This window comes from Acinonyx jubatus, chromosome D1, assembly GCF_027475565.1.
Source record: "Acinonyx jubatus isolate Ajub_Pintada_27869175 chromosome D1, VMU_Ajub_asm_v1.0, whole genome shotgun sequence".
Classification (NCBI taxonomy): Eukaryota; Metazoa; Chordata; class Mammalia; order Carnivora; family Felidae; genus Acinonyx; species Acinonyx jubatus.
Window position 1 is genome coordinate 14,182,770 of NC_069390.1, and position 72,089 is coordinate 14,254,858.

The following is a 72,089-nucleotide window of genomic DNA, read 5'->3' on the forward strand; positions in this document are numbered from 1 at the left end:
AAAGTTGGTCTCTTGTAAACAGCACAGAGATGGATCCTGTTTTCTTATCTATTCTGATATCCTATGTATTTTGGTTTGAGCATTTAGTCCATTGATGTTTAGAGTGAGTACTGAAAGATATTAATTTATTGCCATTATGTTGTTTGTAGAGCTAGAGTTTCTGGTGGTGTTCTCTGGTCCTTTCTAGTCTTTGTTGCTTTTGGTATTCACTTATTTTTTTTTTCATCTTTTCTTCCCTCAGAGAGTCCCCCTTAAAATTTCTTGCAGATCTGGTTTACTGGTCATGAACTCCTTTAATTTTTGTTTGTGTGGGAAACTTTTAATCTCTCCTTCTATTTTGAATGACAGCACTGCTAGATAAAGAATTCTTGGCTGCGTGTTTTTCTGATTCAGCACATTGAATATACCCTTCCAATCCTTTCTGGCTTGACAAGTTTCTGTGGATAGGTCTGCTGCAAACCTAATCTGTCTCCCCTTGTTGGGTAAGGACTTTTTTTCCCTTGCTGCTTTCATGATTCTTTCCTTGCCTGAGTATTTTGTGAATTTGACTATGATATGCCTTGTTGAAGGTCAGTTTTTGTTGAATCTTATGGGAGTCCTCTGTGCTTCTTGGATTTTGATGTCTGTCTCTTTCCCCAGGTTTGGAAAGTTTTCTGCTATGATTTGCTCCCATAACTCTTCTCCACCTTTTTCTTTCTCTTCATCTTCTGGGACCCCTATGATTCTGATGTTGTTCCTTTTTATTGAGTCACTGATTTCTCTAATTCTTAAATCATGCTCTTTTGCCTTAGTCTCTTTTTTTTTCTGCTTCATTATTCTCCATAAGTACGTCCTCTATATCACTGATTCTCTGCTCTGCCTCATCCATCCTTGCCGCCGTGGCCTCCATTTGAGATTGCAGCTCAGTTATAGCATTTTAAAAAGTTAAAAGTAACAGCCAATATCATATTTGCTCTATATCAGCTGATCTGATGTGAAAAAGTTAAATTTCAACTGCAATCATTTGCTTAAGTGTTTTCCTAGAGCACTTGAATGATGAGTACAATTAGCTTATCTTTATTAGAAAGACTCCCCTCATCCCATCTTGCCTTCTATCTCTCCTGAATACGATGGCAAGGACATTTAGAATCATAATAAAGAATGGTGCAAAATCCCAGGAATTATGGAGAGATTCCAAATGTTTGCTACAGAAGCAGTGCTACTGCTACATGTTATAACAATCTTAAAGGCTTGGACCTCTGCCTATAGGTTCAAATAGATCACTCAATTGGTGTTAGGTTATCACTCTTGGAAATGTAGGAATAGGGAAAGATAATGGGTATTTTTAGCTTTTAAGGGATGAAAGTCTAAATAATTGCAGTTTAAAAATGTAAATCTGTATATTTAAAAATGTAAATTTGTATATAAAGCATATATGGGAAATTGGTTTTAATAAAATAATTTATTAAAATTTTATTTTTTTTAATTCATGTTTTTTAACTCACATTAGTTAACCACAGCGTAGTATGGATTTCAGGAGTAGAACCCAGTGGTTCATCACTTATATAGAACATCTAGTGCTCATCCGAGCAAGTGCTCTCCTTAATGTCCAGCATCAATTTAACTCATTCCCCGCCCCCATCCAACACCCCTCCAGCAACCCTCAGCTTGTTCTCTGTATTTAAGAGTGTCTTATGGCTTGCCTCCTTCTCTCTTTTTATCTTATCTTATTTTTCCTTCCCTTCCCATATGTTTATCTGTTGATGAGTGAAATCATATATTTGTCTTTCTCTGCATGACTTGTTTCCTTTAACGTGATACACACTAGCACCAACCGCATTGTTGCAAATGGCAAGATTTTCACTCTTTTTGGATGTCAAGTAGTATTCCATTGAATGTGTGTGTGTGTGTGTGTGTGTACCATATCTTGTTTATCCATTCATCTGTTGATGGACATTTGGGCTCTTTCCATAATTTGGTTATTATTGATAGCCAAATATTGCATTGTTATAAACATTGCAGTGCATGTGCCCCTTTGAATCAGCATTTTTGTATCCTTTGGATAAATACCTAATAGTGCAATTGCTGGGTTGTAGGGTAGTTCTATTTCCAGATGGTTAACAGATACATGAAAAGATGCTCAGCATCACTCATCCTCAGAGAAATACAAATCAGAACCACAATGAGATACGACCTCACACCTGTCAGAATGGCTAACATTAACAACTCAGGCAACAACAGCTATTGGTGATGATGTGGAGAAAGGGACCATTTTGTACTGTTGGTGGGAATGCAAACTGGTGCAGCTACTCTGGAAAACAGTATGAAGATTCCTCAAAAATTTTATTACAATTTTAAAAACATTTCTCAATGTTTTTCATTACCATCATTATTATCACAGTAATTTTTTTTTCAATTTTTAATTTTTTTACAGTATATTTTTACATTTTTAAATTCTCAGTATGAGCATATTATGCTAAAATGACTTCCATTTTTGCTTAAATTGTTATTCCACAGTCCATCACACCTGCCACTAAACTGTCCCCAATCACAAAATAATTTCAGCATGGTTTACATATAGATAGGAGGATCACACTGCAAACAAAGAGGAAAAATAAATTCAGATCTGAGTTCACTATAATGGAGAAATTTTTAACTGTTAGAAGATCCACAGTGAATTGAAAATGTGAAACTCTGGCCCTTATAAACAATTAAACTGAAGTTGTGTGACCATTTTTCAGTCTTGAATAAGACGTAGATCTTGGCATTGGATACAAGTTTTAACAAGATTCCCTTAAAGATTCTGCAAATGTAGGAGTCATTTATAAACCCATTTTATACTGTGAAAAAAAAATGTAGTTTATAATATAATTAGTGTAGCTCCACTAACTACGACTAGCCTTTAAATATCATTGTTTTAGTAAAACTGTCAGATACTCTGTATGTAAGACTAATTAGCTGATGAAAGCTTGCACTTCCTAACTGGAATGGTTCTGTCATTTTTGATGCTTTCAGCACAAGATACTCATCTAGGAGTCCTTCCATCTACCAAGATGTACAGAAACCTCTACTGTGCTCAGCTTTTGATGACAAGAGAAAGATAATTATCAGTTTTCAGCACTGATAATAATAAGCAACAATGTTTGAGCTTCCATGGGGTTTTTGAAAAAAAAATTAAATGGTTATAGTTAACATTCACAAATATTTGAATTATATCCAAAGAACCTCCACAATAGAGGATGCTTTGGGATTCCAAGTGTCAGTACAAACAACCCCAATATAACTGAGAGTAAAAACCGCCTATTCAAATTAACATTACCAGAATATCTGTTATAACTACCCATGGGTTTTTAGAAACATGACTCGCAATGGCAATGACTTGTTAATTATTCTCTAGGTGCCCCTTGGAAATGAGCACATTTGGAATCCTTCATTTATGAGGTCCCCAATGACATGAGAATGCATGTAAAAGTCATTGGTGCTTCTGGAAAAATTATCGATGCAGGTTATTGGAAAACAGTTCCTTCCTTGGTAAGTGGTTTCTGTGCTTTAATAGAGAAAAGACAGGCTTTTGAGTCTCTGAGAGCAAGAACCACAGAATTGCGTCTAAATGGTTCAGAGACCACATTCATCCATTAGTGTTAGACCCACAAGGTAATCTATTACGTAATGTATCTTGGGTCCTTATTGCTTATATAGCTTCTCCAGGCATCTAAAACACTTTTTGGTTTAAATAAGCTTTTTTGTTACCGATAAGAGAACAGAAGCTTGGCTGCTACCTGATAGATTGAATTAATTTCTTTTCTTTTTTTTTTAATGTTTATTCCTTTGGAGAGAGAGAGAGCAAGTGGGGGAGGGGCAGAAAGAGAAGGAGAGAGAGACAATCCCAATAGGCCCTGTACTGTCAGCACCAAGCTTGATCACATGAACTGTGAGATAATGACCTAAGCCTAAATCAAAAGTTGATTTAGCTCACTTAACTGACTGAGCTACCCAGGAGCCCCTGAATAAATTTATTTTCTATACCAAGATAGTTTTGTTATAGATTTGGGAATAATTTAGTGAATCACAGTATTTTGATTCAATCTTTGTGCTCGTTACCTTTTGAAGCAAGAATCTAACTTTCACTATCTTTTCCTACCTTTACCCTCATTCATGCTGTTCTCTTTTTTTTTTTTAATGGAAAGGATGACCAATTAGAAGCTCTCAAAACATATGCCCTGCTTTTTCTGTAAACATGTGAGAATTTATTCCCCTTTTCAGCTACTCTCGGCACCTCAGCCTGTCTTACAGTGGCCACCCCCCTTAATATTCCAACCACCTTCATGGTGGCTGCCATGAGCTTTGGCTTGGGACACACCCAGACTTGAGCTACGCCTATAAATGAGTAGCTGAATAACATGGTGTATTACTCTAAACCTCAGTGTTCTTATCCAAAATATGGAATTAATAAGAATGCAGCTTTGTAGAGGGGCGCCTGGGTGTCTGAGTTGGTTAAGGGTTCGACTTTGGCTCAGGTCTTGATTCCACAATTCGTCAGTTTGATCCCCCTGTCGGGATCTGTGCTGACAGCTCAGAGCCTGGAGCCGGCTTCTGATTCTGTGTCTCCTGCTCTCACTCAAGCCTTCTCTCTCTCTCTCTCTCAAAAATAAATAAACATCACAAAAAATGATTTTAAAACAAAGTATGCAGCTCTGTAGAGAGCCAAGGCTTGGGAGTCAGAAGCTTGGGATCCAATCTTGTTTCCATCACATCTTACCTGTCAAGGCCTGATCACATGTGCCTTAGCTTCCTCACCTGCAAAAGAAAGACCGCAGTGAGGGTAACTGCATTGTGATTTTGTTAGTAAATGGTTTGTGTGACCAATTATATATAAAGTGTTTAGACTATTGCATTGCATGTAGTAACCATTATATAAATGATAGTCGTTATTAGTAAGACCTTGCCACCTGGCACTGCTCATAAGCCAAGGATGGAAGAGAACAATAGAGAAATTAACACTAATCTCTGCTCTTTATATACCATGTGTCAGTCTCTCTAAACTGTGACTACATAGAAAGGTAAATAAGCAGATAAATGATAGACAGATAGATAGATAGATGATGATGATGATAGATTCAGAGACGGACAAATTTTTCTAATACATGCAACAACCTTGTGATATACTTGTCATCTTTACAGTATAGATGATATAGATATAGATAGATATAGATATAGATATAGATATAGATATAGATATAGATATAGATAATTGCACTAGGTCACAGCCCACATGGGGCCAATATGAGATTCTAATCAAATTCTTTCCAACCCTGAAATAAAATCTTACCCTTTCCATATAGCTTGATGAATTTGAAAACAGAAAAAAGAATACATTAATCATTATCCCATTATAGTCCTTCATCTCATTCACACTCTGAGGTAATAACATGACAGTATATTAACCCTTCAGTCTCTCTCAGGCTTCTCCGTGCCTGTGTCTTAGGGTGTTTGAATGATTTGATGACCTAAACAAATGAAGCTCACACCATTGTCACTGATAGAATATGTTTTACATAAGTGAGAAAACAATACAAAACAATTTTGTTCCCTTTTTGGTAACACTACCATAGTTCACCAAAAACTGCTTGCTTGTTTTATATGTTTTCAAATACACACTCTAAGATTAAGATAAAACTTTTTGTACTTCAAGTTCGGGTTTATTTTTTTCTACTTCTGGAAAAATTCAGAGACCCCAGAAGCAAGTATTGACATAATTTTTAGACGCAGCACCCTGAATTAGGCTAGCATAAAAATAAAAGGGAGGTGACTGTTTTTGCTTGCACGGAACATATAATGCGTGAGAAGGCCATATAGTATAATATTATTTAATTAGAAATCAACCTACAACTAAATTCTTTCCCCACTTTATCCAGTTAGTCAGCTAATATTCATCAGGCCTTTTCTAGAAGCCAAGTATTCTAATAAATGCCAAAGCTTAAGAAATGATTTGTTTAATCATTTTGGTTTAGTATCTTGATGGGATTTGCGGAATTACCCTAAACTCTTTCCTGTCAAAAATATACTCAGAAGTGATGTTTATTGGCATTTTCCCCCATTTCATTATTATCATTTTGACTTTACATTAGAAAAATTAACCAGCATATGTTTCATAACACCACTGTATCTGCTCTCTCAACAGTATAGCATGCCCCTGTCTATTAAATCCTGGACAGAAAAGGCAAATTGGTCTACAGTTATCATTATAAGGCAGACTCTAAAGTCAAATTGATGTTTAAGAATATGGATATTTTTCTTTTTTTTTTTTTTAATTTTTTTTAACCTTTATTTATTTTTGAGACAGAGAGAGACAGAGCACGAATGGGGGAGGGTCAGAGAGAGGGAGACACAGAATCCGAAACAGGCTCCAGGCTCTGAGCTGTCAGCACAGAGCCCGACGCGGGGCTCAAACTTACAGACCGCGAGATCATGACCTGAGCCGAAGTCAGCTGCTTAACTGACTGAGCCACCCAGGCGCCCCTGGATATTTTTCTCCTCTTCATATCATCATTAGTCCATTAATCCATTACTTCTTTAACCCTCTACACCAGCTATTGTGCTATCCTTGAGTACAAAAAAAGTAAGCAAAACCAGATCCTTGCATGCAGAAGCCAACTATCCAATGGAAGAACTCGTCAATAATCAAGCAAATAAGATAAAACTAGCAACCATGGAATCTGACAGCTACTAAATCCTGAAATCTATTTCTCAGAGTTTATTTTTGAAAGGGAGTTTGGGTTTGGTTCTTTATTTGCTTGTTTGTTTCTTTGTTCACGGAAACAATAAAATAACCTTGTAATTTCATCTGTTTTTCTCTTTCCACCGATATACCATTTTAGGACGTTAGAATTCCTGTAGAAAGAAAACAACACAGAATATGGAATTGATAGATGGAAACTACACTTTGGTGACTGAGTTTATTCTTTTAGGGTTTCCGACCCGCCCTGAACTGCAGATTGTCCTATTCCTCATGTTTCTGACACTGTATGGTATGATTTTAACAGGGAACATTGGACTGATGATATTAATCAGGACTGATTCTCACCTTCAAACCCCCATGTATTTTTTCCTTAGCAACTTATCCTTTGCAGACCTCTGTTACTCCTCAGTCATTGTTCCCAAAATGCTCATCAATTTCCTCTCAGAGAACAAATCTATCTCTTATTATGGCTGTGCCCTCCAGTTTTATTTTTTCTGTGCTTTTGCCGATACGGAATCCTTTATCTTGGCTGCCATGGCATACGATCGCTACGTCGCCATCTGTAACCCTTTACTGTATATGGTTGTGATGTCTCGGGACATCTGTATATGGTTGATTGTCTTGTCCTACATTGGAGGCAACCTGAGTTCCCTGGTTCATACGTCCTTTGCATTTATTCTGAAATACTGTGATAAAAATGTCATTAATCATTTTTTCTGTGACCTCCCCCCACTGCTTAAGTTATCCTGCACAGACACATCAGTTAATGAGTGGCTTCTCTCTACATATGGCAGCTCAGTGGAAATTATCTGTTTCATCGTCATCATCATCTCCTACTTTTTCATCCTTTGCTCGGTCTTAAAGATCCGTTCTTCCAGTGGGAGGAAGAAAACCTTTTCCACATGTGCCTCTCACCTGACTTCAGTGGCCATCTATCAGGGGACTCTCCTCTTCATTTACTCACGGCCCAGCTATCTATATTCTCCTAATACTGATAAAATTATCTCCGTGTTCTACACCATCATCATCCCAGTGCTGAATCCATTGATTTATAGTTTGAGAAATAAAGATGTCAAAGATGCCGCTAAGAGAGCTGTACGATTAAAGGTAGATGCCTCGTGAGCTATAAAGTTCGGAGATTCACCTAAATCCCCAGTTACAAACTCTAACTGGGAAACTGCAACACATGTATCAGCAGATACACAAGGGATTTTTATCAAACATTTGTTTTTCATTCAGCCAAATTCAAGTCATAACCCACGATGTAAGAAAACATTTAGAAGTTTCAAAATTGCCGCTAAAGAATAGACTACTGTTCAATGATCGCTAGCTTGGAGTTAATACTAAAATGTGTTTTATCAGGCTGTCTTAAGGGATATAGTAAATACCTAAGAAAAGTGAGTGTGCGCGCATGTGTGTCTGTAATATATCTCATTTATATGATAGATTACTGGATGAAGAAGGAGGCCAGATTCTATTGGTTCGTATGGAAGCTCTGTACTTGGCTAGTGAGAGGCATTTTGAACAAGTTACTTCATTTTCTTTTTTTTTAAGTTTATTTATTTATTTTGAGAGAGACGGAGAAAGTCTGAGTAGGGAAAGGGCAGAGAGAGAGAGGGAGAGAGAGAGAGACACCAAGAAGGCTTGTGCTGCCAGTGTAAAGCCTGATGTGGGGCTCAAACTCACCAACCATGAGATCATGACCTCAGCCGAAGTCAAGAGCAGGGGGCCTAACCAACTGAGCCACCCAGGTGCCCCAAGTTCATTCATTTTCTATGCCTGTTAACTTATCTGAAAAATGGGGAGAATAAAGTATGCATGTCAGTGATTGTTGGATGAATAACTGAGCAAATGCTGTGAATAACACCTGTAATTTTTCAGTACTTGACAGGTGTTAATTATAAATATTTGTATTATAGCTAACATTAATTCAAATGTACACTGTATGATGAGATGGTGAGAGGCAGGGATGTCATAGAAGCATTAATACAAAATCAAGTACACTTTCTTAAGTTCAGTTCAATAATACGCTGCTAATCTACCCCCATTCTACTCCAAAGCAATTTGAAAATTTTTTCTAAGTAGCACTTTGAAGAATACAGGTTAACTGCAAGGCAAACTTTTTGTCTTCCTATATTTTTCTTTTTTATACACCAAAGTATTACTAGAGGTATGGAAGGAACATCTTTCTCTGTCTTCTCAAAAACAGAATTGGCTCTCCAATATATATCACCTGTATCCTCTTGGGAGATCAACCCATATGCCCTGGTGGGATGTTTGAAGGCTGAAATTGGAGGCATGTATCATGCAAAATGTATTTCAGTAGCTGATGTGTTTTTTTTTTCTGTTTGTTATTTTTATTATTTTTTCTCTACATAATAAATATTTATAAGCTTTGACTCAGAAGTATTAAAGTTTATAAGTACATTTAAACCCATGTACTCTTTGTTGTGAAAGTCCACAAGATCCAGCCCAAATCATTCTCAGTTTTAAATTCCTCTAAGAATCGTTTCTTTAGATTTCTGACCAACAATGCTTCTCTTGAGCATGTCTGTTGTTTTATTTGCTAAAAAGAGAGCACAGTCACTCACAGCTACATGCCCACCACCATACTCTAATATTAAGTTTATATTTCCTTAGCCAAGGATTACTTGGCCAAAGCTATAGAGAATCACAAAAAGCAGTATTAGATAAGTATATCTCAACGGCTTTTCATGTTCACTAAACACTTAACATATGCAAATATCTGGGGCACCTGGGTGACTCAGTCAGTTAAGTGTCTGACTCTTGATCATAGCTCAGGTCTTGATCTCAGGGTCATGAGGATCTCGGGTCCCACGTTGGGTTCCATGATGGACATAGAGCTTACTTAAAACAAACATATGCAAGTATCTATTAGTGATATGTCTACAGCGCAATATTACATATCCAGATGCCTGTGAAAATCTTATTTTTCCTACATCACTATGTTTTGGTGCTCAACAGTTATATCACCAAACATTATGCCACTTATGAGAAAATTTAACAGTTTCCAAGTAAAGGAATAACTAAAAATACAGGGTATCAGTATGTTTTCAAGGTCCCCAGAGCTGCTGTTAATTGCTGAGATTTCTAGATCGCCTACACTGCTTTTCCCACTGGTAACATACAGTATTTCATTACCCATAGGCCACCTGCTAAATCCCCAAGACTGTATGATAGTCAGCAAGGCCTGAATTTATATTTCAGGCCCGGAATGGTCAAACTTTCCATGGCAACCCATTTAGCTAAGCCTTCCTCTGTGGTTTTTGCTGAAGTCTATGTGGTCCTTGTGCTATTACTGAAGCTGCTTGACCCACTGTAAACATTATGGAAACAGGAGATTTATGCCCAACCCTCATGTAAATTCCTATTTTGTACCAATTCCAACCTGAAACAGCATTGAAACAATTTAGAAAATGCATCTATAGACACACTGACGGCAAGATCCCAAATAATCCACTCCTTTTCAGCATGCCATTCAGGGACTTTCTTATAATCACATCCATCTTTCAAATAAGACAACAGCAAACACATGCTTGCTTTTAACAGATTCACTCATACAACTGAAAGAAAAAAGAGGCTACACAAAGTTTCATGTGCCATTTTATCCTGACCGGGGTGACCTAGGGTTCTTCTAGCTAAGTCACACACCTTTGACAGCCTATAACTTGTGAAAATTTTGAGATAGAAGTCTAAACCTTCTCACGCTATCTTATGGAAGGAAGTAGGGGAATAGGCGAGGTGGGAATACTAGTTAACATATTTACCTCAAAACAAAAGGAAAACACAATCATAACTCCTACAGTGTTGCTTTCATTACTGGCCACGTGATCATTGTTCAAACATAGAATTTCCTTTTCTCTGCAACCTCCTCCGAATTCCCCTTAACTTCAACAAGCACCCCGTTGTCTTGCTTTCTTGCCTTGTAAAGTGGCCCAAACCTATATCCCTCAAGTATAGATATCATTGCTAGTTCTATTTGGGGCTGTTATGGTTTTCTATCAACATTCTAATAATGGATTTGAGCGTTCTAAAAGGTGCCCCGGAAGCTCTCATGCATTCCAGGAACACTCCCTGCTACCTTAGCTCTATAGTAAACATCACATGTTCCCTTTATATTCAGGAACAATCACCCCAACTGGTAGAGAACCCCCTTTTGCCTGTTCACTAAGGAGCATGAGGGTCTTAAGTGACCAGATAGCTGTCTTGGCATTTGGTTCAATGGAACTAATTTGTGTTACCTGTTGGAAGAATTACTTTTTTTCTTTTTAAACAAAGACCAAAGGAGGGAAGCAAAGTTTTTGTTAATGGACAATTAGGAATAATAAGAGAAGGGCTACATCTTTTTCTCTGCTTTTTTAGAATTATCAGCATCTATGTGAATTTCCTTAGATGCATTATCTTTGTACATAGCAGGTATATTAATAGAAAAAGTCCCCAAACCCAAATCTAGTATATTACTAATATTTTCACTTCACCTTCCATTTTAAATAGCCAGAAACACCCAACAATAAATATTTAGAAAGCCATGACTTTTGCAAATCCCTATACTAGATAGTTTAGAACACAAATACAAACACTGGTCTTACTCCTGAATCTCAAATGTAGTAGATGAATTTTCATATGAATAAAAGGAACAGAATTTAGTAAAGAATGTACTAAGTGTAGAGAATGTGATGGAGTCCTAAAGTCAATGAAATGGTGACTTGCATGTGGTCAGGGGATGGGAAGAAGACCAGGCTCCCTGAGGAAAGCAGCCCGGCAAGCCAAGTACCACGGACAAGAATATTTTTAGCATCGTTGTTCGCAATAGCCAAAATGCGGAAACAACCCAAAATGTCCATCCAACTTATGAATGAATCAACCAATGTATTATATCCATAAAGTGCATCCAAGTGATGAATGAATCAACTAATGTATTATATCCAGACAGTGAAGTATTATTCAGTCATAAAATGAAACAAAATTCTGAATCACGCACCAACATGGATGATCCTTAAAAACATTAGGCTGGAGGAAAGAAGCCTATTTCGACACAACACAATCGATGTTGTTTATTTGAGATGTCCGGAGTGGGCAGAGTGGAAAGTGGATTGGTGGTTCTGGGAGCTGGGAGAGAGGGCAAGGGCTGTGGCAATGAACAGGTATGGGTTTCTCACAGGTCTGGCGTTAGATAGTGGTGATGGCTGAACAGCCTTGAAAACGTGTTAAAAACCAAAGAACTGCATTCTTTGAAAGGGGGAATTTTACAACGATCAATTGTATTTCAATAAAAAGAAAATGTTATCAAATTATGCTAATATGCCTCAATACAGTGGGAAGAATATTTCAAATATGGAAGAAAAAAAATGAACAATCAAAAGGAGCTAGAAATGATTAAGGAGGGGTTTACTTGGGTTTTATTAGATTTCCTATTTGACTGGAGAAGAAGGATCAAATTCTGAGAAGCTGAAGCATACTATAAAAATAATTTGGCGTTTCCTTCCTGGCAGAGATCAACTTGGTAACAGTAGTGAAGCATTAAAGTTCAGCCTTTGCTACAGTTGTTTCCGAATTCACAGAGGGAATATACAGAACCAGGAATATAATTAATGATATGTTTGCCTAACATCAAAGCCTAAGGGCAGTAGCTACAGATTTAAGTCCCAAATGCACCTGCTAAAATAAAATGCCCGCTGCCTATTGTTCAACCACCAAAGACCTGCTCATCTCAGGTAGGCTTTTAGGTTGTAATTTAAAGAATATAGGGTTAAAAACTTAAATTTTTAAGAAAAAAAGTTTTTTTTAAAGCATCTTTTGCCTGCTTACTCAATGAAATAAACTCTGCAGTTTAATGGACAAAAATATTTTCTTCTCAAAACTGAACCTGTCTGAGCTTAGTATTCACAATATAACTTTTTAATTATTTTACTTGGATGTTGGTTTACAGCAAAGCTTCTATTACTTTTATTGCTGGGTAAGTATATACATGAATTTAAGCAGTTTTTTTTTTGGTTTTACTTAAAAATAATGCAGGCACCACTTTACAAATAACAACATACACAAACACATCTCCATGTGAACCACATGCTATATTTACTTCAGTCTAAAGAGCAAGTCCATTGTCCACTTTCTATTCTTATGTACGAGAGAGACATATATACACATGCAAATGCATGACACACACATAAATACACACACAAGGAAGAGAACCTGTATCACTCAGAAGCGTTTATCATTCTTCATCTTACTTTCATTTTTTAATATAAAAGTCCATTCAAAATCCAAAGACATGCAAATGTATTTGTTAACTTCTTTTTTTTTTTTTTTTCCCTTTTCTTTGGTTAAGAGACTCCTCCTTCGCATCAGACCACTCCACAAACAGGTAATGAGTATTTTGGCAAAGCAATAATACATTTCCTGAAAAAAGTCAGTAATTCTTACTCCTTGTCCTAGCAAACACTGAAGACAACTCACCCCGGGATCAGGAATATAATTATTTTCATTGTGATTAGTGTGTGATATGCTCATTGTTTCTAAAAACTAATATAAAAAAATATTTTAAGCTGATCATGTTTTTTTTGAAGAATAGAATAAATATCCTCATTTTGTGTGGGTGTCCATGGAATACTTTCAAGCAGAGAAAAAGCTTAGTCCTCCATCTTATGGCCTAACATTGGTGCTTCTTCAGGTTATTTTGAAGATGAATGAGATATCAATTCACCCAAATATCATCCTTGATAAAAGGAAGGTGATATTTGGAGGAATTAAAGAGCTTGTTGAAAGTTGCATCCCTCATAAATGACATCTAGATTTATACAGTTTATTTATTTATTTACTTGCTTATTTTGAGACAGAGAGAGAGAGAGAGAGAGAGGGAGGGAGACAGCAGGGGAAGGGGCAGAGAAAGAGAGAGAGAAGCCCAAGCCGACTCTGCACTGACAGTACTCTTCACAATGTGGGGCATGAACTCACAAACCGTGAGAAACTGAGCTGAAATCCAGAGTTGGACACCTAACCGACTGAGCCACCCAGGTGCCCTAAATGACATCTAGATTTATATCAAAGTTTCTTAACGACCTATCATAGATATTTTTATTATTGCCATAGAGGTAGCAATGCCTCTTTAAAGAATTGACCAAGTAATTTTATGGGTATAAAAGACAGTTGAGGGAAGAAATTGTGTTCTGCCTTACAGGTATTTTGTGGCTGTTGGAAGAGTTACATGTGTTATCTATCATCGTCTTGGCCATGTTCTCAAAAGTTTAGACAAGGATATAGAAGAATGGATGTAGGAAATTGTTCATCCTTGACTGATTTCATTTTCTTGGGAATTACCAATAACCCTGGGATGAAAGCAACCCTATTTACAATGTTTCTTGTTATTTATCTCATTAATCTTTTTGCAAACCTCGGAATGATTATTCTAATTAGAATGAATTCTCAGCTGAACACACCAATGTACTTTTTCCTTAGCCACCTCTCTTTCTGTGACCTCTGTTATTCCACAGCTATTGGGCCCAAAATGTTGGTAGACCTTCTAGCCAAAAGCACATCAATCCCTTTCGTTGGCTGTGCTCTGCAATTCTTGGTCTTCTGTACATTTGCTGATTCTGAGTGCCTACTGCTGGCGGTGATGGCCTTTGATCGGTACAAGGCCATTAGCAACCCCTTGCTCTACACGGTCAACATGTCCAGCAGAGTGTGCTTCCTGCTCATGGCCGGGGTTTACGTGCTGGCCACGGCAGATGCTTTGATACACACGACACTAACATTCCGGTTATGTTTCTGTGGATCAAAGGAGATTAATCACTTCTTCTGTGATGTACCTCCTCTCCTATTGCTCTCTTGCGCAGACACACAACTCAACGAATTAGCAATATTCACCATTTTTGGCTTCATTGAACTGAGCACCATTTCAGTAGTCCTTGTCTCTTATTGTTATATAATCCTATCTGTCCTGAAGATCCGCTCTGCTGAGGGGAGGTTCAAAGCTTTCTCCACCTGCACCTCCCACTTAACTGCTGTTGCAATTTTCCAGGGAACCCTGCTCTTTATGTATTTCCGCCCGAGTTCTTCCTACTCTCTTGATCAAGACAAAATGACCTCCTTGTTTTACACCCTTGTGATTCCCATGTTAAACCCACTGATTTACAGCCTGAGGAACAAAGATGTGAAAGAGGCCCTGAAAAAAATAAAAATTAAAAGATGGTTTTAAATATCACATGCACACACACACACACACACACACTTTGTGGTTATAGTTTATATAAAATTATATTGCATAACAGAAGAGAAATAAAGTTGTCTCGAAAACTTTAATTGAATAAGATGAGTTTGTTTTGAAGCCCTATCACAATAATATTGCAGTTCCTTATATATATCATACTTTATTATGCATCTATATTTTGTATACGGTACTCTTTCTTTGTGGAAAACTTTTCGCACTTTTCTCATTTTGCCAGATTTTTATTTGTTCATTCTTTCATTCATTCAAACATTAATTTATTATACTTAGATTGAGTGTGTGCTTACTAAGTGAACTTGGGTATTTAAATGCTTTGTATCCCATGGCATATCCAGTAGTTTCTGTACTAACAAATCTTGTAATCTACTCAAGGTAACCAACATTACTTAACTAAGCACCAAATAATTCATAACTTTCAAATTCATCATGAAGTGAAAAAACAGGGGGCTTTATCCACAGAAAATGTCTAAATCTAGTATAAAAGAAAGGCTTCATTGGCTGGAGATATTGAGTCTCAAAAGATCTCAAAAGATGCAAGTTGGATCTTGGAGAAGCAAAGATAGTAGGCAGTGTATCTGACAATCAGAGAGGTCTTGCGGTGGCCAAGTCATGACTTTTAAAAGTAAAGAAGTTGTGGTTGCCAAAACATGGATGGACCTTGAAGGCATTATGCCAAGTGAAATAAGTCAGACAGAGAAAGATAAATATTATATGATCTCACTTGTTTGTGGAATCTAAAAAAGCTGGACTCATAAAAGCAGAGAGTAGAACAGTGGTTGCCAGCAGTTTGGGGAGTGGGCAAAATGGGGACACGTTGGTCAGATAGTACAAACTTTCTGTTATAAGCTGAATAAGCTTTGGGGGACATAGTGTGCAGTATGGTGACTACAATTAACAATACTGTATTGCATAATTGAAATTTGCTAAGAATTTGTTCTTAAATGTTCTCAACACGATATAAAGTTGGTAACTATGTAAGGCAACGAATGTGTTTCTTAACGTTATAGCAATGATGATTTCACCAAGTAGACATATATCAAAACCCACATTGTACCCTTTTAAAAATTCCCAATGTTATATGTCAATTTGATCCCAAGAAAGTGGGGGAGAAGAAAAGGAATCAAAATGGTTAGGTTATAAAGAACAGCGGAAAGGGCTTTGGGCATCATTGTGCTGTAATTATCAAAAATCAGTTCCTCCACCAATCCTCCAGGGAAATTTCCTTCCTTTCTTTTCTCTTCTCTGTCCTGGATAAATGTCTCTTTTTGTAATACATAGTAAAGCCTCTCCCGTAAACACTGTTTTAATATCATTCTGTTTACTAAATAATTGCTTCTAATATGTGGTTGGGAGCATTCTTTGTCAAGAATTGAACACTTTGGGGGCACATGGGTGGTACCTGGGAGGCTCAGTCAGTTAAGTGTCTGACTTAGGCTCAGGTCATGATCTCATGGTTCATGAGTTCGAGCCCCATTCTGGGGTCTGTGCTGACAGCTCAGAGCCTGGAGACTGCTTCAGATTCCCTGCCTGCCTCTCTCTCTCAGCCCCTCTCCCACTCACACTGTCTCTCTCTCTCAAAAATAAATAAGCATTAAAAAATTAAAAAAAGAATTGAACATTTTGTTTGTATTATCCAAAGTACCTGCTTACTGTATGGGACACAAAATGGAAAAAAAAAATTAAATGATAAATTAAAAACACCAGGCAACATTTTTGAATGTTTATTAGAAATTAGTAACACCATTATATAACTGTAAAGTATGTAGTCGGAATATACATATATATATATATATATATATATATATGTGCAATTTATTATTATACTGTTATGCTATATATTATATTATATTATTATATTATGTTATGTTATATTATATTATATTTTGTTTTCTATAACTTTTGAGGAAGTACATAAAATGATTGTGGATACCAAGATAATGAGTCTGTAAACACCTACATATTAGTTACACTAGAAACAAAGAGCATTTATGTGTGTATGTTCTTGATATTGGTCTATTTGAACTTTCTCTGTCTTAATTTCTAATGACTAAAACAACTTGTTGAAATAGCATGGGAATATCCTTATATTTAAAGAACCATATCAGACCCAAAGACACTCTTAATTATCTGTTACAATTTTTGAAGCTAAAAACTACTGAATTTCTTAGATTTTGTAGCTGCTACTTTTAAATAGTTTTGTGAGCAAACATTTTAGAGTGGAAGAAACAATTCCTCTCCTTTTTCAGAGGGCATTTGTGGAACCCTGTGACCTGTCACTGGGTGTCATGCTGGAAAAGAAAAACTGTGAAGAAATTTATTTATTAATAAAAGGTTTGAAAGGTTTTCATCTGTACCATATTTTCTCAATGAACACAGGCACTTTTAAAATTAAGAGCAGCAGCATGGAAGAAAACATTGCTTAAAATATTTAAGTCCAAAAAAAGAGAGTGTGAGTGGATTGCTACTTAAAATTAGAGAATTTTAATATGCAATCTGATTAACCAGCATTGCTCCCTTAGGACAGCCACCATATTTTCCAGTATCTGAAGACTGATTTGATCTACATATTAACTGTTTTTTCAGATCTAGTGGGTGTGAACGAAGAAATAGGAACTTCTACACCCCAGGAATGGAATTCCAAAAATAGAATTGACTGACTCAACTAATTTTGGGTTACCTCTCCCGAAATTTGAAGCCAGGTAGATAATACCAATTTCAGAGGGCCAAGTACTTGTCAGTGTGACCCTTTTTAGTGGCCAGTTACGCAAATTCAGAATTTCCTAGGCACTTCAGAGAGTGGATATCCAACTGCATTGGTATTCAAGAAAATAAAAATGAATGTGTAAATGTAGTATATTCTGATTCGCATATAGAACAGCAAAATATGTAAACAATTGAAATGCCAAGTATTGATGACGATATGGAACAATCGTAGCTCTTACACCCTGACAGTAGAAAGCAGAATTGGCATTTTACTTTGCAAAACCGTATGCTTATGTCTGCTCGTGCTGGCCACATAAATGTCTTATGACCTAAAAACTCTATTCCCAGATTTATGCTGAGGTGAAATGAGTGAGTATGTCTGCCCAAGACAGGTGTGCAAATATTCCTCATTGCATTATTATCATTAGCATCAAACTGAAAACAACTTAGGTCAACACAACAGGACAAGAGTTAACAAAAATTTTTCCTAAAGTGTTAAGTGCGGCATATTTTAGGGTTTGCAGGCCATAAATTCTTAGTCACAGTCCCTTAGGATTGTTCATGTATTGCCAAAACAATCCTCGACCGTATATAAATGGGAAGTGTCTCACGTCCAAACATACTTTGCGCTATAGTTTGACTGTTGCTCTAGAGGAGATAAATTATTTCATGACATGTTAGCACACTGGAAAACAACACAGCAGGAAGTGAACTCACTGCTTCCATGTGCAACAACACGGAGAAATTTCACAAACATACTGTTCCACGAAATGAGCAAGGTAAAAAAAAAAAAACGTGTAAAAGCTGTGTATACTTTAAGAACTTAAAACTAACCTAGCTCGCTAGACGTCACCTTGCGGTAGTTCTCGGGACGATTTCTACAGACGCTAGTAACGTTCTCCTTTGGAATGAAGGAAATTTTTGTTTCTGAAAATAACTGCAGTATACATCCTGAGAAAGTTTCTATAAGTAGATTATACTCTAAATATATTTCCCAAACACATAGTATATTTTCTACCGTATCGTAAGCAACCTTAGGGTTGCTTAACCTAGGTTAACAACCTAGGTTGTTTAACCTAACAGTTCCTTGTACACAGTATATGTTCTTAATATATCTGTAAAATTGATGTAGTGCCCGTATGTCATAGAATATCTCAGTACACATTCTTCACGTTATTAAAAATTCTTTTTTTAAATTTTTTTAACGTTTATTTATTTTTGAGACAGAGAGAGACAGAGCATGAATGGGGGAGGGGCAGAGAGAGAGGGAGACACAGAATCCAAAACAGGCTCCAGGCTCCAGCCATCAGCCCAGAGCCCCACGGGGGGCTCGAACTCACGGACCGCAAGATCGTGACCTGAGTTGAAGTCAGACGCTTAACCGACTGAGCCACCCAGGCTCCCCTCACGTTATTAAAAAATCTGACTTGCTTGCAGAACGCCTTTATCCACCTGCAGGAACTTCTAGTCTTTCCTCCAGCAGCAGGGAAACTCAGTGTACTTTGGTACCATCATCATGCCAGGAACCCTTTGTCATAATACTCAATGTGACAGGACAGGCAACTATTTTCTGAAGAAGGTGATCTTCTAGGTAGATGGTTGCCTACCTCCTACTGCTTGAGTATCACCAGGGTGATCCAGAAACCCTTAATCATACATAAATTTTTCTCACTTGCCTATAATTGATGTATAGAATTTCTCCTAAAAACATTATTTTTTCAGTTATTTATAACTCTTTCTCTTTTTTTAAATTTGTATGCTTTATTTTATATTAGAAAGAGAGAGAGAGAAAATGGGAGGAGGGGCAGAGAGAGAGAGAGGCACAGAATCCGAAGCAGGATCCAGGCTCTGAGATGTCAGCACAGAGCCCGATGTGGGGCTCAAACCCGTGAACCGTGAGATCATGACCTGAGCTGAAGTGGGACGCTGAACTGATTGAGCCACCCAGGTGCCCCTGTAACTCTATTCTTTTAAAAACAATTTAACTAGTTGTTTTTAAGTTTATTTATTTTGAGAGAGAGAGAGAGAGAGAGTGAGGGAGGGGCAGAAAGAGAAGGAGAGAGAGAATCCTAAGCAGACTCAACACTGGCAGCACAGAGCCCAACACAGGGCTGGAACTCACGACAGGGGAGATTGTGACCTGAGCTGAAATCAAGAGTCCAATGCTTAACCAATGAGCCACCCAGGTGTCCCTTTATAACTCCATTTTTAAGAAAACCGAGATCCATTAAGGTACCTAAGTTATAACAATAATGTGGCTATACAAGCTCAGATTTAAATCATGGGAAGGAGGAGAGTGAAGGGAAAAGTTAGTTTACATGGTCTTGAGGAGAAACCCTGTTTTAGAGGCTAAAGTTAGGTCCTGGTTGAACAAAATGGAACCTGTGGGATTTTCACATCCCTCTACACAGGGAAGCATCTGAGGAAACAATTAACTCGAAAAGAATCAGAAGAAAGGACTGAGGACAATTCCACATCCTCTGAATAAGTACCAAGGAAGTAAACAATGGCAGAAAATGTCTTGGGTAACAAAAATGAATCCGTTTCTTAATTTTAACTGGTGGGCAATTAGTAGCAATTAGTTACATGGTTTGAGCCTTGCCTCAACGGTATCTCCCACACGAATACTTTTGTTACCTCAGTACTGGGACCATCACACAAAGAATGACAAAGGAATATATGAAAGCATCAAAAATTGTCACTGAGAATCATTTTTCCCAAATTTAAAAGTATACTAATTTCATTGTGGAGAGTTCTAGCTTTATAGAAAGCAAGAAACAAAAACAATACACTAATAAGAGAAAAAAAAAAAAAAAGCAGAAGAAATCCTGTGCTCCTGCTAAGTCCCAGATAAAGTTTCTGATTAAACAGGAAAGTACCGGACCACTCAAGAACATAAGCTAGTATATGCCTAACACATCTTAGTTTCTTTCCTCCTCAAGTTTTGCATTTACTGGTTTAGGAGCAATTAAATGAACTGCATTAAAGCTCAGAAAATACAGCTGATGTACGTGATTATTATACATTACCTGGAGACATTTATCAACAGTAGATATTCAATGAATGCATAGCAAGCTGTGATATTTAGGTGTCCTGTCTTGATTAGCATTGTTGTAAAATGCCACTCAGAACATGGCCACTAAAGAGAGCATCCCCTGCGGCTACCACAGTGTGCAAATTCAGAGGCTACTGATTTTCTTATTATGTATTTGCTCTCTGGAATCCTGCAATGCAGCCACCTTCCACATTACTTTCTCATCACACCAATGTCAGTGATGTTCAAGAGTTCAGCTTAATATATATTACAGACCACTCTTCCATCTGGTGACCCTCCTTAATATGCTGCCTTCAGCCATCAATCACACAGGCTGGAATCCTGCTGCATTAGAGAACCAACTTAGAGGAACTTGAAGTTGCTTAGAATCCTGGAAATCTGTCATCCCCAGTTTTGTTCATTTCCAAATGAGACTTTAGGGTAAACACACTTGAGCATTCCCTGAGATTAGCCATGAGAATTATTTCTGGAGAGAGATTTATTTCCTGATGCTGTCATCAGGAATCTATCGAGAGCGAGGGTATTGCATCCAGAAAAGCCTAGTATCTGTGAGACTCCAGATGCCCATGTCTGCATCCGTATGAGAAGGTTGTTAATAACCAGTTAGAATACATAAGATAGCATATTAAGTATGTGATATTTTATAGTAGTGAAAGACGTAATATATGACAAAATGGTCTTTCTTCCCTTAAGTCCATTTTGAAGGATTTCCATATAGAAACACAGCATCTGATGAATTATGGATGCACACTTTCATTTATCTCAAGTTATTTATGATATAAAAAATTGCATATTATACGGAAGGGAAATTTTTCCTTACTTCTCTCCCACGTTCTCTGGTCGGTCTAATAATTAAATCGACACAAAACAGACTAACAGGAGAAAAATGTGTAATTTCATATGCTCGGAGCTCATAGAAATACAAGACTCAGTGACCAAAGCAGGCAGCTTTTATACATTCTACACAAAGGAAAAATACAGCGTGAAGAACTGGAAAGTCAAAGAAGTTTGGGCTTCGGGGAGCAAATTAGTAAGGAAGTAATAAAGGTTTCTTTATACAGCCCTTTCTAATCTGACTTTTTCTGGTGATAAAGATGTCTCTGTCCCTTCTGATACAAGGAAGGCACTTTTCACCTGGGACATTTAGTCTCTTCTTTCGGGGGGTAAAAGAGAGTCAGTGTGTCCTTGCATGTAAGAAAAATATCACTAGTTCAGTTCTAGATAATAATATATTGCTGTGGTTTTCTGATTTTTATTTAATTTTCCCTTAATTTAATTTAATTTTCCCTAAATTTAATTTAAATTTAATGTAATTTTTTCATAAAAATAAAAATGTTCCCCTCTGGTAAACAAAATTGTGCCATTTATTGTGGAGACAAATCTTAATTAACTACACATTGTTACCACATAGTGAATCAGGACAGACTTTAGAGATGTAAGTCCTAAGGGCTATCGAACAAAAATGGTATATTCTCTTCTTACTTAGTTTCAGAAAGAAATAACACATTATCAGTCATTTTTGTTCAGGTCGACTTTTCTCCAGTTAAACACAGATCCATATTGTTTTTATGATAAAGACAGGAACTCAGAATAAGTGTTTTATGGTGATGCTGTATGTATTTAATGCATATTTATAAGTTTTAAAAGCAACCCCCATCCTTAAATATGGCCAAAAAATATTTTTGACTTGAATTCAGATATATATATATATATATATATATATATATATATATATATATAAAGAGAGAGAGAGAGGAAAAGAGGGAGAGATATTTATATATCTATCTATATCTATCTATATGTATATATCTATCATCTATCTACATATCTATCTATGTATCATCTATCATCTATCTATCTCCCTATGTGGGTGAGAGAGAGTGATAGAAATGACTCTAAAAAAGCTATACCTGCCAATCATTAAGCAGCATAGAAAGAATATCCTAACAGTTTCATACATCAACCACATACCATATTCTTTCTTGCTATTTATCTATTTCATCTGTCTCTGCTCTACCTTCTGAAAATAAAAGCACTGAATCCACTTATTGAGATGCCATATATACAGCATATATTTGAAGGACCATGTAAGACTCAAAGACACTCTTAATTAATCATTTCCATTGTAGAAGTTAAAACCAGTGAATGTCTTCAATTTTTTAGCTGCGATTGCAAAATGCCTTTGTATGAAAACATTTCACAATGGAAGTAAAGCCCAAGGAGATTCTCAGGTTTTCAAAGGAGCATTTATAGGATGCTGTGACTTCTCACAAAGTATCATGCTGAAAAAATATCTATGGAGAATTTTGTTTTATTTTTTATAAAGCGCTTCAAGGGTTTCCACCTGCATGATCTTTTTCCATTTAACACATACTTTTATGGAGCTCTTACTTATAAGCAGCAGCACAGTAGAAAATATCGTTTGAAATAAAGTGTTCAAGAAGAATGGGTTGTCACTGGATTACTACTAATTTAGAGTATGTAAACTTATAATCAGATTAACCCATCTCTCTCCCTTATGTCAGCTATATATTATAGCATCTAAAGGCTGATTGATCTACGTATTGGCTGTTTTATCAGATCGAGTGGTTTTTAACTAAAGAATAAGACATTTTAATCCCTAAAAATGGAATTACAAAAATAGAATTGACAGATTCAATTAATCGTGGGCCTCCTATGTCTGAATATATGAAATTGAACAACACATTCTGGAAAATATTTTTTAAGGAATCGTGACTCAAATAGAAGCTTGGGCAGATGGCCTATAATGACTATCTTGGCATTTTTACATAAATAGGAAACACCACATTAAAAGGCTTTATATATTCTAGCCTGTCTACTTCAACCCTCATTTTAGTCTCTCTACATCATATCCTTCTCACACATTCCCAAAGACTAAAGGCAAATAGCTGCTTCCAAATGCAGTATTATCAGGGCCAAGGGGAAGTCTTTAAATATGGTGACATAAGAGGCTCAACACCCTGCTTCCCACGGACACACCAAATGCATAGCTACACATGGTACAATTCCTTCTGAAAGAAACCAAGAAACTAGCTAAATGACTCCTGCACATCAGACAATTAGCAAAAACAAATACAATTGTGGGTCTTTTGTAAAAATGAAGTGGTACAACACAAATGTACTTTTTTTTCAAATTTTTTATTTAAATTCTAGGTAGGGAACGCATAGTGTAATATCGGCTGCAGGAGTAGAATTGAGTGATTCATCACTTATAGACAACACCCACTGCAAAACACAAGTGCCTTCCTTCATACCCACCGCCCATTTGGGTCATTCCCCGCCCCCCACCTCCCTCCATCAACCCTTGGTTTGTTCTCTATAGTTAAGAGTATCTTATGGTTTGCTTCCCTCTCTCTCTTTCTCCCTTCCCCTATGTTCATCTGTTTTGTTTCCTAAATTCCACATATGAGTGAAATCATACAGTATTTTGTCTTTCTCTAATGACTTATTTCACTTAGCATCATACTCTCTAGATCCATCTACATTATTGCAAAGGGCAAGATTTCATTCTTTTTGATGGCTGAGTAATATTACATTGTGTGTGTGTGTGTTTGTGTGTGTGTGTGTGTGTATGTGTGTTCACCATACCTTCTTTACCCATTAATTAGTTGATGGACATTTGGGCTCTTTCTATAATTTGCTTATTATTGATGCTGCTGCTATAAACATTGGGGTCATATAGCCCTTTGAATCAGTATTTTTGTATCTTTTGGGTAAATACTTAGTAGTGCATTTGCTGGGTCATAGAGTATTTTTATTTTTAACTTTTTTGAAGAATTTCCATACTGTTTTCCACAGCAGCTGCACCAGTTTGCATTCCCACCAGCAGTGTAAAAGGGATTGCTTTTCTTCACATCCTCACCAACATCTGCTGTTTCCTGTGTTCATTTTAGCCAACTTGACAGGTTCATTTTAGCACCTGACAGGTGCTATCTCCTTGCGGTTTTGATTTGTGTCTCCCTGAGGATGAGTAATGTTGAGAATCTTTTCATGTGTCTGTTACTCATCTGGATGTCTTCTTTAGAAAAATGTTGTCTATATGTCTTCTGCCCATTTCTTAACTGATTTATTTATTTTTTTGGGTTCTGAGTTTGGTAAGTTCTTTATAGATTTTAGATACTAATCCCATGTAAACTTTCAGAAAGCAAGAGAAAACTATACAATGTTACATGTCAATTGTATCTCAGTAAAACTAGGAAATCATACCCTCATTGAAATACATAAATGAAAACACACACACATAATACACACATACATATAAACATTTTAATGAGATTATTTTACGTAGGTTTAATTTTATTTTCTTAGTGGATAATTTTTCCCCTCCTTACTTCATTCCACACATCCATCTCAAGTATGCTACATCTTTTTTTTCTTATTTTCTCATCATGGTCATTCATTAGTGACTATATGATCATCATTTGCTTTCCAGAAAATAGTGTATAATACTGTATAATTCATTGCATGTTAAATTTCCCAATTAACTGTAGTCTTTTGCAAATCCTTCTACACCAATACAAAGGGCACCAATGTATTCCTTTTAATGATTTTATAATGTTGTTAATATATTTATTCCCCTATTTGTGAACATCTCTTTGTTTCTAGTTTTGACTACTATTAACTTCATTAAAATAATTACATTTGTAAAAGTATACACCGCTTGAAATCTGGTCCCAGAATGACAATTATTTTTTCCATACTGTATTCATCAAAGCAGTCAAAGTCCAGCCCAATTTAATAGGAAGGGGTAAAGATATCATGTGTCCATGATATCAAACGTCAAAGAATTTGAAATCATCTTTAATTAAACACAACTACCATCAATCAGTTGTAGAACCTTGAAAATTCTCATTTTCTCATTTTTTATTAGTTTTTCATATATTCAAATTAAATACATAAGTGTGTGTGAATGAATTTTTCTTATACTTGCAAGTACACACAGAACAAAATGAACTAATTGAAAAGATAGTTGAGGGGCACCTGGGTGGCTCAGTTGGTTGGGTGTCTGACTTCAGCTCAGGTCATGATCTCACGGTTCATGAGTTTGAGTCATGCATCAGGATCTGTGCTTACAGCTCATACCCTGGAGCCTGCTTCAGATTCTGTGTCTCCCCCTCTCTCTGCCCCTCCCCTGCTCATGCTCTATCTCTCAAAAATAAATAAACAATTTTTTTAAAGGAGGGCACTGGTGATGAGCACTGGGTGTTTTATGTAATTGATGAATCACTGGATTCTACTCCTGAAACCAATACTGCATTGTATGTTAACCAACTAGAATTTAAAAGAAAATTTGAAAATAAAAAAGAAACAAATAGAACCTTGTTTTTTCTTAAACCTTTTTCATGCACACATGTACTTATGATCTATGTTAACTGAAACAGTCCAAAAGAGTCTCTTTATTCCAACTATTTATCACCCACCAGCCTATCCGCTTAAAATACTTAAGAACAAAGTTTCAGTTTGTACAAGTGCTGGTGCTAGGGCTGCAGGATATACATAAATTAGCTGATTGCAGTTGTTATTATGAAAGAGCTTATAAGGTAGTCAAAGATACATATCTGAATAAAATAAAGATAGTGCAAGAAACACTAGTCTATGTATAGTGGATGTGATGGTCATAAAATACTTTTTAAGTGTATATATGTTATAGACTCTAAGTCTAAAGTTCTTTCTTGGCCAGTAAGAAAGCAGATGCAGGATTAAAATGCAAGAGATGGCCAATGTCCAGAAAAAGACAAGATCCCCGAATAAAGGCTCTTGTCCTGTTTTTATTAGGATCAGCAGGCTTATAAACATGGTGATGGACGTGCACAAAGAGACAATGAAACTGTGAACATTAACTCATGGATGTGAAGGAAAGGGGGGTCTTGAAGACATTCGGGGTTAGGGGTTTGGGTTAATACAAAACAAAATCCTGGCACTGGCAGCCGGGCAGAAGGTTGTTTACAGCAGACATGAGGCACCACCTCTGTTTATCTTAGCCAGCCTAAGGGATGAGACAGATAGAGTGAGTAACTTCAGGGTCAACAAGGCACCTTTTCTTTTGCTAATCAGCTCCACTCTGGGCAGCTTCACATGCAGCGCAGCAGCAGTCTATAGCCCTATTTACCTGTTTACCTAACTTGGTCCTTCCCTCCTGTGAAAGCAATTTTCTGCTATACTACTAAGTTGGGGGACACTTTTGCCCTGACTACCTAATCTTGCTTACCTCATATACCATTGTATTGGGGGCCTTTGCCCCCCTTCACTATTCTGGAAACCTTTGTCCCCCCCAACTCTATTCTGGGGCCTTCGCTCCCCTTCTTTATCCTTATTCCCCTAATCTTGTTTACCTAAACTTGGGTGTGAGCATCCTATGGCTTTGTAAATCTTTGTGCCTTTTTAACGCATTGGTACAAGCCCAGGGAATTCCTAAACTTGTTCCTCACATATTTACTTATTTTGAAAGAGAGAGTGCAAACAGCAGGGGAAGGGCACAGAGAAAGGGAAAGAGAGAGAATCCCAAGCAGGCTCCACACCAGCAGCATGGAGGCCAATATGGGGCTTGAACCCATGAATCATGTAATCATGACCTCAGCCAAAACCAGGAGTCAGACACTTAACTGACTGACGCACCCAGACACCCTTAGTCATAAAGTAATTCAAACTTATTAATTTAGTATATATTTAATGGAATAGATAGTAACTAACAAAGTAATTAAGTAGGAGGCCTATTTGAGTTTCATTAGAAGTCCGATCTGATTGGAGGAAGATGGTATAGACTCAAGGTAACAACAAATCATACTATAAAAATCATTTTACTTTCCTAACGATGACCCATTTGGTGCAAGAGCGAAGAATTTAAATTCAGCCTTTGTGGAAATTGTTGCAACATTCACGGGAGAAAATACAGAACTAGATATCTAATTGGATGCTTCTGTATAATATAGAAGCATGAGCACAGAGGCCTGAGATATTTAAATCCCAAATGACACTGAGTAAAAATAAAATACAATCTGTCTGCAGCATTCAGCTATCAGGGGCCAGCACAGAAAGGCTTGCCCATCACAGGTAGTTTCTGAGTCGCTAAATTTAAATAATCAACAAAAAAAAAGTTTATATTTGGAAAAATGAGGAATCAAATATTTTTAAAAGTGTAAATGATTATTTTACTCATTTCCTTTGGTTAATAATCTGCAATCAAATGGCAAAAAAAAAAGAGGTATTTCTCATTTAAGTAGGGTGAATCCATTCATTTTGAGTAGCAAATAAACAGTTTTACTTATTTGTATCCTAATCAAAATTTATATAGATAGATAGATATGAGGTTTTTTACTCACTGTGAAAGGGTATATGCAAACTTAAGATTTTTTTCTACTTTTTTTTACCAGTAATAGTTGAGATATCACTACACAAATACTAATTTGTGTAAATTGAACCCATATGAACCACATATGATATTTACTGAAATCTAAAAGACAATCAGTTATCATCCATATTTCAGTTTTCATATATCAGTAGAAAGACGGGTACGTGCATACACACTCACACACATACACGGAAGCCTATAAATCAAAGGTATGTTTATTACTCTTGTTTTCCTCTTTATTTTTAACAAACAAGTCAGTTTTAAAATCCAGAGATGTAAATTTATGTGTTAAATTCTGCTGTATCCACCTGTTTTTAATATTCTTTTTTTACTGGTCAAGATAAATGTCTTTTGGCATGAGACCACTCTTGCATGTAAGTAATATAAACGTGGCAAAGTAGTAATATATAACTAGAGAAAGGCTTATTAAGATATATCTAATGTCTCAGTAAATACTAAAAACAATGTGGGTGGAAATAGTCACAAACATGTTGTTCATTATTCTTAGATCAGAGATACATTCATTGTTTCAAACTTAATAAGTCTTAAATAAATCATGGTTTCTTTTTTCTAAATGTTTATTATTTATTTTGAGAGACAGAGAATGCGCACAGGCTCGTGAGTGGGTGAGGGGCAGAGAGAGAAAGTGAAAGAGAGAAATCCAAGCAATCTCCACTCTCTCCCTATAGAGCCCAACTCTGTGCTCAATCTCAAGACCATGAGATCATGACCTGAGCCAAAATCAAGAGTCCTATGCTCAACCCACTTAGCCACCTAGATGTCCCAAACAAATTATGATTCTTAGAGAATTCAATAAATGTAATCATTTTATGGTCAATTAGGTATTTGTTTTTTTTTATTTTTTAATATATATATATATATATATTTTTATTTTTGAGAGACAGAGTGTGATTAGGGGAAGGGCAGAAAAAAGAGGGAGACACAGAATCCAAAGCAGAATCCAGGCTCTGAGCTGTCAACACAAAGCCCGATGTGAGACTCAAACTCACAAACTTTGAGACCATGAACTGAGCCAAAGTCAGGCACTTAACTGACTGAGCCACCCAGGCACCCCAATGAGATATTTATTTTTAAAACACAAGAATTCATATTCCAACTTTGTTTTTAATTGAAGTGTTACTTGTGTATTATATTTGATCTGTAATGACTGACTATTGACTTAAAGCAATGAAAGTGCACATAAATGATATATCTTATGGACGATACCTAAATTTACAATCAAACTTTCTCTAAATTCTATATCCAAACACTTTAACTTCTGCCAGCAACATAACCATGAAACTTGTTGGGACTACTGTCTCAAGATTAAGACCGTAAAAAACATAATGTGTTGAAATAAATCCTTTGTGATTTACAGATGGTATTTTTCTGAGTGTTAAAACTTTTTTTTTGAGTGTTTATTTTTCTGAGTGTTAAAATTGAGAGTTAAACCTGTGTTCTACCATTTCTTGATCATTTCTGTAGCATTTTGGAAGAATAAAGAAGAATGGATGGAAAAAAATTGCTCTTCTGTGAATGAATTCCTTCTCCTGGGAATTAGCAATAACCCTGGAATTAAAGTGACCCTATTTATCACATTTCTAGTTGCTTATCTCATCATTCTGGTTGCAATCCTTGGGATGATCATTTTAATCAGAATGGATTACCAGGTTCACACACCAGTGTATTTCTTCCTCAGCCACCTCTCCTTCTGTTATTCTACAGCAATTGGACCCCAGATGCTGGTAGGCCTCACTGCAAAGAACAAGTCAATTCCCTTCTATGGCTGTGCTCTGCAATTCTGGATCTTCTGCACCTTTGTAGAATCTGAGTGTCTACGGTTGGCAGTGATGGCCTTTGATCGCTACAATGTCATTAGCAACCCCTTGCTCTACACGGCCAACACATCCAGCAGAGTGTGCTTTCTGCTTATGGCTGGGTTTACATGATGGGAATTGTAGATGCTTCTGTAAATACAATATTAATATTTCACTTATGTTTCTGTCAGTCAAATGTGATCAACAACTTCTTCTGTGATGTCCCACCTCTCCTTTTGTTATCTTGCTCAGATACACAAGTTAATGAGTTAGTGATATTCACCATTTTTGGCTTCATTGAGCTGATTACCCTTTCAGGGCTCTTTGTGTCTTACTGTTAGATCATCCTGGCAGTGATAAAGATCCGCTCTGCTGAGGGGAGATTCAAAGCTTTCTCCACCTGCGCCTCCCACTTAACTGCTGTTGCAACTTTCCAGGGGACCCTGCTCTTTATGTATTTCCGGCCAAGTTCTTCCTACTCTTCCTACTCTGATCAAGACAAAATGACCTCCTTGTTTTATACCCTTGTGATTCCCATGTTAAATCCTATGATTTACAGCCTCCAGAACAAAGATGTGAACAAAGCTCTGAAAAAAAATTAAAAATAGACGGTGGTTTCATTGAAAACTTATATGTATGCATTTTTTTTTCTCACAATCTTACACTATAAATCATGGAAATCAGAATTGTTTTGGCTATAATCGTGTGATTCAATAAGTATTTATAACATGTACCAGCCATGCCAAAATGTGTCATTCCCTAAATACTCCAGGCTTCATTTTATACCTTGAATTTATGTTGGTACTCCTTATTTGTGTGAAATTTTCAGATTCCGAGTTTGCCAAATTTTTGTCTTCAGTCTTTCATTTGTGTATGAATTTAATTTTCTAAATGCTATTGAGTATTTTCTAAGTACCTTTATGTGCTTTGAATTTCATGGTGAATCCAGCAGTTTATTTACTAATAAATCTCATTGCCTAATGGAAGTTACAATTTTAATTAACACTCAGATTATTTAGAAAACCATAATTACCCATAATGTAAAAAAAAGAAAGAAAGAAATGCTAAACACTATAAAACCAAAGTACATTTTTCAAATACAGTGAAGGAAATTGTTGTTTGAGATGACTTCAAATCCACTTGTTTATGACAAAATAAAATTGTTTTTGAGAGTAAAGTTGTTTTGATATAAAGATATCAAAAGGATATAAGGATGAAATAGGTTTTTCAGGATTTTGTTATCTCATATGTTTTTACTGATAATAACTCAGTAGCTCAGCTGATGAAGGGCTCCCCTGGGAGCTTATTAATAAACACACATGAAGAATCAACTATGGCAAAGGAGTACTTAGACTCTAAATATTGATTCTTGTGAGGACCACCTAAGAGTGTTCTGTCTGAGCAAGGCTACAATATATATCTCTGTGTGTATTGCAGCATTATTTACAATAACCAAGGCATGCAAGCAAGCTGGTGTCCATTAATAAATGAACGGATATAGAAGGTGTGGTGTATATATACAATGAAATATTATTCAGCTGTAAACTAGAATGAGATCTTGCCACCTGCAGTAACATGGACAGACATAGAGGACGTTATGCTAAGTGAGGTCACTCAGACAGGGAAAGACAAATACCGTATGATTTCATGTATATATGGAATCTCAAAAAACAAGTGAATAAACAGGCAATCAAAAGGCAGAAAAAAAACTCATAAATACAGAGTTTTGTTGTTTGCCAGAGGGGAAGTGGGGGCGGGGGAGGTGTGCAAAATTGGTGAAGGGGATTAAGAGGTGCACACTTGCAGTTATAAATAAGTCACAGGGAGGAAAAAATACAGCGTAGGTGATATAGCCATTCATATTGTAGTAACGGTATCGGCAACAGATGATGACTACACTTAGTGCGAGCACTGAGTAATGCACAGAGTAGTCACATAACTGCTGCACACCTGAGCCTGATATAACATTGCACATCAACTATACTCAATAGTAATTTTTTAATTAAATTTAATTAAAATAATATCTCTCCAATGACCTCGGGTCAATAAGCTCCTGCCTGGTAATGGTGACTCTTCCACTGGCGGTGGCAAAAGCCAATAGCCAGGTAGCAGCAGCCTGTGCAGAAAATCATCCTGCCCATGATGCTCATGATGAGTGATTCTGTCATTCCCTAGCAACGTGCTCTAGCAACAGGGGACTGTTACTTTTGCACTGGCAACCGGACGTCAGCTCAGGATTGGCTGAATCGTCTCTCCTGAGTACCAGCTCCCCTAAAGGTGCACTTCGACTAAATTTGAACTCCATTCCTTTCATCTTTCCCTGCCTGGAGCACTAGTGTGATTAATCTATCATTCACTGGAGTATATTATCCTTTATTGGCTTATTTGGAGACATTATCGTGTATGCTATTGCCTAGTGAAACTCCCACCGTGAACCTACATTAAATACATTGCTGGCAAAGACAAACCAGTCTCTGAGCATTAATTTGCTTCCCAAAGCGAAACAGAAGTTGAAAAGTAATTCTTGCAAATTCAGACAATTAGTCTGGGATCTAAAAGATAAGTAGGAATTCGCTGAGAGATGCACTAGGTAGAGAAAGAATTCTATGCAGATAGATCAGCAACTAGAGGGTCCCCAGGGGGACAGGACCACATCATTTCTGTGGAATTTAAAGAAAACCAGTAAGGCTGGGCTGTAGTGCTACCATTCACAACTCAGTCACTTCCTCTAGGGGCTTTTCTTCCCTCTAGCACTCGCTAAGCTTGGGTCCCACACCACCCTGAGCCTGGGAACTTTGTTGAATCTACTCTGTTTCCTAAATCGTTACCTTCAAGGTGGGGTAATGAATACTCAGAGTTTAAGGACTGGGTATTTTCATCTCTTTACTCAAGCCCCGCTATAGCATCTGGGTAAAGAAAAAATGAAAAAACATTCAATAACAATTAACTTTTTGGATGTTTATTCATGGGAAGTAAAAGAAAAAATTGCTGAGGTCAAGTATGTGCCTTAAGTACGTTTTTGTATCATATATGTAAGCACGTAAAGTAGTTGTGGATGCTAAACGTAAGGGAAGCTTAAAGGCATATAAGTTACTTGGGAAAATAATTAAACCAAAGAACTCTCATCTGGGCGTTCACAAGGATTTGACAACTTAATTTGGTTCTGCTCCAGTTTGTGCATGATCACATTGAGACAGGGAATTGGAAGAGACCCCGTGAGAGAAAAAGCTGCTTCTTTTCCGGCTTCCATTCTTGCGAGCACCTGCACCCCACCCCATCGACACATGCCTTGTAATGTAAATAACATATGTCCTCCTTGTAAGGGGCAAAGATATAATGATATCTTTGGAGGCTTCCAGCATAGTAGATTATATCTAAGGAAAGACTGAGCAGAGCCATCATATGCCTACTCCAGGCCACTGCAGTTCTCTTGAGACCAAGATGCCTGGTTTCAGGGAATGAGTGATTTCTGAAAAAAACCTGGACCCTCATCCAGAAGGCATCCAGAAGCCTGAGAAGACACGTGCAGCAGACCACAACTGCCAATAAAAACTCCAGACCCAAGCGAAGATGAGACTCTCTCTTTTCCTTTCCAAGTGCCCTGGGTGTTCCATTGGTATCTATATATATATCTTCAATAAACTCTGCTTTCACTTCCTGCTGGCTCAGGTTTGATTGCTTTTCTATGTAAAGCCAAGGACCCTCTTAGCTGATCTCCTGGGACTCCCTTCTGGTTCTGGATGTGACCTGCCTGTACCAAAATCACTGAAGTATCACATTTAGTAAGCAGGGACAAGGGCATGCACTTGAAGGACCAGATGAGAATCAGGGCACTCTTAAATGTCTGCTACAATTACATAAACTAAAAGTCACTCAATGGCTAGGACTACCTAGGTACCATTGTAGAAAGCTTTGGTGAAAACACTTCAGATTTCCAGTAAAAACCAAGTAGGACAATGAGGCTCCTCTCTTGTCCAGGGTGATATTCTTTCTGACATTCTGAGACATGGTATAGGAAGGTATAGAGGTAAAAAAAAATACATAACTAAATAAAACAAGGGGGGGGATGCTTCCTTTAGTCAAAATATCTCCTCAATTAGACAATGCTATTCAGACATTTTACCTATCAGTTAGGTTCTTTCATGAAATACAGCATGGCAGGAGTGTAATTTAATCAGAACAAAGCCCAGGCACAGATGGGTGTCAATCTTAGAAGCACAAAGATGCCATCTACCAACACATTGCCCCTTCATAGGACAACTGTAATGTATTTAAGCTCAGATTTGATCTACATATTGGCTCCTATAAGCCAATCTAAGTCTGATGTGTGAACTAAAAAGAAGGAGATGTAGGGCACCTGAGTGGCTCAGTTGGTTAAGAATCTGACTTCGGCTCAGGTCATTATCTCACAGTTTGTGAGTTTGAGCCCCTCATCGGGTTCTCTGCTGTCGGTGTAGAGCCCCGTTCAGATCCTCTGTGTCCCTCTCTCTCTGCTGCTTCCCTGTGTATATTCTCTGTCTTTCTCAATAATAAAATAAACATTAAAAAAAGAAGCAGACGTTAATTCCATTAAATGAGGCACTGTAAGCTCAATAAACGAGTGTCTAAAAATAGAATCAACTGATCTATAAAATTTGCAAAATCCCTGTGCCTAAATCTGTGAGAGTGGGAGACGTGTAACTGCTTCACGGAAACTGGGGAATTCAAGAGTGAACGAGGGCTAATAGGCTGCCAAAGATTTCTGTCTTGATTGTCCACAGAAAATCAGAGAAAGTTAGCATCAAATATTTTATGTTAACTTCTGTAATCCAATCCTCACCATTTCCTTTACCATCTATATCTGTAACTCACATACTTCTCAGAGCATACCCGCCACCTGTTGGCAGGAAATGTAACTGTCCCAGTAAGACATTATCAATGTCTGCATGTGATGAGCCAATAACACATGTCCATTCCTTCATCTCAGTTCCTTATTTCTACACAGACACTGGCATCTTTAAGCATAAGCAGATTAATGTGTATGTGTAATTACACAAGCAATTATTTCTATGTTGTGAAAAGCTTGGCAAAATTTGCTAAATGCTGTACTGCTTCTCACTACTTTGCTAAGTGCCTTTAGAGGCAGCAAATTTAACCTAGTTTGATATCCTCCCTAGAAAAATGCTATGAACCGGAGAAGCAGCAACAACGTTGGGTCTGACTCTATTCCCAACTCACTATAATTGTGACCTTTAACAAATCACGTTTCCTCGTAGGATCTCAGCACCACCCTGTCAAAAGAAGAGTTTCAACTGGATAATCTTTATTGTGTGTTCCAGGTGCCACATTCTCCATCTATATTGATTTGATTCTATCAATGAATAATGCACAAGCCTACTTCTATCTGTGGGAAGATTAAAAAAAGAATAACAGACGGGTGGCAATATATTCATACCAAAGGACTACATTACATCACTGGGTCAATTTGACCCAAAATAAGGGTGGTAATAAGGACAGACAGCATGAGTTACAGAAACCCCAATACCATTAAGCTGTGGACTCATTTAACTTTCCTTCTGTTCTGGCATTTTGACTTTAAGAGACACTTAATAATAGCAGATGCCCAACTTTATTAGTCATCAGGAAACCACATATTCTACCTAATGGCTAATATTAAAATGACAGACAGCATTAAGTGTTGGTGAGGATGTGGAACAGCCAGACGACTCACACACTGAAAGTGTGATAGTGGAAATATGGATTGGCATGCTTCTTTAGAAAACCATATGATGATATTTATTAAATCTAAATTTTATACAGACGTGTGTGCACACATTTCCAAATCCTGGTCTTATATGCCTGGTCTTATATATGTCCCAAAGGGAGTACAAAAATGTTCAAAAAACATTTTGTGTATTGGTAAAAAGAAAACAACTCAATTGCCTATCAACATTAAAGTAGATAAATAATGGTATTTCTGTACAAAGAATACTATTCAATAATGGGAATAAACGTACTGCAACTGAGGAAATATCATGAATGGATTGCCCAAGTATGTTGTTCAATGAAGCAACACATATTGTAAGCATCGGCATAAGTGTGATTCAAAAATATACTAACCTGATATATCGTGATAAAAGTCAAGAAAATATTTACTCCTTGGGCTAAGTGAATAAAAACTTAGGAGGGAGCATGTAGAAGTCTTTGTTGATTCTGGTTTTGTTCCCATTCTTGGTCTGGGTCCTGGTTGTACAGGTGTTTGTTGTTGTTGTTGTTGTTTTAATTCATCTAACAGTATGTTTATTATTTAAGCATTCTCCATATGTATATTCCACATCAAAAAGACTTTCCAAGGGTGCCTGTGTGGCTCCGTCTGTTAAGCGTCTGACTTCAGCTCAGGTCATGATCTCACACTCTGTGAGTTAGAGCCCTGCGTAGGGCTTGAAAGGAACAATCCAAATGACAGCCCTGCCTTAGTTTAAAGCTAGGTTCTCTTTTCTGCTTATTATGGATCTTTGATAAGAAATACAATTGCTGAGAAGTCTGTTTTGCTTGCTGTTTGCTACGAGCATTGTGAGGCCTTTCCTGAATGTAACCCGCTGTGTAGTAGAATGGGTTGTAAACCTTCCTAAATGTAGTCTGATATGTAATGGAATGAGTGATTGTACATAAACTAACCGGCATCTCTCGCTTCTGTAAACCCGCTTGCTTAGCACATTCCTCACCTACCCTACCCTCTTCCCCCTTCCCCCTTCTTCCTCCCGCCACAAGTAAGGGACAAAGCCTTCCCGCCAAAGGACAGACAAAGGACGCCCAATCAGAGAACAACAAATGTCCTTACTTTAAAATCAACTAATCAGGCCCCTCATAATTTGAAACCTCCCCTGTGCTATTTGTCTCTGTCTATAAAAACGCTGTACCAACCCTGATCGAGGCCTCTTGCGTCACCGGCGACGAGTGCGCAGAGGACCAGGTTGGAACCTGCAATAAACGACCCTTGCCGCTTGGCTTTGACTTACGACTCTGGTGGACTTTTGTGGGAGGTTTCGGAACTTCGGGCATTACAGGGCTCTGCACTATCAGCTCAGGTCAGAGCCTGGAGCCTGCTTCCAATTCTGTGTCTCCTTCTCTCTGCTCCTCTCCTACTCTCTCTCTCTCAAAAATAAATAAACATTAAAAAAATTTACAAAAAAAAAAAAAAGACTTTCCAAAAGCAAGGCCTATTCACCTTTAGATTGTAAGAAATTGCAGAATGTTATTATAAAGTTTTATCCCTAGAAATGCTTTATACACAATAAATCTGGTCTGTTTTTAAAAATGAATGGAAAAACTCTCAGAAGATATTTCAGTAAATAATTATATCTTTTGTTGTTGAAAAAAAGCAAAAATGTCTTATTCAATCCATAAGCACTCGGAATCCTGTTTAAAGCAACAAAGGGACTTAGTAAACCTGGTTTTCTCAGCTGCCATTATCATGCATAAAACTTTTTCATAGTGACACATGACTCAGGGCCATTCAACTATTTTCTTTTTTATCTTATCTTATCTTATCTTATCTTATCTCATTTACATTTATTTACTTATTTTGAGAGAGAGAGAGAGAGAGAGAGAGAGAGAGAATCCTAAGCAGGCTCCATATTGCCATTGCAGAGCCCAAAACAGGGCTCAAGACCAGGAACCATGAGATCATGACCTGAGCTGAAGTCGCACACTTAACCAACTGAGCCTCCCAGGCCCCCAGGGCCATACAACTATTTTGTAAAGACAGGACTTTTTAAGTAGACAGCTGCCTTTATAGGATTACATATAGAAGCTCAGTGGCATCAGGGAAGTCATGTAGACACAGATTTTTTTTCCCATTTGCTTGTGTCTCATGTCTTAAATTCCAACTGCCAATTTTTCGTAATGTGAGAAAGCCAACTTCAATTAAAAACAAATCCCTTTAGGATGGTAATCATCAAATTTGTAATAATAATATAATCACTAAGGCTCAGATTTTAATGGAAAACTTTGGAAGGAAGTTAGACTAACTGGTCCACAGGGGCAGTCAAGTTGAAGAAGGTAAATTTAGGTTCTATCTACACTGAGTGCAACCTGAAGAAATTTGTTTTCCCTGGAGACAGAGAAGCATCTGATGAGAAAATGAGTTTGGAAAAAAAAAAAAAGTTCTCGGGTAACACCAATTATTAATTGAACACACAGATTTGGCATTCACTGGATTTTTTTAAAGAAAGAAATTAACTGCAATAAGGCAAAATATAGAGCAAGAATGCATTATTTAAGTTATAACCAAAAGTACTCTTTAACAACACATAAGCATCTGTACTGACCAGCATCCTGCAATAACTCATCTATTATAAAATGTCCCTCAGGACAGGGCCAATACAGAGTGTTCCCCAAGATTGCCTGTTTGCACAACCTCAGGAGAATCATTTTATTTATTTTCTTGGCTCCTTAGATTTGTGAAATGCAGTGTTTATTTGACACATTTATATATTGGAGTTATTACCACCATAGCATTTATAACACCTGCATCCCATCATGTAATTTTTTTTTTGTAGTGAGGACATTTAAAATCTACTCTCATAGCAACTTCGAAGTATCTAATACAATATTGTAACTATAATCACAATGTTGTTCATTAGATCTTCAGAATGTATTCATCTTATAACTTCAAGTCTGTACTCTTTGACCAACATCTCCCAATTCCCATACCCCCATTGCCCCTGGTAAATATCATTCTACACTCTACAAGTCTCTGTGAGTTTGGCTTTTTTAGATTAGACTCATAAATCATACCATACAGTGTCTGTCTTTTTCTGTCTGGCTCATCTCACTTAGCATAATGCCTTGAAGTTCATTACCCTGTAGTCAAAAAACTATTAAGGGCAAGGTCTTTGAGTCTTAAAAATATAATGTTTATGAAATTCCAGAACGTTACTGATTATTTCTGGATCCCACTTTCAGTATATGTATAATGAGGTTGTTAAAGACAGCTCAGGAAACACAAGATAATGCTAGAAATATACAATGATATATATGGATAAGCTAAATAATATAGGAAAACCACAAATAATTTGGTAAGATCTCCATACCTTTTCCATTACAAATTGAGTGCTAAAAAAAGTACATTTCTAGAAGAGAAAGTTGAGATGTTTTATAGGGCAGAATAATGGGAACACAGGTTTTAACTCCCTGTCCCAGCGAAGAAGTCCAAAGAACATTCAGGGACCAACATGGTTGACCAAGATACAGGAAGGTGGAGCATTACATTTGTATCTGTACCAGTGGGATTTGGGTAGGCACAAATTTCTCATCTCCGTTTCTCTCAATTCTCAAAGAACTGCCATGAATAATGGCACACAAAACTTATTTTTCAATAAACAGAAGTTGGCTTTGTTTCAAAAGCATTATCCCAACACATTTTTTAAATAAAAAATCATCCTTGTACAGGTGAGTTATGTACATAGAAAGGTTGTTTATTACTCCTCTGTGTTGAACATCCACCAGCCTAACAACAGGAAAATATTCAATACCCCACATTCAGTGGGCTCATTAGTCATGCATATCCTATGCTAAAGGTTGTAGGAATGTGAAAAGACGTATGTATAAATAGATAAAGCACATAACTTGATGAAGAATGTACTAGGTGTAGTAGATGTTATACAGTTGAAATAGGGAAGAATCTGGCTCTGAAAGCAGGAAGTTAATCCACCATGGGAAAAGTACACTCCCTGTAAAAGGAGATAAAGGAGCATCCTTATCATCAGAGAGGGAATTTAGGGCCATAAAGGCTACACAAAAACAAAAAACAAACAAACAAAAAAAACCCTTGTTAATTAACACTAATTTACTACCCCAAGGTCAAACCTCTTTGTCTTGTCAATTCTTCACGAATTTACCACTTCCTTGTCTAAAAGGTATAAAAGCTGCTTGATTTGGTCACTTCTTTGAGTGTCATATTTTTTATGGGGCTTCCATATGCAGGAAGTTAAGTGTGTTTTTCTCCTGCTAACCTGTCTTATGTCAATTTAATTATTAGACCACTGAAAGAACCTAGAAGGGAAAGGTTTTCCACCTGTACATAGTCAAAAAATCACTGAAATGGGAGTTGTTGGCATGTACTTATGAGAAAGGAACCAAACAATGACTAATGAAAAAAACAATATACAGGATTATCATGTTTCTAAATGGAAGGTAAAGGGGATGTTTCAGAAATGGAAGAAACAGAGCGAACAATGAAAAGGAACTGAAAATAATATTAAGTAGAAAATCTATTTGAATTTAATTAGACATCAGTTTCACTGAAGGAGGGTGTAGATTCATAGTAACCATAAGCATAGACTTAGAATAAATTCTGGTAAACTTCTGGCATTGATCAATTTGTTAGGGAGTGAAGAATTGAAAGTTCAGCCTTTGATGCAGCATTCATTGGGGGGAAGGGGAGGAAGGAAATACAGAAGCAGAAGCCTAATTAGTCACACTCACATAACCCAGAAGAGCAAAGGCAGAGTCTTTAGAGATTAAAGCCCCAACAGTCACAAGGTAGAAATAAAATGCCATCTATTTATTGTTCATGTACCAGAAATAAGAACAGAAAGACGTTCATTTCAGGTAGGTTTCTAAATAACCAAATTTTTAAAAAATATATACAGACTGGAAAACACCTTACTTTTTTTTTTGGAAAAATTAAGAATCAAGTATTAAGGAATTTATAAATGAATCATTTTATATCTGCTTAAGTCAGTTAAATAAATTCTGCAACCTAACATCTAAACAATGATATTTCTTTATTAGACCTATGTGGATTTGGCCTCATTTGTCATTTGTATAAGGGTGGTAAAGCTTTTCCCTATTTATATTTTCTTCTAGGTCAGTAAGCATACCATCACTTTCTATCTCTGTGTAAGTGATACTATACATTTAAATGGCACATTTGCTCTAGTTTTATCAAAAATAATAGAGATAACACATTATGAACACTAATATATACAAATCCAAGCCCATATAGACCACAGGCCACAGCATTTAAGTCTAGAAAAATAAAAACGAGACCACCACTCACATTACCATTTTCGTTCTCAACAGATACACACATACATAATGTGTGTGTATAAATTCAAGACTGAAGACTGTGTATCTCAGAAACATTTATTTTTTCTCCGCCTTTTTTATTTTAATGGAAAAGACAACTGAAAATTCAAATATCTGCAAATTTGCACATGATAGTCTGTTGTTTCCACTCCGTTTTATCACCTCTCTTTGTCTTTCAAGGTATTTGTCCTACAGCAAAAGTCAATCATACAAATGGATTCTCAGCCTTGTGTCAAACCAGTGAGGAAGAGTGATAGAATAGTTGTATAAAACATGTTCATATTTCAGTAAACACTAAAGTCAGCATACACCAAAATCTAACCCATACTAATTTTCATTTGTTATATGCGGTATCACGGTGAGTGATAAAATCAATTACCTTTCCTCAAGAAAGCAACTTATACTTTTGTTTCTTTTCATCCAACTCATATTATCCAGTATCTTCTGACACTTTCTAAAAACTTTGTAGTTCCTTTTATATGATTTTGGCTCTAGAGTGAACTCACAGTTCATTTGGATCTGCTACTTGACATTGGACAACAGAAGCCAAGGCAAGTAACATATCTCAAGAATGACATGTATTTAGAATTCAAGTTTATCACCTTTCTATCCCCCAAATTTTTACTTTTTTATAACACAGCAAGGCTTCTTTAATAGGGACACTCACCGGACTCTTTTCTGAGGATAAAGAAGACAACATAAAATCACATTTTGTCTTATGGTGTTTTGGGTACCCAGAAAAGCCAAAGCCTGATCTATAATTTGCTTGATCATTTTGGAAAGCAGTTTAGAACAAGCACAAAGAAGAATGGACAAAGAAAACTGCTCCTCCTTGACTGAATTCTTTCTCTTGGGAATTACGGACAACTCTGAGATCAAAGTGACTCTATTCATCACCATCCTGCTTATTTATCTCACTAACCTCCTGGCAAACCTCGGAATGATTATTCTAATTAGAATGAATTCTCAGCTGAACACACCAATGTACTTTTTCCTTAGCCACCTCTCTTTCTGTGACCTCTGTTATTCCACAGCAGTTGGGCCCAAAATGTTGGTAGACCTTTTAGCCAAAAACACATCAATCCCTTTCGTTGGCTGTGCTCTGCAATTCTTGATCTTCTGTACGTTTGTAGATTCCGAGTGCCTACTGCTGGCGGTGATGGCCTTTGATCGGTACAAGGCCATTAGCAACCCCTTGCTCTACACGGTCAACATGTCCAGCAGAGTGTGCTTCCTGCTCATGGCCGGGGTTTACGTGCTGGCCACGGCAGATGCTTTGATACACACGACACTAACATTCCGGTTATGTTTCTGTGGATCAAAGGAGATTAATCACTTCTTCTGTGATGTACCCCCTCTCCTATTGCTCTCTTGTGCAGACACACAACTCAACGAATTAGCAATATTCACCATTTTTGGCTTCATTGAACTGAGCACCATTTCAGTAGTCCTTGTCTCTTATTGTTATATAATCCTATCCGTCCTGAAGATCCACTCTGCTGAGGGGAGGTTCAAAGCTTTCTCCACCTGCAGCTCTCACATAACTACGGTTGCAATTTTCCAGGGGACCATGATCTTCATGTATTTCCGGCCGATTTCTTCCTACTCTCTTGATCAAGACAAAATGACCTCCTTGTTTTACACCCTTGTGATTCCCATGTTAAACCCACTGATTTATAGCCTACGGAACAAGGACGTAAAAAGGGCCTTAGACAAATTGAAAAACAAAATACAGTTTTAAGTATTTATAGTCTGTATATGTGCATACACCCACATACATATCGTGATTGTTGTTTTCATAAAATTATATGGTATGATTTATCTATTGTTATGGTATTTATTATTATGGTATTTTCTCAAATACTTAAAGAAATGAGTATCTGCATTAAAACTCAACCATAACAAGACACTGTATTTCCTCAAACCTGTCATGTGTCACTGTGGTCTTCAATTTATTTAAGAAATTCATTTGTGCAAAACATTCTGACTATTCTGATTTTCCATATATTTATTTGTTTGCTTTTCATGTAAGCTTAATTACAAGTATACTTGGATTTATTATTGAGTGTTCACTAAGTACTTTTCATACATGTTAATATTTTGAATTTCATGATAAATACAGTAGGTTCCAAACTAATGAATCCTATAATCTAGAGGAATGAACAAACATTAATTAACTGAGCACCCAAATAAGTCTTAAAACATTCATGAAGTAAAAGAGTTGTCAGTTAAAAATGTAGAAAAAATGTCAAAAGCTAGTGTGTAGAAGAAAGGTTTCCTTCTATGATGATGTTTACTCACCGATCTAATTAAAAAAGAAATCAAGCTGGGGAAAATAAGATTCTAGGCAGAGGGTCTAACATTACAGAGGTCCTGAGTTTCTATACCATTTTGGGATTTAAATAGTCCAACATGCAAAGGTTATAAAGAGAAGTGTAAAGTTCCTTGGTAAATTACATCATTGTACTGAAATTATCCACAAGTCTTCCATAACTTCCAAAGGAAGATTTCCTTCCTATCTTCCTCCTTCTCTGCTCTGGTTAAATGTCCCTTTTTATAATTCATAGACAATGATCTCCTTTAAGCATTTTTTTTTAAAATATTGCTTGGCTTATTGCCTCCAAAATAAGATGGTAAGTATTCTTTGTTCAAGGATTGAGCATTCCATCCCTGTTATCCAAAGTGCCTTCGTGGTGCCGGAGACAAGAAATGGCAAAACAAACATATACTCAATGAAATATTAGATAACATTTTTAAGAGCTTATTAGACATTGGTAACACAATTAACTGAGGGTATGATATGTGATTTGAATATATATATTTTGTAATTCTCCAAAAAGTGTATAAAATGGTTGTGGATACTAAGGTAATGGATCTATAAAGAGCTACATACTAATTACATTAGAAGCAAAGAGTATTTTCCCATGTATATGCTTGGTATCTATCAATTTCATCTGTCTGTGCTCAACTTTCTGATGGCTAAAGCAATGAGTTAGCTTGTTGAGACAACATGGGTATGGCATATATTTGAGAGACTATTTAAGACTCAAGGACAGGGGTGTCTGTGTGGCTCAGTTGGTTGAGTGTCTGACTCTTGACTTTGGCTCATGTCATGATCCCAAGAGCCTGCATTGGCTTCCACTGAATGTGGAGCCTGCTTAAGATTCTCTCCCTCTCTCCCTCTCCACTTTCCCCCCGCTAGCACTCTCTATCTTTCTAAAAAAAATTTAAGAAAATAAAAAAAATTAAATTAAAAAAATTTTTAAAGATTCAAGGATACTCTTACCAATTGCAATCATAGAAATTAAAAGTCACTGAATGCCTTAGATTTTCCATTTGCTATTTAGAAATGCCTTTGTGTGAAAACATTTCAGAAAAGATGTAAACCTAGGATTTTCTCGTTTCCATAGGGGCATTTGTGGGACCCCTTACCTGTCACACAGTATCACAGTGGAAAAAAATGTATGGAGGATTTTCTGTTTTTAATAAAAGGAGTTAAGTGTTTCTACCTGACTGATATTTTCTCAATTAAAACACACTATGTCAATATTGTTACTGATAAGCAGCAGCATGGTAGAAAACACTGTCTGAAATACATTGTCCAAAAAATGAATGGGGTATAAGTAGATTGCTGGTAATTCAGGGAATGTACATATGTCTTCTAGGTAACTAGTCTCTCTCCCTTTCAACAGCTATACATTACAACATCCAAAGATGGATTTGACCTACATATAGCAGTTTTATCAGATCTGGCTTGACCTAGAAGGAAGAAAAATTTAAAGAGAAGGAAATTTTGAGTCCTATGAATGGGATTCCAAATATAGAACTGACTAATTTAATTAAACATGGACTTTTTTTCCTTGAATATGAGGGGTTTAATAACACATCATGGGGAACATTTTTAGATTTGTTGGTGGATGGCCTACAATGACTCTTCTATCTTATTTATTGTACATGAAAAAGGAGTATCACATCAAAATACTTTATGTACTCTAGCTTACTTCAACCTTCATCATTCCTTTCCTCTGTAACCTCTATCACATCCTTCTCACATATACCCAATAACTGATGGAAAATATTATTGTCTGGAGGCATCTGGGTGGCTCAGTGAGTTAAGCGTCTGACTCTTGCTTTTGGGGAAGGTCGTGATCTTGTGGTTCGTTAATTCAAGCCCCTCATTGAGCTGCACGTTGACAGGGAAGAAACTGCTTGGGATTCTCTCTCCCTCTCTCTCTGTCTCTCCCCCACTCACTCTCTCTGTCTCTCTTGAAATAAATACATACACTTAAAAAGTTTTTAAAGAAAATATTATTGTCCAAATGTAGCTTTTTTTGAGTAAAGGGGAAGTCTTTAAAGATGATAATATAAGAGGCCTTAAATTTCCCTCCTCCCCAAATTAACAGCTACAGATGCTACAATTCCCTCTGAAAGAAAGCAAGAAACTATCTGAGCAACTGTTATACATTGAGCAAATGAGAAAAATAACCACACTGAATCACAGAAAAAGCTAAGACAAAACTTTGCCATAAAATTTACAGTTGGGAAGAAACTCCTGGCTACCAGCTTCTCCATGAGGTATGGAAGGTTTATATCCCCCCCCCCCCACCATCTAATGTCCCACCATTTAATAGTCCCACTAGAGGGACAGGCCTCCAAGTCCTCTGGCTCCAAAGGTCAATGAGTCTTATATCACAAGAGTCATAAGACAATAGCAAATAAAATAGGAGATGCAGCTACCACACCAGGGCTCAGAGCAGAGATAATAGAAAAGACCATTCCTCAGTCTTTTCCTGAATGAGATTTATTTGTACAATTTAACAGACTGAGGGTCCGGCTTCTGATTTTGCATGCTTCTAGGGGCTGACTGGGATCCTCCCTGGACCCAAGGAGCCTATGGACATGTCCCCAACTCTCTCCCTCCTGCCAACCCCAAGTCACCAGTATCTTCCTGGAAGGAATTTGTACACATGTCTGCACCCCAGTTTTTGCAGCTGCCATCCGAAGAACGTGTTCCCAGATCATCTGACTACAATAGCCAACAGGGTTTCCATTCAGAAATGTCACAGAATTTTGGGGGCACCTGGATGGCTCAGTCAGTTAAGCATCCGACTTCAACTCAGCTTATGATCTCACGGTCTGGGAGTTCAAGCTCCACACTGAGCTCTGTGCCGACAGCTTAGAGCCTGGAGTCTGCTTCAGATTCTGTGTCTCCCCCTTTCTCTGCCCCTCCCCTGTGTCCACTTTGTCTCTCTTTCTCAAAAATAAATATTTTTTAAAAATTAAAAAAAAAAGAAATGCCACAGCATTTTAAAATCAATTCAGGTAACTTTTCCAACCATAATAGTATGAAACTAGAAATCAAACAGAAGACAAGAACTGGAAAATTTACAAATATGTAGAGATTAAACAACATGTTCTTGAAAAAAAACAATAGGTTAAAGAGGAAACCAAGAAAGACTTCAAAAAATCTCTTGAGACAAAAATGGAAACACAGCATATCAAAAGAAAATGCACCAAAAACAATTCTAAGTGGAAAGTTATAGTGATAAAACAAAGATCTTGGGGTGCCTGGATGGCTCAGTCGGTTGAGCATCAGATTTCAGCTCAGGTCATGATCTCACTGCTCAAGTGTTTGAGCCCCATGTAGGGCTCTGTGCTGACAGCTCAGAGCCTGGAGCCTGCTTCAGATTCTGTGTCTCCCTCTCTCTCTGCCCCTCCTCTCCTCATGCTCTCTCTCTCTCTCTCTCTCTCTCTGTGTCTCAGAAATAAATAAACATTAAAAAAAAACTTTTAAAAGAAAAACCAAGATCTTAAATAAACAGCCTACATTTATATCCTAAAGAACTAGAAAACAGAAACAAACTGGGCCTAAAGTCATTTGAAGGAAATGACTAATAAAAATCAGAGCTGAAATAAGTGAAAGAGAGACTAAAAAGAAAATAAATAAGATCAATCAAACTAAGAGCTGGTTTTCTGGAAAGATAAACAAAATAGAAAAATATTTAGATGGATTCACCAAGACAAAAAGAGAGAAGACTCAAATAAATAATATTATAACTGAGAGAAGATACATTTCATTTGATAGCATACAATTACAAAGAACAATAAGAGACTACTATGAAAATTTATATGCCAATGATTTGGACACCCTAGAAAAAGTAAATAAGTTTCTAGAACGTACAACTGACTGAGACTGAATCATGAAGAAATAGAAAATCTGAACAGACCAACTGCTATTAAAGAGATTAAATCAGTATTCTAAAACCTCCTCAAAAAAGAAAATTCAGCACCAAATCCCTTCATTGGTGAATTCTATCAAAATTTTATGAAGATGTCATAGACAATTCTTTGCAAACTCTTCAAAAAATTAGAAGAAACAATACTTTCAAACTCATTTTATGAGATCAGCATTACCCTAATACCAGAACCAGGCAGAGACACTATAAGAAAATTAAAGACCAACATCCTTGATGGACATAGATGAAAAATCATCCACAAAATATTGACAAACTAAATTCAACAGTGAATAAAAAAGGACCATAAACCATAATCAAGTGTGTTTAGTCCAGGGATGCAAGAATGGTCCAACATCCCTAAATCAATCAGTGGGTTATACTATATTAACAAAACGAAAGATAAAAATCATATGATCAGGGGCGCCTGGGTGGCTCAGTCGGTTAAGCGGCCGACTTCAGCTCAGGTCATGATTTCGTGCTCCGTGAGTTTGAGCCTCGCGTCAGGCTCTGTGCTGACAGCTCAGAGCCTGGAGCCTGTTTCAGATTCTATGTCTCCCTCTCTCTCTGACTCTCCCCCATTCATGCTCTGTCTCTCTCTGTCTCAAAAATAAATAAATGTTAAAAACAAAAAAAAAATCATATGATCATCTCAATAGCTGCAGCGAAAACAATTGACAAAATTCAACATCCTTTTATGATAAAGATCTCTGCAAACTGGGTAGAGAGTGAAATTACCTCAACATAAATAAAGATCATATGTAACAAGTCCACAGCTAATATAATACTCAACAGGGCAAAGGTGAAACTTTCCCTCTCACATGAAGAACAAGACAAGGATGTCCACCCTTGCCACTTTTATTTAAAACAATAGTAAAAATCTTAGCCACACCAATTAAGAAAGAAAAGAATAAAAGCATCCAAATTGGAAAGGAAGAAATCCAACCATCTTTATTTGCAGATGACATGATATTGTATATATACAAGATCCTAAAGATGCCACCAAAAAGCAGTTAGAATTAATAAAAAAAAAAAATCAGTAAAGTTGCTGGATACAAAACTAATATACAAAAAAATGAGTTTCTTTTTATGTGCTAACAGTGATCAGCCAGAAAAATAATTTTTTTTAAAAAATGTCTTAACAACAAAAGAATAAAATACTTAGGTATAAATTAATCAAGGAAGTGAAAGAATTTTACAAATTTCACACTAAATGCTATAAGATATTGATGAAGGAAATTGAAGAAGACACAACTGGAAAGAGATTCCATGCTCATACATTGGAAGAATTAATATTGTCAGTATGAAATCAGATACTGTGATGCCTGCAGTTTTGTTCTGCTTTCTCAAGATTGGTTTGGCTTTTTAAGGTCTGTTTTTTTTGTTTCATAGAAATTTTAAGATTATTTTTCCTACTTATGTTATAATCACTGTTGGACTTTAGATAGGGATTGCTCTAAATATGTAGATTGGTAAAATGGATATTTTAGGTAGGATGGCTATTTTAACAATATTTGGAAAGGACAGAAAATTATACTTTAATACTTCTTAACTTTGTAAAAATTGCAACAAATAAAGCACACCAAATTGTTTAAAAAAGCAAATAAAACTGTGGTGTTCCCTAAAACCTCTTCTATGTACACATGCACCTATGATCTCTATTAGTGGAAACAGTTTGCAAAACTCATATTTCCTCTTCTTTCTGTTACCCACTTATCTAATCACTTAAAATACCAACTAATATTAAATTAGGCATTATTTGTGAAAGTCCTGGTATTAGGGCTGCAGGGTATACAAAAATTAGCCAAGAGTAGCTATTATTTCTCAGGAGCTTACAATGGAGTAAAAGACTGAATGAAATGAAAATATATGAATGAAATATCTGAATGGATGAAATAAAATATCTGAATGAAATAAAAATAAGTCAAGAAAAAGTGCTGAATGGAGTGGATGTTACAGGCATAAAATAATTGGAATCCTGTTAGGTAATATGTGGTTGAAAGAATGCCATCGAATACGATTAATGAAAATATAAACATTGAGGAACTTTCTACTTCCTTTTTTTAAATTTTTTTAATGTTTAGTTATTTTTGAGAGAGAGAGAGTGAGCAGGGGAGGAGCAGGGAGAGGGAGACAGAGAATCTGAAGCAGGCTCTGCACTGTCAGTGCAAAGCCTGATATGGGACTTGAACCCAGAACCATGAAATCTTCACCTGAGCTGAAGTCAGATGCTCAACCAAATGAGTCATCCAGGTGCCCCGATTTTTATACTTACTAAGTGGGAAGGGGAAAGAGACTTTTTCCGAAGTGAAAGAAACAGGATAAACATCATTAATAATAAATAATTAACAAATAAAATAATCATTGTATTTAACAAATTTATTAATTTAATAAATTAAACAAAAGGAATAATATTTGAGATAAAATAATTAAATGTGAATTTCTTTAGAAGTCTGGAAGAAGACGGTATAAACTCAAGATAGCAATAAACCATACTACAAAAATCATCTCACCTTCCTAACAACAATTTGGTGCAAGTGCAAAGAATTGGTCTTTGCTGAAGTTGTCGGCTATGTTCACCAGGGAAAGTGCAGAATTAGAAATCGAATTAATCACATGTTTGTATAAGTGTGAGGGCAAAGGCTTGAGAGATTTCAGTCCCAAATGACACGGAGTAAAAATAAAATGCAATCTCTAGTGTTCAGCTACCAGGGGCAAGCACAGAAAGACTTGCTCATCACAGGTAGGTTTCGGAGTCACTAAATTTAAGAGTAAAGAATAAAAACCTTGCATTTGAAAAAATGAGGAATCAAATATTTAGGACATTGTAAGTGAATATTTTTTTCACTTACTTCCTTTGGGTAATAATCTGCAATCTGATGGCAAAAATATGTACTTCTGATAAAAGAGGGTGTTTAGAAGTAATTTTAAGTTTATTTATATATTATGAGAGAGAGAGAGAGAGAGTCCAAGCAGGGGAGGAGCAGAAAGAGAGGGAGAGAGAGAATCCCAAGCAGGCTCCCCACAGTCAGCACAGAGCCAAACAAGGGGCTCGATCTCACAATGATGAGATCATGACCTGAGCTGAAATCAAGAGCTGGATGTTTAACCAACTGGGCCAACCCAGTTCCCCTTGGAGTAACTTTCATTAGTAAATGTATAGTTTTACCTAAACCAAAATAAAGAAGAAAAACTTTTTTTTTAATCGTGTGAAAGGGTACATGCAAATCTAAGATATTCTTTTAATTTTTAAAAACAATAATAATTGAAATATCACAACGCAAATACTAATTTATATACATCTAACCCCATATGAACCACATACCATATTTACTCCAATCCAAAGCAAAATAAGACCATCATTTATATTCCAATTCTCACCTATCAATAGTAAGACAGGTGCATGCACACACATACATATATAAACAAACAGAAGCCTATATATGAAAAATATAATTTCTTGTTCAGCTCTATTTTTGATGAAAAAGTCAGGTTTAAATCCAAAGAGATGTAATTGTATATGTTATTTCTCTTTTCATTTGTTTTTAGCATTTTTCCTCTACATGAGCTTTGGTACCAGACCACCATTTCTGAGTGTAAGTAATAATAATGTGGCAAAACAGTAAAAATGTTGTATTTTTCATTGCTTTTATTTTTTCTTCTATGAATTTTTTTAAGTTTATTTATTTATTTTCAGAAAGCGTAGGGACAGTGAAAGCAGGGGAGAGAGAGAACCCCAAGAAGACTCCATGTTGTCAGCACGGAGCCTGATGTGGGGCTCAAACTCACTAACTGTGAGATCATGACCTGAGCCAAAATCAACAGTCAGATGCTTGACTGACTGAGCCACCTAGACACTCGTGTTCATGATGTTTAAATAAGAGATCTGTTCATGATTTCCAGTTTTAACACACAGGCTTGAACAAATCATGGTTTTTGAAGAACACAGTAAGGGTAATCGCTTTTAGGCTCAATTTGATATTGTTTTTCAGACATAAAGCTGTAAATTCAGCTTTGCCTTTAGGTGTGACTTTTATATTATGTTTGATCTGTGATGAGTTTTCATTCATGATTGCTGAGATAAAGCAGTGAAGGTGCACACAAGTCATATATTTGGTGGGTGATATGCAAATTGATAATCAAACTTTAAATTCTATCACAAACATGTTAATTTTGTCAACAGTATAACAATGAAATGTTTCTGGGCTATTTTCTGAGGATAAAGAATGTAATATCTGAAACAAAACCTTCCTAATGTATAGATTGTATTTTTGTGAGTTTCAAGAGGAATTAAAACCTTGATATACCGTTTCTTGATTATTTCGGGAGCATTTTGGAAGAATAAAGAAGAATGGATGGAAAAAATTGCTCTTCTGTGAATGAATTCCTTCTCTTGGGAATTAGCAATAACCCTGGAATTAAAGTGACCCTATTTGTCACATTTCTAATTGTTTATCTCATCATTCTTATTGCAAACCTCGGGATGATCATGTTATGGATCATGGATTCTAAGCTTCACACACCAATGTATTTCTTCCTCAGCCACCTCTCTTTCAGCGACCTCTGTTATTCTACAGCAATTGGACCCAGGATGCTGGTAGGCCTCATTACCAAGATAAAGTCAATTCCTTTTGTTATGCCCAGAATTCGTGATCCCCAAAGACCACTAGGGAGCTGAGTCCCATGCAAAAGCAAAGAGCCTTTATTCGAGCTAGCTCGAGCTCAATCCCCTACCTGCTGTGAGATACCAGGGAATGAGAGTTTCAAAAGGACAAAGGTTTTATTGGGGCCTGGGGCAGTTGGTGAGGTAATGGCTGTGGCCTCAGCCGATTGGCTGGGGAAGGGTCCTGGGGAAGGGTCCGAGTCCAGTTAGGCAGGTGGGGGGGGGGTTACTCAAGGGGAGGAGGTGTGGTCAAGGTGAAGGACACAGAACAAGATGGAGTCGGCTGGCGTAGGCCCGCCCTTTCATTCCCCCCTTGTCATGTAGCTTAGGGACCCAATCATGGGACCGGCTGCATTTATGGTGACAAGGGGAACAGAGTTTGGAGGTTTACGCAAAGTTCTGGGGAACCAAGTGTCCCTGGGGTGGCTCTGGGACGTCTGATTAAGTATTGTCCCCGAGCTGGTGTGTATGATCTGCCAGGTGATGTTTTGGGGGGCGTGGGGACTCCCGGCAGCATGAGCAATGACAAGCAGAGTTAACAGAGTTACCAATATTAGGTAGGTCAAATGCGCTGTAGCTTGAGCTTGAGTGGGTTGTGTTGGTCCCGACTGATGGCCCATCGCGTGACAAAGTCATTCCCGATCGAGGAGGGGTCTGCTGGCTGAGCGTGGGTGATGGACCCAGGTCGCGATGCCGTCTACCTTGAGAGCGGTGGGGGTTGTCAACACCACGATGTAGGGTCCCTTCCAGCGCGGCTCGAGAGTCTCTTGGTGGTGCCTCTTGACGTAGACCCAGTCTCCTGGCCTGTACTGATGAGGTGTCGGGATCGGGCCAGCCTCGTAGATGGCACGGAGGCGCGGCCAAATGTCCTCGTGCGCCCTCTGGAGCCCGCTCAAGGAAAGAAAAAGTTCTTGATCTTTAAACTCAGCAATAAGTTCAGCTCGAAGGCTGGGAATAACAGGGGGTGGCCTGCCAAACATGATCTCGTAGGGAGTAAAACCCAGAGTGTAAGGAGTGTTTCTAACCCGGTAAAGGGCGTATGGTAGGAGAGTCACCCAGTCCCCGCCAGTCTCCATGGTTAATTTGGTAAGGGTCTCTTTTAGGGTTCTATTCATTCTTTCTACCTGTCCTGAGCTCTGGGGCCTATAAGCACAATGTAATTTCCAGTTTGCCCCCACCGCCTTGGCTACTGCCTGTGTTACCTGCGAGATAAAAGCTGGTCCATTGTCTGATCCTACCATGGCAGGAAAACCATACCTGAGTAAGATGTCTTCTAGTAGCTTCTTAGCCACCGTCTGAGCCGTTTCATGCTTGGTTGGGTAGGCCTCCACCCAGCCAGAGAAGGTGTCTGTAAATACCAGGTCCTCGTGTAGAGCCTCGTCGAAGATGGTGGGTGAATTTTTGAATCCCTGAGGTAGCCGTGTCCAGGTGAGTTGCCCACTGGAGCCCTCCTCCGGATCATGCCACTCAAAGGCGAACAAGGGTTGGCTCTGGGGTGCCAGCGGCAGACTGAAGAAGGCGTCCTTTAAATCTAGTACAGTATACCAGACCCTGGAGGGTGCCAAGGAGCTCAAGAGAGTATATGGGTTGGGAACAGTTGGGTGTATGTCCGCAACCCTCTTATTTACTTCCCGGAGGTCTTGTACCGGTCGGTAGTCATTTGTGTGAGGCTTTTTGACCGGCAGTAAGGGGGTGTTCCAGGCAGACTGGCAAGGAACTAGTACCCCTAGGCTTTGTAGTCTCCGGATGTGTGGCTTCATCCCCTTCCAGGCCTCCTGAGACATGGGGTATTGTTTGATCCTTACCAGACTCTCTCCTGGCTTGAGCTCTACCAGGACTGGGGTCCTGTGAGCGGCTAGTCCCATCCCCCCTGTCTCTGCCCAAACCGAGGGGAATTCTTGTAGCCATCTGTCTATATTATTCTCTCTCAGGAGCGCCTCCTGGTGGAGGAGGTATTCATCCTCCAGTTTCATGGTCAGGACCTGGATGGGATGGCCCTTGCCATCGGTGACCTGAGGCCCCCCTTGTCTGAAAGTTATCTGAGCTCCAATCTTGGTCAGTAAGTCCCGTCCTAACAGCGGGTAGGGGCATTCTGGTATTACCATAAAGGAGTGGGATACCCGGCCCCTTCCCAAATCTACTGTTCTTCGGGTAGTCCATGAATACTGGCTCATACCAGTTGCCCCTTGTACCCAGGACTTCTTGCTGGCTAGTTTTCCTTGTGGGGTGCGGAGGACCGAATGTTGTGCTCCGGAGTCGACAAGGAAGTCAATAGGGGTCCCCTCCACTTTAAGAGTTACCCTGGGTTCAGGGAGAGGGTCCGAACCCTGACTCCCCTAATCACTTAGTTCATCCAGCTCTAGGACTTTTACTCGATCAGTCTTGCTTCCCTTCCCGCCAGCTCTTTTTGGACAATCTCGGGCCCAATGCCCTATCTCCTTGCAGTATGCGCACTGATCCTTCTGCAGCCTCTGCTTCCCCCCCTTGGTGCTTTTACCTTTTCTTGTGTCGTCTGCCAGCTGCCGGAGACGGCGGTCTCGTTCCTCGGGGAAGTCAGCAGTGGTAGCTAGTAGTATTCTGGCCAGGTCTCGAGTCTGCTTACTGCTGGCAGCCGCCATGGCGCGAGCCTGCTTGTCCTCAGGAGGCTCCCGGTTATTATATACCTTTTCGGCTACCACCAGTAAGTCCTGCAGACTTTTTTCTCCTAGTCTATCTATTTTCTGTAATTTTCTCCTAATGTCTATGGCCGATTGGTTTACAAAGGCCATGAGAACAGCTGCCTTGCTTTCTGGAGCCTCTGGATCCATGGGGGTGTAGGTACGGAATGCCTCCATGATCCGTTCTAAAAAGGCAGCCGGAGATTCATCTTTTCCCTGTTGTACATTTCCTACCTTGGCCAAATTGGTTGGCTTTCTAGCAGCCATTCAGAGACCCCCCATTAGAGTCTGGCGGTAGACCCGGAGCCTCTCCTTACCTTCTGCTGTGTTGAAATCCCACTGGGGCCGAGTTAAGGGGAAGGAGGCATCTATCTGAGCCTGGTTGGTGGTGGGATTCCCGTCTGCGCCCGGAACTAGTTTTCAGGCCCCATTGAGGATTCTTTTTCTTCAGTCGTGAACAGGACCTGCAAAAGCTGCTGGCAATCATCCCACATGGGCTGATGGGTAAAAAGAACAGAGTCTAATAAATCAATAAGCCCTGCCGGTTTCTCGGAAAACTGAGGATTCTGAGCTTTCCAATTGTAGAGGTCACTAGTGGCGAAAGGCCAATAGTGATGGGGCTGATTCCCCTCCGCGTCTGGGGGTCCGGTGGCTCGCAGGGGCAGAATAGTGGAGTCGGCGGCGGAGGCGGATTGCCCCCTCTGAGCCCTTTGTCTGGTAAAGGGCGGGCTTCCCCTGGAGCGTTTCCGCCTCCCGCTCTCGGAACAGCGTCTGCCTCCCCCGGAGGGGGAGGATGGTGTTCTTCCGGCATCCTAGAGGGGTTATACGGGGGAGGAAAAATTAATTCTTCTTCAGTACCCCCCTGTAGGACAGGGTAGCGGGGTGCTGAAGGCTGGGTAAGACTTTTCCTCTTCTCTGTCTCCTGCAAAGCAAGAATGGGTTTTGGCTCTGGAGGGAGCAGGGTTAGGAAGGGCTTAAGCCAAGAGGGTGGGTCTTCTACAAGGTCCTGCCAAGTGATAATGTAAGGGAGCTGATCAAGATGGCCCGCCTTAGGCTGAGAGATGATACTCCTGACTCGGTGGATGGTAGGGAGGTCGAAGGTCCCCTCTGGTGGCCATCCGACATTGAATGTTGGCCACTCACTAGAACAAAAAAAACTGCAACCGACCCTTTCGGACTTCCAGACTGAGGTTGTTAGCTCTTTCCCTCACATCCTTAAAGTGATCAATCATAATACTTAGAGGAGTAGTTTGAGTCTGTCCCATAACGTCCGTCCAGCAAGTCCACAGAACAAAACAGAGAAACACAAAAACAGACAAACAGAGGGCCCCTAGAAAGTCTTCCAACTCCATGGAAGCAAAACTGCAAGCTAGCTTAGACCTTTGAGGGGATTCCATGTCCCTCCAAAACCGATGAGGGGATTCCACGTCCCTCCAAAGACGACGGCCTCACGCCGACCAGCGGGAGCGACCCGCCTCGTCTCCGACCTTTGAGGGGATTCCACGTCCCTCCAGAAGGGAGAATCGGAACGTCTTCCGAAACTCCTGGCCCGTGGTCCTCCAGTGCGTCCACTTAGACCGCGTCGGGCACTACCAGAATTCCAGAAATGAGCTCACACAGAAAAGACAGAACAAACAGACACTAACCGTGGCCAGTCAGGCTCTCCGGGTCGGGCGTCCCTCGGGGTTCTTGGGGATCCCGGGCCGAGCCCCCAAATGTTATGCCCAGAATTCGTGATCCCCAAAGACCACTAGGGAGCCGAGTCCGATGCAAAAGCAAAGAGCCTTTATTCGAGCTAGCTCGAGCTCAATCCCCTACCTGCACCGACGCAGCGGTGAGATACCAGGGAAAGAGAGTTTCAAAAGGACAAAGGTTTTATTGGGGCTTGGGCAGTTGGTGAGGTAATGGCTGTGGCCTCAGCCGATTGGCTGGGGAAGGGTCCTGGGGAAGGGTCCGAGTCCAGTTAGGCAGGTGGGGGGGGGTTACTCAAGGGGAGGAGGTGTGGTCAAGGTGAAGGACACAGAACAAGATGGAGTCGGCTGGCGTAGGCCCGCCCTTTCACTTTCTATGGCTGTGCTCTGCAATTCTGGATCTTCTGTACCTTTGCTGATTCCGAGTGCCTACTGCTGACGGTGATGGCCTTTGATCGGTACAAGGCCATTAGCAACCCCTTGCTCTACACGGTCAACATGTCCAGCAGAGTGTGCTTTCTGCTCATGGCTGGGGTTTACATGGTAGGGCTTGTGGATGCTTCTGCAAATACAATATTAACATGCAGGTTATGTTTCTGTGGATCAAATGTGATCAACCACTTCTTCTGTGATGTCCCACCTCTCCTTTTGTTATCTTGCTCAGATACCCAAGTTAATGAGTTAGTGATATTCACCATTTTTGGCTTCATTGAGCTGATTACCCTTTCAGGGCTCTTTGTGTCTTACTGTTAGATCATCCTGGCAGTGATAAAGATCCGCTCTGCTGAGGGGAGGTTCAAAGCTTTCTCCACCTGCGCCTCCCACTTAACTGCTGTTGCAATTTTCCAGGGAACCCTGCTCTTTATGTATTTCCGGCCAAGTTCTTCCTACTCTCTTGATCAAGACAAAATGACCTCCTTGTTCTACACCCTTGTGATTCCCATGTTAAACCCTGTGATTTATAGCCTGCAGAACAAAGATGTGAAAGAGGCTCGGAAAAAACTTAAAAATAGAAAGTGGTTTCATTGAAAACTTATATGTACCTATTTTTCTCCCAATCTTACACTATAATTTGTGAAGTTCAAAATTGTTTTGATTAAAGTGGTATGATCTAGGGGTGCCTGGGTGGCTCAGTTGGTTAAGCGGTTGACTTCAGCTCAGGTCATGATCCCGCAGTTTGTGAGTTCGAGCCCTGCGTCGGGCTCTGTGCTAACAGCTCAGAGCCTGGAGCCTACTTTGGATTCTGTGTCTCCCTCTCTCTCTGCTGCTGCCATGCTTGTGCTCTATCTCTCTCTGTCTCTCAAAAATAAATAAATGTTAAAAAAAAAAAAAGGTGGTATGATCCAACAAGTATTTATACCATGTTCCTGCCATAACCAAATGTGTCATTTCTTTAGTACCCCATGATTCATTTTATGTCTTGAGCTTATACTTGGTATTCCTTATTTATGGAAAATTTATGGACTCCTAGTTTGCCCAATTTGTGTTTCTACAATCTATTTGTGCATGAATCTAATTTCCTATATGTTAGTGAGAGTTTTCTAAGTACGTAACGCACTTCTATGTGTTTTGTATCTTATGGTGAATCTAACAGTTTTGTGTTAATGAATCTTGTCATCTAATGGAAACTGATGAAGTTTTGGGGTGATGGTGGGGGTCCAGAGCTGAAGGTCAAGAAAGGCTTCTTGAAGACGTCCTTTGCACAAAATGGTGATTTTTTTTTTTTTTTTTTTTTTTTTTTTTTTTTAGCTCAGGGACAGGACCCATGGGCAGGAAGAGCTGCCTGGGACCCTGTGGAAATACTAGTTCTATACTTGGGAGTTGGGAGAGGGAGGAGGGGAAGTCAAGGGGAAGTTTTCAAAAAGATTTCATATGCTAAAGAAGGCTCACAGGATACTGGAGGCCAAACTGTTGTCAAGCTTAGGTTGTTTTTCCCTCCAGCAAAGTATTAACATCAAGACAGTAGGGAGATCCTGGAGAAACTTTTTACTCTGCCAGCCTCTAATAGTTGTCAATGGACTGCAGTTTATAAGGAGATTGAATTTTACCTGCCATTTCCTTCTTGCCTTTGTTCCCCATATCACTATGGAGGTGTGATTTTGAGGTTCCAGGAAAGGAGTCTACAGGTTTCTGGAAATTAGGCTATTAATAAAATTGCCTTTTTCTTGTAATCTATCAAGACATGGAGACTCATGTCCTGCTTGACTGTGACCTCCTTCAGTTAACCATTTGTTTTCTTTCCTTTCCTTTGTTCTTGAGTAGCCAGGAGTGCCTGTGGAATATCACACATATCCCACCTTGGTGGGAGGGGGGGTGTTAGCTCAATTTTGCCCTGAGCCTGCCTACATAGGCTCTCTCATCAGAAGTGACAAATGTTAATTAAATGATCATTCAAATTATTTATAATAAACTAATTATGCCATAAAATAAAAACAGAAACAAAGCACAATGTTCAATTATAGTGAAGAATGTTGAAAAGTTCTTCCTGGTAATGGGAACAATCTGGGATCTAAAAGATAAGTAGGAATTTGCTGAGAGATGCACTAGATGGAGAAAGCATTCTATGCAGATAGATCAGCAACTAGAGGGTCCCCGGGGGAACAGGACCACATCATTTCTGTGGAACTTAAAGAAAACCAGTATGGCTGGGCTATAGTGCTACCCTTCACAACTCAGTCACTTCCGCCAGGAGCTTTCCTTCCCTCTAGCACTCGCTAAGTTTGGGTCCCATACCACCCTGAGCCTGGGAACTTTGTTGAATCTACTCTCTGTTGCCTAAATCATTACCTTCAATGTGGGGTAATGAATACCCAGAGTTTAAGGATTGGATATTTTTATCTCTTTCCTCAAGCCCCACTATAGCATCTGGGTAAAGAAAAAATGAAAAAGATCCAAAAAGTTAATTGTTATTGAATGTTTATTCATGGGAAGTAAAAGAAAAAATCGCTGAGATCAAGTATGTGCCTTAGATACGTTTTTTGAATCATATATGTAAGCACATAAAGTAGCTGTGGATGCCAAATTCAAGGGAAGGATAAAGACATGCAAATTACTTGGAAAATAATTAACCCAGAGGGCTCTTGCCTGGGTGTTTACCAAGATATTTGCAACTTGGCTCTGCTTTAGTTTGCTGATGATCAAATCACTGAAGTGATTTCTTCAGTAAGTCTGAATAAAAACAGCTTTTGCAGGACCAAAGAAAAGTCAGGGACACTCTTAAATGTTTGCTACAATTACACAACCTGAAAATCACTCAGTCTAGGTCTACCTACGTGCCATTGTAAAGGGCTTCCGTGAAAACATTTCAGATTGCCAGCAAAGCCCAAGTAGGACAATGAGACTCTTCTGTTCTCCAGGGTGATATTTTTTCTGGGATTCTGAGACATGGTAGGGGAAGGTATAAAGGTAAAACAAAGAAGAAACAAAAAGAAAAGGAACAGGGGATTCTTCTTTTCGTTAAGATCTCTCCTCAGTTTTCTTATGTTTTATTTTTCTTAAGGGTTCCTTATTCTGATCAGGAATGGACATCCCTAAACATAAATGTTACCAGTGATGAACGATTAGAAAATATGTATAATGATAGAAACAATTGGCTCCATACTGGGGAAAATCTGGTTAGGGAAATTTATTAAATAAAAAGAGTACTAATTCTCACAAGTTGGTAATTGTGTAGCTCTTTCTTAAGAGGCAGCAAATTTAACCTAACTTGAACTCTGCAAACATGCTGGGAACTGGAAAAGGAATGGTAGCAAAATTGGGTCTGAATCTGTACTCTCAGTTCACAGTGATTGTGACCTTCGACAAATCATTTTCCTTCTTTGGTCCTCAGTTTCCACTCTGTCAAAAGAGGGCTTTAAACTGAATGATCTTTATATTGTGTATTCCGGATACCACATTTCATGCTTGTACTGATATGATTCTATAAATGCATAATGTATAAACCCGCTTCTATCTTTGGGGAGATCTTAAATATAACAGATGGATGGGACTACAGTACAATCCCAGGCTAATCTGACCTGAAATTGAATTGGCAATGATCGCAGATAGATAGCACTGATTGCAAGAGCCCTCACCCCGTTAAGGTGGACCCATTCAACTGATTTTCTATTCTTCATATTCTTCATTTTAACTTTCAGAGACATCCCATATAAAAGTGAATATCCAACTTTTATGTATGTATGCATGTATTTATTTATTTATTTATTTATACTTTTTTTGACGTTTATTTATTTTTGAGAGAGACAGAGCATGAGCATGAGCAGGGGAGGGACAGAGAGAGAGGGAGACACAGAATCTGAAGCAGCCTCCAAGCTCTGAGCTGTCAGCACAGAGCCTGACTCAGGGCTTGAACTCAGGAACTGTGAGATCATGACCTGAGCCAAAGTCAGATGCTTAACCGACTGAACCACCCAGGCGCTGCTTGAATATCCAACTTTATTAGTCATTAGGACAATTATGGACTCTACATAACAGCTAAAATGAAAATGACAGACAATATTACCTATTAGGATGTAGAAACAGACATAGGATTCATTCACTAATAATGTGTAACTCTAGATTGGCATACTGCTTCCGGAAATTGTATGCTAATATTGGGTAAATATAAATTTGACACACACACACACACACACACACACACATTTCCTATTCCTGGTTTTATACACAAGATAAATAAGTGTATCTCCATCAGAAGACATGTGTAAAAATGTTCACATTAATATTGGAAATAGAGGCACCTGGGTGGCTCAGTTGTTTGAGCATCTGACTTCGGCTCAGATCATGATCTCACATTTCTCCTGAGTTTGAGTCCCACAGCGGGCTGACTACTGTCATCTCAGGGCCTGCTTCTGAACTTCTGTCCTCTCCTTCTGCCCCCTCCCCCACTCATTCGCATGCAAGCACTCTCACTCTCTCTCTCTCAAAAATAAATTTAAATAAATAAATAAATAAATAAATAAATAAATAAATAAATACTTGCTGTCTTTTCAGGGGTGCCTGGGTGACCTAACTGGTTCAGTGTCCAAGTCTTTGTTTTGGCTTAGATCATGATCTCACTGTTAGTGAGCTCGAGACTCCCTCAGGCTCTGCACCCATATCGTGAAGCCTGCTTTGGATTCTTTCTCTCCCCCTTGTAAAGCCCAAGGTCATGAAACCCCCCCACAGGAGACCACCAGAGTCCTAAGTCAAAGCCAAGCGGCAAGGGTCGTTTATTGCAGGTTCGAACCTGGACCTCCGCGCACTCGTTGCCAGTGACGCTAAGAGGCCCCGATCAGGGTTGGTACAGCGTTTTTATAGACAGAGACAAATTGCATAGGGGAGGCTTCAGATTATGGGGGGCCTGATTAGTTGATTTTAAAGTAAGGACATTTGTTGTTTTCTGATTGGGCGTCCTTTGTCTGTCCTTTGGCGGGAAGGCTTTGTCCCTTACTTGTGGTGGGAGAAAAAAAAGGGGAAAGGGGAAGGGGGAAGGGGAGGAATGTGTTAAGCAAGCAAGATTACAGAAGCGAGAAAATGCTGGTTAGTAAGTATTTTCATAATCTTAGGGTATAGCAACCTAAGTCTAGAAAAATTTAACCGTGCTCACATCGAACAATAGGCAAGACATACAAAATTTTAAATTCATTTTCTACACCCTCTCTCTCTGCCCCTCCCCTACTTGCTCTCTCTCTCCCTCTCTCTCTCAAAATAAATGAATAAACTTTCAAAAAACTACTGTAATAAAGCAAATGTGTCTTTTTTTAACCTGTAAGCCCTTCTCATACTGTTTTCAGCAACAAGGAGACTTAGTAAACCTGGTTTTCCTTGGTATGGTTAGCATGCGCTGAGCTTATTCCCAAAAGCTCAAGACTCACAGCCATGCAGCTACTTTCTGAAAGAGAGACTTTATAAACAGATAGCTGCCTACATCGATTATTGTGGCACCAGGGAAGGCGTTTAGATACAATTGTTGTCTTCACATGCCTGTCTCTGGTGTCTTGCATTAGAACAGAGTAATTTTCTTTCATTATTTTCGAAAGCCATCGTCAATGAAATACAAATCCTTTGAGATGTTAATCATCCAATTTTTAATAATCATATGGTCACTAAAACTCAGATTTTAATGGAAGGGTTTGAAGGGAACTTAGAGTAAATGGTTTATGGGGCAGTCAAGTGTAGGAAGGTAAATTTAGGTTCTATCTAAACAGAGTATAACCTGAAGGGGTTTGTCATCCCTGGAGACGGAGAAGCATCTGATGAGAAAATGAGTTTGGGAAGGAGTCATATAAAATGACCAAGTGATGTGAAATGTTGGAGTCTGGTAGGGAAAAGTCAAGACAGACTTCTTGAATTACCTTTCGTGCAAAAGGGGTGGTTTTATTAAAGCATGGGGCCAGAACCTGGGGGCAGAAAGATCTGCCCTGGGGTTGTGACCAGTGACTGATTACATACTTTCAAGTTGAGAAGGGGTTAGGGATAATGAAAGTCTCTAAGAAACTTGGAAGCAAGGTTTCCGGACCTTGAGGCTAGTCAAATCTTATTCATGAGACCCTTGAGATGTATATCAGTGGGCCATAAGCTTGGAGGATGCTTGCTAACATAGATTTGGGGAGGTAGAGATAAAGGAAGTTTCCAAAGGAATTTGTATATGTTAAAGACTTACAGGAACCTAGAGTTTGGCTAATGTCAAACTAAGGTTGCCTTTTGCCTCTAGCAAAGTATTAACACTGAGGCAGCTGAGTTCCTTGAGGAAGGTCACTCTGCCTTTCTCAAGCACTTGTCAGTCTGCTCTAAGCTGTAAGGAAAATGATGTTTTTCTACATTTCTTTTGCCTTTGTTCTCCACATCACAAGGACAAATCCCATCCCTTTAATATGAATCAAAGTAGTAAATAATGGTTAAATAATGGTAGTAAAGTTCAAGGGTCTGAGAGACTAAGAGAAAAATTACCAGGTGTACTCACAACTGCAAAGAAAAGACTCCCCCCTCCCCCCCCCTCCTGAAACCAGCCAGGGTGTGCCCGGTTGTAGTCTGACATAAAGGCGGGAACCAATCAAGTTCTGCTGAATGGTTTGAAATAAAGGCGGGAACCAATCAAGTTCTGCTGAGCGTTCAAATTTAAATGTTAACCAACAACAGCTCTGTAACCTCTAAAAAATATCCCTAACTTGTTTGTGCCTGTCTATAAAAAAAGCTGTAAGATCCTTACTCGGGGCCTCTTAGCGTCACCGGCAACGAGTGCGCGGAGGACCGGGTTCGAACCTGCAATAAACGACCCTTGCCGCTTGGCTTTGATTCTGGACTCTGGTGATTTGTTTTCGGGGGTCTCTCGAATCGGGGCATATCAGGTCATACAATTGCATCTAATGTCTTCACTCGAATGGGTGGCAAATTATCACAATTACTTAGTTTGAGCCTGGCGTCAAATCATATCTCCTAAGGCAGTGAATTCTGTATGTTTGTATTGGTATCATTACACACAAAATAATAATAAAAATGGAAAGGTTATTGAAACGTATCACACACAGTCATTTTTCCCAAATCAAGAATACTTTAAGGATTTTAATCTATGATATCGTCTAGATTTATAGGAACCATAAAAAAAGAAATGCTATGCCCGTTTCTAGTTCCCACTGAGGACTCAGACAAAAAATTAACTGGAATATTTTTGCCCATACGCTGGTAATGCTTATAAATTCATAAATTATTTCTTGAACCCACAGATCTGGCATTTACTTCATTTGTTTAAATGAATAACATAACTGCAATAGGGCAACACGTAGGGCAGGAAAACATTCCTGTACACGGCACTTAACAATAGACTTTCACGACACATATACATTTGTGCCTGTTAGTGAAGGAAAGGCATTTCCTTCTATTCTTCAAGTTCTTTTTGCTGAATTAGGAATTAAATTCACATGAGACAGATTAACAGGAGAGGAAAATAAAAAAAAAAAAAAATTACAGTTTTATTGTGTGCTCACAGAGGCCAAATAACGAAATTGAGATCTAAAGAAATTACCAAAGCAGGCAACTTTTATATTATTTTTATGAGGAGACAACAAATCTGTTAAGGAATTGGCAGGATAAAGAGAATTGAATTTGCAGTCTTTGATTAGTAAGAAACTCTAAACAGAATTTGGTCTGTGGTAGTAGATTGCTAAAATGTAATAAGGGTTGTTTATACGGCCTTCCAGGCTCTGAATTTCCTATACTTGGTGATAAGGATGTGTCTTTACTTCCTGGTACAGGGAGGGTACCTTTCCCATGGGAGATTTACTTCCTGTTTTCAGGAGCACAGAGGAAAGTTAGAGGATCCTCGCACAGGCCTTCCCTTAAACAACTTTTATTTAATATAATCAGTATGCCAAAGTGGCACATTTTGGGTGGCCGCCATGACACCCACATTAGTGTCCTACAGTGAATCACCTATCATAAAGTATCACGTGGAACATGGGCACTACAGTGAGTACTCCCCAAGATTGCCACATGGTGCGACTTTAGGGCCACTACATTACTTATATTTTGGGGCTACAGTTGACACGTGGTATTACATGGGTTTCAGGTGTACAATATAGTGACTCAACAAGTCTATACGCTATGCTGCGCTCACCGTTACGTGTAGCTACCATCTGTCGCCATATTGACCGTATTCCCTACATCGTATCTCTCATCCTTGTGACTTATTCTTTCCATTACTGCAAGCCTGGGTTTCCCACTCCGTTTCACACATTTTGCCCATCCTCTCTCCTCTGGCAGCCATCGGTTAAATGTGAAATCTAAAAACCAAAACAACAAACAAAAAGCAGAATCAGACCTATAAACACAGACAACAAACTGCTATGTTACTTATTTTCTATGTGTTCCCTGGATTTGTACAATACAGCGACCCGTTGAACAATAATATTAACGAAGGGTTCTGGCTAAGATGAATAAAATAAGGCAGATTCTTTTCTCAGTCTGCAAGCCCTTCCTATTGTTCCCATCTGCCCTCCGTCACCCGTGGCATCTTCTCTTGATTTACAAATAAGACTTGGATGGTCTCTCAGCTTTTTAGAACTCTAAGAATCTGTGGGTTGCTGTTTTTGTAAATTTGAAGTAAACACACTAGAACATTTCATGACAATAGCTCAGAGTTACTTCTTCTTAAAAGAGATATTTTATTTTTTATGACTACACTGTAGTTGGGAATATTAATAGGAATTAATATTAACAGGAAATGCTTTGGGTCAGACAAACATGATGCTTAGGGAACTTCAGTTTACTAATTACATCTGTATCATATTTTCAGTATATGTATAATGAGATTGTTAAGAGACAGCCTAGGAAACACAATATTAAAAATATATGATGATATATATGGAGATCAGTTAAATACTATATGAAAAGCACGAAGTTTTGTTAACTCCACAATGAATATATATATATATGTATGTATATATATATATATATATATATATATATATATAATGTTTATTTTTTGAGAGAGAGAGAGCACAAACGGGGCAGGGGCAGAGAGAGAGGGAGACAGAACTCTAAGCAGGCTCCAGGCTCTGAGCTGTCAGCACAGAGCCCCATGTGGACCTTGAACCCACAAACCATGAGATCATGACCTGAGCCGAAGTCGGATACTTAACCGACTGAGCCCCCACAATGAATTAATTAAATTCACACCTTTGCCTTCAGGAATTCAGTGTTGAATGAAAAGATGCTTAGAAGACACAGGTATGAAAAGGAAGGTAGAGGCATTTTTATGGTTGGAAAAAATGGAAATGTGGGATTCATTTCTCTGTCCCAGTGAAGGATTTCGGTGAAGTCAGGGAACAGCAACATGTTTGGACAAAATTCAGGGATGGTGGAGCATTATGTTGATAGCTGTCCAGGAGGAATTTAAATATACTTAAAATTCTAGTACCTCCCAATTTTCAAATCACTACCATAAATTATGGCACATAAGGGTTATTTTTGTAAATAAACAGAACTTGGCTTTGTTGTTGTTAAAGCATCATCCAAACACTTTTTTTTCTTAAAGAATTGTCCTTGTACAAATGAAATATATTTGCAGGAACAGGTCTCAAAATTTGTTTATTTTTACTCTGTTGAACATCCATCGGCCTTACAATAAGAAAATACTTAAAATTTTTTTTAATGTTTATTTATTTTTGAGAGAGAGAGAGAGAGAGTGAGACAGCACATGAGTGGGGAGGGGCATAGAGAGAGGGAGACACAGAATCCGAAGCAGGCTCCAGTTTCCAAGCTGTCAACACAGAGCCTGATGCGGAGCTCAAGGTCACAAACCACAAGATCAGGACCTAAGCTGTAGTCAGACTCTTAGCCAACAGAGCCACCCAGGTACCCTCAATAAGAAAATATTTAACACACATTTACTGAGTTTTTACTAATGCAAATATTTGTGTCCAGGATTATGGGAATGTAGAAAGGCACACGTACAAATAGATAAAAATCATATTCAATAATGAGTATATTAGGAGTAATGGATGTTATACAGTCATAAAATCATTGAAATGAGGGTGAACGACATATAGTTGAGGAGAAAGAACCAGACAATGACTAATGAAAAAAGTAGTATGAAAAACTACCAGATTTCTAAATGAGAAGTGAAGGAGATATTTCAGAAATGGAAGAAACAGGATGAACAATGAAACAGATGAAAATTATTAAATAGGTCTATTTGAAATTCATTAGTATATGCTTTTACTAAAGGAGGTGAAAGATTCACGGTGACCATGAACATAACATTGAAATAAATTCTGTTATTTTCTGTCTTTGATCAATTTGGTGATAAGCATGAAAAGTTCAGCCTTTGCCAAGTTGAGACACCATTCATCACGGAAAATACATAACCACAAATCAAATTAATCATGTTCACGTAATGATGAATGAAGACAGTGGCTTTTGATTTAAGTCCCAACAATCACAAGGTAGAAAATAAATACAATCTGCTATGTGTATGTACCAGAGGTAAGAACAGAAACACCAGTTTCAAGTAGGTTTCTGTATGATTAAATTTAAAGAATTATAGAAGAAAGACATTTTTTTTTGAAAAATGAGAAATCAAGCATTTAGAAATTTGTAAAAGAATTACGTTGTACCTGCTTACTTAGTTGAATTAACTGCAATGTAACTGCCAAACAATTCTATTTCTTTGTTTAGGCGTCGGTGTGCAATTGTCATTCATTTGTCGTTTGTTTGAAAGGTAAAATAGAGGCATCTGGGTGGCTCAGTCAGTGGAGGGTCCAACTCTTGATTTCGGCTCAGGCCATGATCCCAGGGTTGTGGGGTCAAGTGCCACATCAGGCTCCATATTCAGCATACTCTCCCCTTCTGCCCCTCTCCCCCCACCCACTCACCTTCTCAAAATAAAATAATGTAAAATTAAATTAGTAAATTAAATTTAAATTAAATTAAGTTAAATTAAATTAAATTAAATTAAATTGCTAAAAACGAAAGGTGAAATGAAATGGGGTCATTTAGGTCAGGGTTTTTTTAAAGGGAGCTGGGAGGCTATTAAGAAAATAGGCCTTTCTTTTATTGACGTGAGGAATCACATTGATTGATTTGCAGATATTGAACCAGCCTTGTATCCCAGGTATAACTCCCACTTGGTCCTGGTGAATAACTTTTTTTTAATGTATTACTGGATCCAGGTGGCTAATATCTTGTGGGACCTCATCAAAATAAAAAGCTTCTGCACAGTGAAGAAAACAACCAGCAAAACTAAAAGGCAACCGACAGAATGGGAAAAATATTTGCAAACAACATATCAGGTAAAGGGTTAGTATCCAAAGTCTATAAAGAACTTATCAAACTCAACACCCAAAAAACAAAGAATCTAGTGAAGAAATGGGCAAAAGACATTAATAGACAATTCCCCAAAGAAGACATCCAGATGGCCAACCGACACATGAAAAAATGCTCAACATCATTCATCATTAGGGAAATACAAATCAAAACCACAATGAGATATCACCTCACACCTGTCAGAATGGCTAATATTAACAACTTAGGTAACAACAGATGTTGGTGAGGATGCAGAGAAAGAGGATCTCTTTTGCATTGCTGGTGGGAATGCAAGCTGGTGCAGCCACTCTGGAAAACAGTATGGAGGTTCTTCAAAAAATTAAAAATAGAACTACCCTACGACCCAGCAATTTTACTACTGGGTATTTATCCAAGGGATACAGGTATGCTGTTTTGAAGGGACACATGCACCCCCATGTTTATAGCAGCACTATCAACAATGGCCAGAGTATGGAAAGACCCCAAATGTGCATTGATGGAAGAACAGATAAAGAAATGGTATATCTATACAATGGAGTATTACTAGGCAATCAAAAAGAATTAGTTTTGCCATTTGCAACTACGTGGATGGAACTGGAGGGTATTATGCTAAGTGAAATTAGTCAGAGAAAGACAAATATATTATTTCACTCATATGAGGACTTTAAGACACAGAACAGATGAACATAAGGGAAGGGAAGCAAAAATAACATAAAAACAGGGAGGGGGACAAAACATAAGAGACTCAAATATGGAGAACAAACAGGGTTACTGGAGGGGTTGTGGGAGGGGGCGATGGGCTTAATGGGTAAGGGGCATTAAGGATGCCACTCCTGAAATCATTGTTGCACTATATGCTAACTCATTTGGATGTAAATTTTAAAAAAATTAAAAAAAAAAAGAAAATAGGCCTTGGGGCACCTGGATGGCTCAGTTGGCTAAGCTTCCAGCTTCAGCTCAGGTCATGATCTTGCGGTTTATGGGTTTGGGCCCGGGTCGGGCTCTGTGCTGACAGCCCAGAGCCTGGAGTCTGCTTCGGATTCTGTCTCCCTCACTCTCTTCCCCTCCTCCACTCACACTCTGTGTCTCTCTGTCTCTCAAAAACGAATAAATGTGAAAAAAAAAAATTTTTTTAATAAAAGGAATAAAAAGGGGGAATTTATCATGGATAAACCTAGAAGAGTCAAATTACGAACTATAATTTTCTTGAGTGTTTTTGTAAAAGTTTGCAACAAGAATGAAGAGGAAAGTCAGGGTTAATTGATCCCTTTTGTCTGAATTATTTCCCTTGGCAATTACCAATAACTGCACACCAAAGTGGCCTTATTTACCATGTTTCTAGATATGTATCTCGTTAATCTCCTGGAAACTCTTGGAATGTCCTTTATAATTAAAATGGATTCCCAGCTTCACACACAGATACTTTTTCCTCAGTCACCTGCCTTCTGTTACCTCTGCTTTTGCATACCAATTGGGCCCAAGATGCTGGTAGATCTATTTGCTAACACCAAATCAATTTCCATCACAGGCAATTCTTCATCTTCTGTATCTGCAGATTCTGAGTGTCTACTGTTGTTGATGATGGTCTTTCACTAGTATAAAGTCATTGGCAACCCCTTGTGCTCCCTGTCCATGGCTAGGATACTTATGGTGGGAATGTCAGCTGCTTTGATACCCCTGACATGAACATCCCGCTTATGTCTTCTGTATGTCATATGATTAATCATTTCTTCTCTGATATCTCTACTCTCCTATTGCTGTCTTGCTCAGATGCACAGTCCAATGATTTTGTTATTTTTAACATTTTTGCCTTCATTGAATGGAGCACCCTTTTAGGAGTTCTTGTCCCTTATTGTCGTATAAGTCTTGAAGATTCGCTCTGCTGAGAGGAGGTTCAAAGCTTTCTCCACCTGCACTTCCCACTTAATGGCTGTTAGAGTCTTCTGGGGAACTATGCTTTTCTATAATATATTCCTGGCCAAATTATTCCTCTTTCCTGGATTAACCCAAAATGAACTCTTGGTTTTACACTCGTGTGATTCCCATGTCAAATTCTCTGATTTATAGCCTACGGAACAAGGATATGAAAGAGATGGTGGAAAGTTGAAAAATAAAATGTGATTTTAAGTAAATAGTCACATAGTACAAATAAATATATATTTATATACATACACATGCAAATGCACTCTTCTGTTTTCAAATCTCCTATTATACTTCCATGGTATATTATATTATTAAATTGTCTCAAATACCTTAACTAACATAGTATTTTACTATGCTACTATGATGCCAATATTTAGGTACCCTATATTTTATTGTACGTCTCCATTTTAAGTCAGTCATGCTTAATATTTGGAAAATTTATCAGTCTTCATGTTAGTGTGTCAATTTTGTATTAGTTGTTAATTTTATGCACTAATTTAATTATTCTAAGAGCCATTAGTGTTTAGTATACACCTGTTGCACTATAGGTGTCTTGCATTTCATGGTGATTCCAGTAGTTTGTATACTAGTGAGTTCAATAATGTAATAAAAAGAAATAAAATTAATTCATTAATCTTACAAATTATTCATGATAAACTAAATTTCCCTGAAGTGAAAAGTCAAGATACTCTCAGTTCAAGCAAAATGTCTACCTCTAGAGTGCAGAGAAGATCTTCTGCAATTTCATTTCAGATCAAAATGGTGAAGAGGGATACAGTGGTGATGGGGTGAAGAAAGGAATCCAAATGAAGAGGTTACAATTACAGGTCCTGAGATGGGCAGGGCAATGCCTTCTCAGAGGTTATGTAGTTGTAGGGGAGCAAAGTTTTTCCTGGTTCTCTGACTGATCTAATAATTAGGGGCACATGCACCCCAAGGTGTCCAGCAGCACTATCAACAATAGCCAAATTATGGAAAAAGCCCAAATTTCCATTGACTGATGAATTGATAACGAAGATGTGGTTTATATATACAATGGAGTAGTACTCAGCAACCGAAAAGAATGAAATCTTGTCATTTGCAACACCAAGGATGGAACTCGAGTGTATTATGCTTAGCGAAAGAAGTCAGTCAGGGAAAGACAAACATCATACGATTTTACCCATACTTGAAATTAAGAAACACAACAGATGAACATAGGGGAAGGGAAGGAAAAATGAGATAAAAACAGAGAGGGAGGCAAGCCATAAGAGACTCTTAAATAAAGAGAACAAGCCTAGTCTTGCTGGAAGAGAGGTGCATCGGGAGATGGGCTAAATGGGTGATGGGCATTATGGACAGCACTCGTTGAGATGAGCACTGATGTCATATGGAAGTGATAAATCACTGGGTTCTACTCCTGAAACCAATACTACAATGTATGTTAACTAACTTGTATTTAAATACATAAATTTTAAAAAGAAAAAAGATATTAGATTAACAGGAGAAAAATTTAATTTCATAAGTACACGATCTCATAAAAATATAAAACTCAAGTAACCAGAACAGGTAGCTTGTATATTTTTTAGACAAAGAAACAATATATTTGGGGTTTTTTAATGTTTATTTTTTCTTGAGAGAGAGAGAGCATGACTGGAAGAGGGACAGAAAGAGGGGGACAGAGGATTTGAAGTGGGCTCTGTGCCGACAGCTGCTAGTCCAATGTGGGCTCAAACTCACAAAAGTGATATCATGACCTGAGCCACAGTCAGATGGGTGGGTACTTAACCAACAGAACTACCCAGGAGCCTGAAACAATATATTTGTGAAGAATTGACATGACAAAGAAGTGTGGGCTTGGATTAGTAAATAAGTAAAGAGGTAACAGTTTGTTTATGCAGATTCCTCAGCCCTCAATTCCCTCTCTGATGAGGAGGATGTCTCTCTCTCTCCTGGTACAAGAAGGGTACCTTTCACATAGGAAATTTATTTCCTGCTTTCAGGAGGACAAAGGAAAGTCAGAGTGTCCTTCTTGCACCTGCTGTTTCTTAAGTAACTTTAATTTAAAATAATCAATAGCCAAAGTGGTATATTTTGGGGTGGCTTATTCTGCCCCCCCAAGATGAAAATGAGAAGGATAAAAGTGCCAAGTGGAGGGTCCTGCTAAAGTACCTCCTTGTGT

At 38.3% G+C, this 72,089-nt stretch overlaps 4 protein-coding genes and 2 pseudogenes across 4 annotated transcripts; all 6 read left to right on the plus strand.

Annotated features, from left to right (window-relative positions):
* The first annotated feature begins 6,895 nt into the window (after positions 1-6,895).
* Positions 6,896-7,840, plus strand: LOC106986273 (olfactory receptor-like protein OLF1). The gene has a single exon (XM_015084441.2). The coding sequence runs from the start codon at positions 6,896-6,898 to the stop codon at positions 7,838-7,840; it is 945 nt and encodes a 314-aa protein (XP_014939927.2).
* A 6,163-nt stretch (positions 7,841-14,003) lies between these two features.
* On the plus strand, positions 14,004-14,936 carry LOC106986260 (olfactory receptor 5W2-like). The gene has a single exon (XM_015084432.3). The coding sequence runs from the start codon at positions 14,004-14,006 to the stop codon at positions 14,934-14,936; it is 933 nt and encodes a 310-aa protein (XP_014939918.3).
* Positions 14,937-29,604: 14,668 nt separating this feature from the next.
* LOC106986262 (olfactory receptor-like protein OLF2) lies at positions 29,605-30,534 on the plus strand (annotated as a pseudogene).
* Positions 30,535-41,788: 11,254 nt separating this feature from the next.
* LOC106986194 (olfactory receptor 5W2-like) lies at positions 41,789-42,724 on the plus strand. Its single transcript, XM_015084369.1, has one exon. It carries the CDS (start codon positions 41,792-41,794, stop codon positions 42,722-42,724), a length of 933 nt encoding a protein of 310 aa, XP_014939855.1. The 5' UTR covers positions 41,789-41,791.
* An 8,843-nt stretch (positions 42,725-51,567) lies between these two features.
* Positions 51,568-57,256, plus strand: LOC106986195 (olfactory receptor-like protein OLF2). The gene is given in 2 exon segments (XM_053202527.1): positions 51,568-51,850; positions 56,604-57,256. Coding segments are annotated over 2 exon segments (936 nt in total).
* An 11,736-nt stretch (positions 57,257-68,992) lies between these two features.
* On the plus strand, positions 68,993-70,112 carry LOC113603345 (olfactory receptor-like protein OLF2; annotated as a pseudogene).
* Positions 70,113-72,089: the final 1,977 nt, after the last annotated feature.

Bases quoted from the DNA above. Each gene is read 5' to 3' on its own strand.
- LOC106986194 (XM_015084369.1), top strand. From the start codon at position 41,792: ATGGACAAAGAAAACTGCTCCTCCTTGACTGAATTCTTTCTCTTGGGA.
- LOC106986260 (XM_015084432.3), top strand. From the start codon at position 14,004: ATGGATGTAGGAAATTGTTCATCCTTGACTGATTTCATTTTCTTGGGA.
- LOC106986273 (XM_015084441.2), top strand. From the start codon at position 6,896: ATGGAATTGATAGATGGAAACTACACTTTGGTGACTGAGTTTATTCTT.